We start from the raw sequence: 72,089 nt of genomic DNA on the forward strand, positions 1-72,089 counted from the left end.
TTAGGCGCCTGTACTATATACGAACGGGGTTCGTTACAGTGAGCCACAACTTTCCCGAGGTACCATTGGTGCGTGTCCTTGTTCAGAATCCGAACCCGATGTCCAATAGCCAATTCAGGTAATTGCGGCCCAGCCGTTCTGTTGTATTGCTTCGCCATCCGGTCTCCACGTTCCTTCAATCGTTCCTGAATTTCCTGATGCCTTTGTTGTGCAGGAACCAACAGACGACTTGGTAGGTTGGTGCGTATGGGCCAGTTGAACAGCATTTCGCTTGGACTTGGTAGGTGGGAATCTACAGGTGTGCACCTCAGGTGCTGTAGTGCAATATCTATGTCACTCCCTGATCTAATACACTTTTTGATCATGTTCTTCACTGTTTGAACTTGTCTCTCAACCAATCCATTACTGCGTGGATAACTCGGCGATGTTGTCGTGTGTTTTACATTCCATTTGGTACACATATCACGGTACGGCTTACCCACATATTGAGGTCCATTGTCCGATATGACCTCCAGAGGTGGGCCGAACATACTGAAACATTCAGATGTGACCTTGGCTACTGCACTGCTCGTCGTGTATTCCATTCACTTCACAACTGGGTACTTGGTGTAATAATCCGTCACCAAGAGGTAGGTCTGCCCATGTAGCTCACACATATCACTGGCTACCTTTGTCCATGGTACCGCTAGTATCTCATGAGCTATCATAGCCTCACGCCTTTGTTCTGGTTGGTTCTCTTGACATGCCTTACATGTTCTGACAACTCTCTCAATGTCCAGATATATACTTGGCCAGTAAACACATTCGCGTGCTAGACGTTTTGTCTTTTCGATCCCCATGTGCGCCTCATGGAGCTGGTCGAGGATATCCTTACATAGCTGCTCTGGAATTAGTACCTGTCGACCTTTGAAGAGAACACCGTCACAAATACCTATTTCATCACGGTATGGCCAGTACGGACGTAGGTCCACAGGCAGCTCTGTAATCCTAGCAGGCCACCCTCGATGAACAACCTGCTGCAATGCTCGAAAGGTTTTATCAGCCTTTCCACACTCTCCGAGTTGGTCCTGTTTCCTTGAGCTGAAATCAATGAGGTCAAAGCGATGATGATCATCCACATCATCAAGCTCAATACCATCTACATGTGTGTCCAACTGCAGTTCCTGATTGTTCTCTGGGTTCGGTAGCCTCGACAGCATGTCTGATAGCATCACCTCACGGCCGGCCTTATACTCCAGATCAAAATCGTAGCCTTGGATTTTCACAAGAAGGCGCTGAAGCCGTGGAGGGGCGCTTGTAAGCGGTTTGCTGATGATCATGACCAATGGTTTGTGGTCTGTGTATACCTTGAAGCGTTTCCCAAACACGTAAGTATGGGACTTCTGTATGCCAGCAACAAGGGCCAGGGTTTTTCGTTCAATGTTTGAATATGCAGACTGAGTGGGTGTCAGAGTTCGTGATGCAAAAGCAACAGGCTTGTCATCCTGCAAAAGGCATGCACCCAGTCCCTTCTGTGACGCATCTACTTCCAAAACTGTCTCCTTGTCATGATGATAGTATGTTAGACAGGCGTCTGCATCAACACTCTGTTTCAGTTGCTCAAATGCAAACTGATGGTTTTCCTGCCACATGAATGGCACTCCATTCTTCAGCAAATCTCGGAGGGGTGCCACTTTATCAGCAAAGTGGGGAATATGTGGTGACAGATAGTTCATCAGTCCAATGAATCGGCTCACGTCTTCCTTATCCTGCGGTGACGGCATCTTCCGGATGTCGCAGATCTTCCTAGGACCAGGTGAGATTCCTTGTTTGCTGTAGATCGAGCCGAAGAAGTTGATACGGTCGGTCTTGATGATACATTTCAAAGAGTTGAAAACCAGACCCTCTCTTCGTGCTACTTTCATCAGGTTCAGAAGATTACGATCATGCTCCTCTTCAGTTCGTCCTGATACTGCCACATCATCGGAGATACCAATACAGCCTGGTGCTTGCTTGAGTATGCGGTCCATGGCTTGCTGGAACAGATCCTGGCTGACACATAACCCAAAACGCAATCTCTTGAAGCACCAGCGCCCAAAAGGTGTGCGGAATTTGGTCAAATCCTGGCTTTCCTCATCCAGATACACAGCTCAATAGCCAGCCCGAGCATCTAATTTTGAGAATATCGTGGCGTCAGCAAATTCTGGGTTCAGCTCGTCTAATGTCGGTATTTTATGTGGACACCTCTTCAGCCAAGAGTTCAGGCGTTTTGGATCGAGACATACTCTTAAGCTCCCATCTTTCTTTACACTATTACAGATGGAAGAGCACCAATCCGTATGATAGTCCACTTTCCTGATGATACCCTGTTTTTCCATTTTCATTAGTTCCTCCTTCAACTTCCCTTTGAAGTGAACACTACACTTCCTTGGTGCGTCAATCGATGCCTTTGCATCAGGCTTTAGATGAAGCCTCACTTTTCCTTTAAAATTCCCAATGCAGTCAAACCTGTCCGGGAACAGCCTTTTCAAATCATCCACGGAATTCACCTTGTAGGCCTGTTCCTTGTGGCGCATTGGTTTCGCAATCCTTGATGCTGGAGGTGCAGCCTTCAGCAATGTCCTCCGTTGCCCAGCAATGCTGTTTATGGTGACGATGTTGAGCCGTTCACACGCTGGTAGCTCCTGGTCGAGCAGATGCTTTTGAAAATCATCATGTGGGGTGCTTGCAACAATTAACTCGATAATCCGTTCCGAGAGTTCTGCTTCGGAGAAATTGCACAACCTTCCCTTCCGTCGGCATCGGTTGACGAAATCATCAATGGACTCTCCTTCTTGCTGCCGGAATCTCAACATTTTCAGCCGGTGAATCCGAAAGTTTACATGAATGTCCAACTGATCCTCGAATAATATATATAATTTATCCGGATCCTTTTTGTCATCCTCACTCAGAGTCGATGCATTGATCCGCCTCAGTCCTTCGTCTCCCACAGCAATCTGAATCTTGATGGCCTGTCTGGCTTTAGTATCGATGCCCTCGTCCGACAGCACTAAGTTCATTCGTCGCTTGAATAACTTGAAGGTCTCCGCCAGCTCCAGGCTGGACCAGTCCATTGTGATCATTGTCGGGAACTTCGCCATGTTGAAAAAACACGGAACGTGCCGCCGTGGTAATCCGCAAAGAAAAACAAGACCAAACATCAAACTACTTGTTGATCTTCATGATCCCACCGCTGCCACCATGTAATAAGTTCAGGAATCTCCTTCAATCAAGTGGTTTATTAAGGACGATACCAAGCTCTCACAGAGCACACGGCCACCATGACGAGTCGCCATCAACCACTGAAGCCATGCCCCCAGACGTCACTACGCAGTATGTAGTACCAATCACAACACACCTAAGTCATATTAATGTTTTCAGAGAAGAGGACTTTGAAGAGGACAATGGAGACAAAAAAAATTTAAATAAATTTGCAGTTTATTAAATTTAGGCCTATCTATCGATTAAGGTTACCTGCGAGAGTAATTGGGATAGCGATCAGGATCATCTTCTGATTCGGAAGCACCAGAGGCATAACCGACGACCACCATCATCATCTATTGTTAGCTCACCTGGAACGGTTTTCCCCCGAATAAGGTATTTTTTTGTTTGTTTGTTTGTTTAAAGTCTTATGATGATGTTAGTATGATTCGACGTGCTGCCCTGTCTTCAAGCAAACATTGAAATTGGTTTAAAATACCTTTAGTCGGTGCAGTATAATTTCCACCAGGTGAGCACCAGGTGTATTGCCCCTATGTTTTTCCTCCTCGCACCACAAGGTACTAATTTCTTCCAGCTCTTTCTCGAAAAAGCAAACACTTGTTTAACTAATCTAGAATGCGCTGTTTTCTCTGACTGAGAATGTCCGCTGTTGATATCATGTAATCCGCCATTGCTGTTCCTGCACGGCCTAACGCCGCCCCTCGTTGGTCCATTTAACAGGACTATCCGGGATTCCGGTCATTCTAGTAACGGTGACGTTGATTGGCTAATGCAAGAGCGATGACGTTCCATTTCTCAGCATGTTTCAATGGACTCAGCAACAAAAATGGACGATTTACTTCATTTTCACGAAAACTGGTGAACAAATCGACTGTGGATTTCCAGGATTCATTATGAGTATTTTACTTCATGTTATCATGTGAAATGTGCGCTCACCCATTGACGTGTGTCACGAAAGAACAAAATAACCAGCCGTACCTTTTGGTCTAATTGTACAGGATATCGTTGGTAATTCCGAGCAGGGCAGTCTCAGTGCTGTGTATCATTCAGGGGGGCAGTCTCAGTGCTGTGTATCATAAAGCAGGGGCAGTCTCAGGGCTGTGTATCATAAAGCAGGGGCAGTCTCAGGGCTGTGTATCATTCGGGAGGGGGGCGGGGGGTCTCAGTGCTGTATATTGTTCAGGAGGGCAGTCTCAGTGCTGTGTATCATTCAGGGGGGCAGTCTCAGTGCTGTGTATCATTCAGGGGGGCAGTCGTAGTGCTGTGTATCATTCAGGGGGGCAGTCTCAGTGCTGTGTATCATTCGGGGGGGGGGGGTCTCAGGGCTGTATATTGTTCAGGAGGGCAGTCGCAGTGCTGTATATTGTTCAGGAGGGCAGTCTCAGTGCTGTGTATTGTTCAAGAGGGCAGTCTCGGTGCCGTGTATTGTTCAGGAGGGCAGTCTCAGTGCTGTGTATTGTTCAGGAGGGCAGTCTCAGTGCTGTGTATTGTTCAGGAGGGCAGTCTCAGTGCTGTGTATTGTTCAGGAGGGTAGTCTCAGTGCTGTGTATTGTTCAGGAGGGTAGTCTCAGTGCTGTGTATTGTTCAAGAGGGCAGTCTCAGTGCTGTGTATTGTTCAGGAGGGTAGTCTCAGTGCTGTGTATTGTTCAGGAGGGCAGTCTCAGTGCTGTGTATTGTTCAGGAGGGTAGTCTCAGTGCGGTGTATTGTTCAGGAGGGTAGTCTCAGTGCTGTGTATTGTTCAGGAGGGTAGTCTCAGTGCTGTGTATTGTTCAGGAGGGCAGTCTCAGTGCTGTGTATTGTTCAGGAGGGCAGTCTCAGTGCTGTGTATTGTTTAGGAGGGTAGTCTCAGTGCTGTGTATTGTTCAAGAGGGCAGTCTCAGTGCTGTGTATTGTTCAAGAGGGCACTCTCAGTGCTGTGTATTGTTCAGGAGGGCAGTCTCAATGCTGTGTATTGTTCAGGAGGGTAGTCTCAGTGCTGTGTATTGTTCAGGAGGGTAGTCTCAGTGCTGTGTATTGTTCAGGAGGGTAGTCTCAGTGCTGTGCATTGTTCAGGAGGGTAGTCTCAGTGCTGTGTATTGTTCAGGAGGGCAGTCTCAGTGCTGTATATTGTTCAGGAGGGTAGTCTCAGTGCTGTGTATTGTTCAGGAGGGCAGTCTCAGTGCTGTGTATTGTTCAGGAGGGTAGTCTCAGTGCTGTGTATTGTTCAGGAGGGTAGTCTCAGTGCTGTGTATTGTTCAGGAGGGTAGTCTCAGTGCTGTGTATTGTTCAGGAGGGCAGTCTCAGTGCTGTGTATTGTTCAGGAGGGCAGTCTCAGTGCTGTGTATTGTTCAGGAGGGTAGTCTCAGTGCTGTGTATTGTTCAAGAGGGCAGTCTCAGTGCTGTGTATTGTTCAAGAGGGCAGTCTCAGTGCTGTGTATTGTTCAGGAGGGCAGTCTCAATGCTGTGTATTGTTCAGGAGGGTAGTCTCAGTGCTGTGTATTGTTCAGGAGGGTAGTCTCAGTGCTGTGCATTGTTCAGGAGGGTAGTTTCAGTGCTGTGTATTGTTCAGGAGGGCAGTCTCAGTGCTGTGTATTGTTCAGGAGGGCAGTCTCAGTGCTGTGCATTGTTCAGGAGGGTAGTCTCAGTGCTGTGTATTGTTCAGGAGGGCAGTCTCAGTGCTGTGCATTGTTCAGGAGGGTAGTCTCAGTGCTGTGTATTGTTCAGGAGGGCAGTCTCAGTGCTGTGTATTGTTCATGAGGGTAGTCTCAGTGCTGTGCATTGTTCAGGAGGGTAGTCTCAGTGCTGTGCATTGTTCAGGAGGGCAGTCTCAGTGCTGTGTATTGTTCAGGAGGGCAGTCTCAGTGCTGTGTATTGTTCAGGAGGGTAGTCTCAGTGCTGTGCATTGTTCAGGAGGGTAGTCTCAGTGCTGTGTATTGTTCAGGAGGGCAGTCTCAGTGCTGTGTATTGTTCAGGAGGGCAGTCTCAGTGCTGTGTATTGTTCAGGAGGGTAGTCTCAGTGCTGTGCATTGTTCAGGAGGGTAGTCTCAGTGCTGTGCATTGTTCAGGAGGGTAGTCTCAGTGCTGTGCATTGTTCAGGAGGGTAGTCTCAGTGCTGTGTATTGTTCAGGAGGGCAGTCTCAGTGCTGTGTATTGTTCAAGAGGGCAGTCTCAGTGCTGCGTGATTAAAGTTTTTATTTGGACTTCAGCCCACACACATAAGTAGTCTTTGTATGGGACAAGGTAAAAATCTCGAGTCGTTGTATTTGCTGATCTTTCGGACTACCGGTAGTAATGTGCATGTTCCTAATATATATATATACTGTATTGCAGTGAATTTGTTTGTAATGTTTTAATTGTTTCTTCCTCCATCAGGACCATTTTGATGAGACGCAGTACGAGCTTGGCCGTGCTTTTAATCTGCGAAAGCTGAACCCTAATGCTGCACCAACAAAGTTCGTCTTCACTCCAGTAAGGACTTCTGCCCCACGACGACTTCCCTTGAAGAGAGGCAGGGATGCCATCGACCATGATTCTGCAAATCCTAGCAAACAGATCCGGCTGGACCATTCCTACTGCATGCTCACTGATCACCTTCCACCAGATGACATTCCAGATCCTCAAAGTGATGGTGAGTGTACAGTAAAAGCATTGATATTTTTGTCCCCGGTCGCACTGCGGAGCGAAAGGGGGACTATGGTTTTCCCCTCCGTCCGTGCGTGCGTCCGTCCGTGTGTGCTTCCGTGCGGGCGTGCGTAAGTGAAGGACCGAATTCTAATTTGGTGTGTGGGTGCAACCCACGTCAAAATCCAAGATGGCCGCCGCCATGTATGTCTGAACCTTGTGAGCGAAATATCTTGAAAAATAAGCGAAGTACCAACTTCTAATCTGGCGTGTGGGTGTGTCTAGGCATAAGGAAGAACGCTATTGAAAATTGGGTCGCCACGTCAAAATCCAAAATGGCCGCCTTGCGTCTTCCACTTTGTCAACTCACATCACTTCACCGACGGGGGACCTAGGCGTAATTTACATCAATTTCAGCCTTTCCACAAAAGAAGTACATTCTAAGTGTAGTTTACGAAACTTTCCTTCCACTTGCATGTTCACTAATTCACTTAATATGTAACTCTATGCATGCACGCTTGAACGCACGCGTGCGTGCACTTGACGTCGGGCTCCAACATGGCGCCGATTACCGAGTTAGCCAAACTTTGTGTATAAAGGGCTCTGGTCTCAGTGCTGTGTATCATTCGGGGTGGGGCAGTCTCAGTGCTGTGTATCATTGGGGGAGGGGGGGCAGTCTAAGTGCTGTGTATCATTCGGGGGGAGAGTGTCAGTGCTGTGTATCATTCGGGGGGGGGGGGTGGGGGGCAGCCTCAGTGCTGTGTATCATTTGGGGGGGGGGGGGTAGGGGCAGTCTCAGTGCTGTGTATCGTTCAGGGGGGCAGTCTCAGTTCTGTGTACCATTGGGGGGGGGGGGGATATCAGTGCTGTTTATCATTCGGGGGGGGGGGAGGGGCAGTATCAGTGCTGTGTATCATTTGGGGGAGGGGCAGTCTCAGTGCTGTGTATCGTTCAGGGGGGCAGTCTCAGTTCTGTGTATCTTTGGGGGGCGGGGGGGGGGGGGAGTATCAGTGCTGTGTATCATTTGGGGTGGGTGGGTGTATCAGTGCTGTGTATCCTCCATAAGGGCAGTCTTAGTGCTGTTCAATGGATTTAAACAAGACTGGAAGGGTTACTGGACGATACTGGTGTCTGTATCGTTGTAGCTGAATGGGAACAGTGTGTTCAATAAATCTTAGCGATGAAAGGTAAAAGAGAAATTGGCTGTGATTTTATAAATCTTTTGGATCCAAATAAGTTGTCTTTGACATTGTGACTGTTATGGAGCTGCAGAAGATGCAATGAAGCTGCAGAAGATGCAATGAAGCTGGAGAAGATTTCCAAAACAAGTGGAGAGAGAACTGGAAGTGAAGAGACAAGTGAAGACGATGCAACGCAATCCACGAAAGGAAATGCTGATCTTATTCTTCAAATCGGATGTCCGATGGAATCGGATGCTGATCTTATTCTTCAAATCGGATGTCCGATGGAATCGGATGCTGATCCTCCAAGTGTCGCTTATTGACTTTTCATTGTTTTTAAAATTTTACCCAAAACAGGAAATCAACTGAATGACTGAGATTCGCCAAGTCATGGGTTCCTCACGACCGGTCTGGCTCATCGTCCATTGAGCACGGAATACCGAGACGGAATCGAGTGAGTAACCTCCAAAAGTATCGAGCAGGTGGTCACGTGTGCACCGAGTGATGCAGGTAACTTGGCAACGATTTTCCCTTCCAAATATTTTATCCAAATAAGGAATATCTCACATTTGTGACCGAGTTTGTTACGAGTTCCCTGGAGATCTGGAACGACATAAAGTTTCCATCAACGCTCGAAATTGACACGAAAGTCACAACAAGCTTGCAGCGAGTTACCTGAAAACAGAAGCCGTGAGTTTGCGTGAGGACGAAGTACAATTTTATGATCCATGTGATAATCGGCACAAACCTGATGCCTTTGCTTCGCCACAGAGAATAACAAGCGATGCTCAGGTTACACATGTCAACAGTTCCACTGACATGCAGCAGGAAATGGCTCAGTCCACCGAACCATGATGTCCTTGCTCCTCATTACAAGGGAGGTTGAACATGCCGATCCTCACCGAGACGAGCAGATTCCGCAGGTCGTGGGTCAAAATGTGACGTCATCGGCTTTTGATAAATCACCGGCGATTCACTTGGGGAGTCAGACGTCCTGTTTGTGTAATATTAAGGGGGGGGTGGGTGGGGGATTTCTGTGCTGTGTATCATTCAGGGGGGGCAGTCTTAGTGCTGTGTATCATTCAAGGGGGGCAGTCTCAGTACTGTGTATCATTCAGGAGGGCAGTCTCAGTGCTGTGTATCATTTAGGAGGGCAGTCTCAGTGCTGTGTATCATTCAGGGGGGGCAGTCTTAGTGCTGTGTATCATTCAGGAGGGCAGTCTCAGTGCTGTGTATCATTCAGGAGGGCAGTCTCAGTGCTGTGTATCATTCAGGGGGGCAGTCTTAGTGCTGTGTATCATTCAGGAGGGCAGTCTCAGTGTTGTGTATCATTCAGGAGGGCAGTCTCAGTGCTGTGTATCGTTCAGGGGGGCACCTGGCGGGACGGACTACTGGAAGATGTTCAGGTTAAATGACGTTATGTGTGGGCAAATACCATGTGCCATACCCTCCAATTGCACGAGGTGAAGCCGAGGTGACTTTGGGCAAAATAACAGTAATGGCAATGACGCAAATTGCCCAGAATTCACACAGTCGAGTGTCCTCAGTATATGGCCAGGTGTTTTCTTCAAGCATTAAAACCAGATACTGCGTGAAGATACTGGTAGACATGAGTGGGTAATAGACAGTTCAGCACAGTGTTGGATATGGCGATTGAATCTGAGATTCCAGCATCATAAAAGCCACAGGTTCAGATGGGAACGCATTCGCAGCTTGATGGAGCACCGCTCTCCCCTTTGGGGTGGCGCTCTCTCTCTCTCACCTCACCCTCTTGATGCCATGGAAAGCAAGGTCCTCCAACTTATTGGGATCTCCCGTGACGAAGCTTGGTGTCTAGGCCTGATACTTTCACATCGCAGACAGGTTGCTGGCCTCTCTGTAATCCTCCTTTTTGGTCTTTCCCCCTCTGCCATCTCTTGATTCTGTCCCTCCCAGGTTTCTGGAGGGCACACCTGATCTGCCATTAACCCTCTTCTTAAACTCCCAAAATCCAAGCTCACTGCTCAACAACTCCTCTCATTTATTCCTTTTTTCTCTCACCTGTGGAACCAACTTCCGCAATCTGTTGAGTCCTATTCTTCCCTCCAGGGCTTCAAGGTGGCTGTTTACCGCTACCCCCATCCATTCTTATTGTGTTCTTCAACCCCCAAATTACCCCATTTCCAAACACTCACTCTTTCCAGGTTGTTGTGATTTTCTCTCTCTCTCCGTATCGTCTTCATGTGTTGTTCGTTGATTTGTTCCTTTTCTGTTTCATCCTCCCTGTTTTTCCCCTTACTCTTCTTCCTGTGTTTCATTCACCTTGTGGGCAGCTTGCTCACCCCCATGTGTCCTTCTCCCCATCCTTTGATCCCACTCTTACTGCTACTCTGCTGCTGGTGTTTCCACCTTTCCACCTTTTCCATTTTGTTCCCTTCCGCTCTGCTCTCACTCTTTTATGAGCCTCAACCACGTATACAAAAAGACGCTAAATAGTCCATCCCAAGCGGGCTTCCCAAGAGCAGCAACGGAATGTTCAGTGACTTCAGGAACTGTGTCCGGTTACAATGGAAGAAAGTGTCTCCTTTTCTTCTGGACCACTCGATGACCTTCTGAGCGGTGCTAAGTTCACAGATGATGAAGTCTTTATAGGATACGCCCTAAAATGGCCGTGTTCCCACCCCAAAGATTTATACGCTTATGGAACCGAGAGCCTACCCCCATTGATGAGACTCGTGTGTACCTGCAGTAAATGCATACCTTGATCAGTAAAGGAATACTTACCATTTCTTTAGATTTTCTAGAATTAAAAAGTCCACATCAACCTTGAGCTACAGTCGTGAGACCTTCACCTGTTCCGATAAGTTGAACATTTCAAGACGTTTGTCTTATCAATGCGCATTGCTTTATGCTGGCACTTCCTGGTACTAATAAGATGATAAATCAGCACCTCTCCACTTATCAATGTGCATTGCTTTATGCTGGTACTTCCTGGTACTAATAAGATGATAAATCAGCACCTCTCCACTTATCAATGCGCATTGCTTTATGCTGGTACTTCCTGGTACTAATAACATGATAAATCAGCACCTCTCCACTTATCAATGCGCATTGCTTTATGTTGGTACTTCCTGGTACTAATAACATGATAAATCAGCACCTCTCCACAAAGAGTGCTTTTTTCCTTGATGTGAATTAGGGATCTAAGTGCCCCAGAAGTAAGAGACACAGGACCACTCTTTCTCCATCACTCAACACATCCATATGACACAGAGAACCTAACTCAGACCAGGAGGAAGGAATATGGATTTTGGTTGGTTCCGGACGATCATAACATGACATCTTTCATACAGGTGTGTTTAACATAATTAAAGGTTGAGACAGAATAAGTGCAGAAGGGTTTTTCAGCAGAATTGATATTGATAGGACCAGGGGCCACAAAATGAGACAAAAGAAGCGGAGAGTTAGGATGGTACCAAGGTAGGGGTCTTTCTCTGAAAGAGTAGTTTATCCTTGGAGTGGTCTTCATGGAAAGGTAGTTAAAGGTGAAACGGTGGATAGGTTTAAAGTGGAGGTCGGCAGGTACATTGAGAAGAGGGTGGGGTTTATAGGAGTACATTGATATTGGGATGATTGTGCAGGTTTATGGGCCTAATGGTCTCCTGCGTTGAGGTTCGCTGTAAACATTTTGTTGTTGTGCTATGAAATGTGTCATCGCTTGTAACTCTACCTGTGGTTTCTCACTATTTCAGACCAAACGCATGCCCTGCCCCCACAGGTGGTTTGCTTCAAAAGGAGAGCAGGTTTTCTTTTCTGAAAAAGAACGGTTTGCCCTCCCAGGTCGGGCTTTCCATCTATAAACTGGAGTGTGCGTTACAAAAGCCTTCGGAGAGGCCGAGCACAGACTTACCATGCCTGTCACAGGACCGCCATCTCTGATACTGCTGTTTGTGGGTAGGTGATTTACCGGTTTAACAGCCAAGACCCTTCTCCCCGACTCACATCCAGGTGTATTTCTGGCCTCGCCAACATTATATTGTGCGTTATATGAACCCTAACCCTAAGTAACCCTAAAAGCTTGTCACAGGACCGTCATCTCTGATACTGCTGTTTGTGGGTAGGTGATGTGCCGGTTTAACAGCCAAGACCCTTCTCCCCGACTCACATCCAGGTGTATTTCTGGCCTCACCAACATTATATTGTGCGTTATATGAACCCTAACCCTAAATAACCCTAAAAGCTTGTCACAGGACCGCCATCTCTGATACTGCTGTTTGTGGGTAGGTGATGTACCGGTTTAACAGCCAAGACCCCTCTCCCTGACTCACATCCAGGTGTATTTCTGGCCTTGCCAACATTATATTGTGCATTATATGAACCCTAACCCTAAATAACCCTAAAAGCCTCAAAGCTCTCCCTGCGACCCCACGCTATTGAGTATCTAGAGTGCTTGGATCGGAGTTTAGCTGCGACTAGATGGGCTCGCCATCCTCTCCCTTTACTGCGACGAGATGGGCTCGCCAGCCTCTCCCTTTACTGCGACGAGATGGGCTTGCCAGCCTCTCCTTTTACTGCGATGAGATGGGCTCGCCATCCTCTCCCTTTACTGCGACGAGATGGGCTCGCCAGCCTCTCCCTTTACTGCGACGAGATGGGCTTGCCAGCCTCTCCTTTTACTGCGATGAGATGGGCTCACCAGCCTCTCCCCTTACTGCGATGAGATGGGCTCACCAGCCTCTCCCTTTACTGCGACAAGATGGGCTCACCAGCCTCTCCCTTTACTGCGACAAGATGGGCTCACCAGCCTCTCCCTTTACTGCGACAAGATGGGCTCGCCAGCCTCTCCCTTTACTGCGACAAGATGGGCTCGCCAGCCTCTCCCTTTACTGCGACAAGATGGGCTCACCAGCCTCTCCCTTTACTGCGACAAGATGGGCTCGCCAGCCTCTCCCTTTCCCGGCAGTGATTGTTTACTCAAACAGGAATCCAATTTTACAGCAATTGCAACCTGTGTTATGTGGCCACAGATTTCGGAGGAATCTTGAGCAAAGTTAACAGGTCATTCATTTTGGAAATTGACTTTGATTACGATCACAGATTTGTTTTTAAGGTTTATGGTGAAGTTTCATTTTCTAACCTTTTTTATGGTAATATTAAACATTGTGGACAAATTGTCATTGTGGTAGTTCTCGTCTGATCGTTACCAAGGCAATTATTCTCTCAAACCATGTCCACAAACACTGATTGATGGTGACAGAACCATCATCCGTTTACATCGTTAAATAATGGATTACATTATCTACTAACCTGCTCATTTTTCTCCTTCTTTGAAATATAATGGAGTCGGACCTCCTAACCAGACAATCAACCTTACAGGTTAACCTTGTAATTAAATAATAAGGTTCTACACGTAGTCATTTAAAGTAATAAGATGTATGTGAAAGAGGAGTACACCTGTGATCATCATACCTCGGTGTTTTTGCAGTTTGATAGCCTGATGTAAATTTTATTTGAGTCTGGTATAATATTGTTACGGTAATGGGGACGGCGCTCCCCTGACCAAAAGGGGGGGGGGGGGTTAATCCCCCTTGTATTTTGCACTGGCCGTCTCCGATCCTGAAGCTACCCCGCTCCCCTGTGGGGTGGGATTGGCCGAGGTGATTGGTCAAGGGATTCCCGTACACCTCCGCCAATCCCTCCACAAGGCAGGTGGGTAACTCCGCTCGAATCCCGGACATGATGGAGTTTGCCGAGCGGTTTAGCAATCTGAAATCCGAGCCGTTAACAAGTACTAACCCGATTCATAAGCGTTTGGCCGAAATCGCACCACAGGAACTCAATGGGGAAATATCTAAAGTGATCGGATGAGAAAGAAGAAACCAAAGGGTAAGAAAGAACAGATATTTATTATTATTTACACCAAAACCCAAAGAAGAAGCAGAACGAAGTTATTTACAGAAAAAGCAGATACACAGTGCAATCCTTAGCTTAGACAGTCTTACTTATACCCAAACAGGACAACACAAACAGACTCACACGAATAGGGAAATTGCAGGCAGGAATTGGATGGAGGGATGAGAAAGTGGGACTGCTGTTTGCAGTCTGCTGTTTGCAGTTTGCAGTTTGCAGGGCTGGAAGGATGGGGTTCAGGTCCGTGCAAACAGCAGGGCTGGAGGTGAGCGGCCGCCGACTCCCCGCACTCTGGTTCACACGGCGGCATTGCTTCGCGGCAGCGCGTCAAAGCTGCGTGCGGCAGGGGCTGTTTGAAGCAGCGTCTCTCTCTCGTACCTCACTCCACAGAACATGTCCAGCGCACCTCCCTCAAAAACTCTGCCTCATGCGCTCTCTTCCTCATGCGTTCTCAATGCGTGCTCTCTCACTCATCTGCGCTCCCTCACTCATCTGCATAAGCAGTCCCTCATCCACCCTTTTATGGCCCTCCCCGAGATCAAGCCGCGGGCCACAAGGGCACGCCTACCGGGTCGCTCTCCGCGGTGCCGATTGGTGGGCACGGGCTCTTCCCGGCTCCGCCCATGATGACGAGGGTCGGGCAACGCCCTTCTTCTCCGAACTGACCATGCCGTAATGGAGGCGAATGCTGTTGGAAATGTAGGCCAATGCTGCTGGCAATGTCGGCTCGGGGCTATCGAAAAGGGGATCTATCTTATTTGATTTGGTGCAACGTAAGATCGACTAGTGGGAACATAGCCTTAACTAGAACACAGAATAACGATATAACTATAGAGAGGTTCTATGATTGGCTACATGCTTGTACATGGACTAACTAAGGTGCACTAATTTCAATTAACAGCCAATTAAGGGGAAATGTACACAGGGGTTATTTATAAGGGATTTTAATACTAAATTTGATAAAGTGAAGGTTCTAAAAACTGCAGCAATATTGTTATGTCGGGAGGGTAGCAATATGTAGAGCCAGATAGATCTGAATAGGTAACATGCTTCGTCTGTCGCGGTAAGGAATCTGACCTGTAATAAGTTTCATGTTTAGTCCGGTTTGTCGGGTTAAGATGTATACTTGTGAACATACCAGGATGTTCGAGTGATAAATAGAGTAGGGATAGAGAATAACGCCCCTGTGTGTCACACCTGGTAGCCAAACCTTTGTCCCGTATGGCAATGCACTCATTTAGACACTTAGTTAGGCTCTTTATTGCAACACTAAATAATTCCCTTACCTGACATGACTTTGGAAGACGAACAGGCAAGGGGGGGGGGGGGGGGGGGGGCGGCTCGGGCCGCCACCACATGGACCGCGGCCAGCTGCACCTACGAGCTGTGATCACGCTACACGCACGTGCTATGCCCACGCTACACGCACAAGCTATAACCACGCCCAGGAGGACTGTGATTGGTTAACACGGAAGGCGCGAATCAACGCGGAAGGCGCGAGGAGGGTCGGCAAACGGCGGGAGGCTGCGAGGCTCTGGTTGGGTGCCACACCGAGGCTGACATCACCGCCAGAGGTTATAAAAAGAGTGCGCCGAACTCTGCGCGCAGATTCCTTGCCCTGGCAGTCCCGGTGCGATCCCGAGTTGAGTAGAGTCCTGTCCCTGGTTGAGTTGGCTCGCAGTCTTGGCCCTGGTTGAGTTGGCTTGAGAGTTGGCTTGTGAGTCCGAGCCCGAGTTGAGTCGAGTTGAGTGTTATAGCGAAGGGTCTGAATACTTATGTCAATGTGATATTTCTGTTTTTTCTTTTTAATAAATCTGCAAAACTTTCTAAAATCCTGCTTTTTTTTTTCTTTTTTTTTCTTTTTTTGTATACGAGATCGAGGCTCATGAAAGAGCGAACATTAATCACACAAAAAGTCAAACCGACACATAAAACACAAAATAAGGGGAGCGGTAGACAAGATGGGGAGAGAGAGGGAAGGGCACAAACACAACATTTGAGAGGAGGGGGGTTTGTGTCGGTTTATCTTTCTGTGTGATTAATGTTAGCTCTTTCATGAGCCTCGATCTTGTATACAAAAAAAACAAAAAACAAAAAACCCTTTCGAATTATCCCTTAGAATTAACCTCGAGAACCCTTTCAAATTATACTATGGAATTACCCTTTGGAAGTACCCTTTATAACCCTTCAGAATTACCCTCTGGAATTATCCTTTATAACCCTTTAGAATTACCCTCTAGAACCCTTTAGAATTACACTTTAGATTTATCCTTTAGAATTACCCTTTGGAGCCCTTTAGCATGCAACATGGTGGTGGAGAAAACTTCTTCTTCCTCATTTTTTGACTGCAGATGGAAGGAAGGACATGGCCACATCGTGAAGTGGTTTCTCCGCTTAAATTTTTTTTCCTCACGTTCAGCTTACATTCTCTCATCTGTCTCATTAACCTTGTGCCGTGTCTGTCCCGTGTCCCCATGTGAATGAATACGATTAGATAGATAAGATTAATTGCGATTCCAAACGGGATTTATTTTATATTTGTTACCTCCGTTTGAGGCATCCCTCTCTCCCTCTCTCCCTCTCTCCCTCTCTCCCTCTTTCCCTCTCTCCCTCTCTCCCTCTCTTCCTCCCACCCGTCCTCTCTTCCTCTCTCCCTCTCTTCCACCCACCCGTCCTCTCTTCCTCTCTTCCACCCACCCGTCCTCTCTTCCTCTCTTCCACCCACCCGTCCTCTCTTCCTCTCTTCCTCTCTTCCACCCACCCGTCCTCTCTTCCTCTCTTCCTCTCTTCCTCTCTTCCACCCACCCGTCCTCTCTTCCTCTCTTCCTCTCTTCCTCTCTTCCACCCACCCGTCCTCTCTTCCTCTCTTCCACCCACCCGTCCTCTCTTCCTCTCTTCCACCCACCCGTCCTCTCTTCCTCTCTTCCACCCACCCGTCCTCTCTTTCTCTCTTCCACCCACCCGTCCTCTCTTCCTCTCTTCCACCCACCCGTCCTCTCTTCCTCTCTTCCACCCACCCGTCCTCTCTTCCTCTCTTCCACCCACCCGTCCTCTCTTCCTCTCTTCCACCCACCCGTCCTCTCTTCCTCTCTTCCACCCACCCGTCCTCTCTTCCTCTCTTCCACCCACCCGTCCTCTCTTCCTCTCTTCCACCCACCCGTCCTCTCTTCTTCTCTTCCACCCACCCGTCCTCTCTTCCTCTCTTCCACCCACCCGTCCTCTCTTCCTCTCTTCCACCCACCCGTCCTCTCTTCCTCTCTTCCACCCACCCGTCCTCTCTTCCTCTCTTCCACCCACCCGTCCTCTCTTCCTCTCTTCCACCCACCCGTCCTCTCTTCCTCTCTTCCACCCACCCGTCCTCTCTTCCTCTCTTCCACCCACCCGTCCTCTCTTCCTCTCTTCCACCCACCCGTCCTCTCTTCCTCTCTTCCACCCACCCGTCCTCTCTTCCTCTCTTCCACCCACCCGTCCTCTCTTCCTCTCTTCCACCCACCCGTCCTCTCTTCCTCTCTTCCACCCACCCGTCCTCTCTTCCTCTCTTCCACCCACCCGTCCTCTCTTCCTCTCTTCCACCCACCCGTCCTCTCTTCCTCTCTTCCACCCACCCGGCCTCTCTTCCTCTCTTCCAACCACCCGTCCTCTCTTCCTCTCTTCCACCCACCCGTCCTCTCTTCCTCTCTTCCACCCACCCGTCCTCTCTTCTTCTCTTCCACCCACCCGTCCTCTCTTCCTCTCTTCCACCCACCCGTCCTCTCTTCCTCTCTTCCACCCACCCGTCCTCTCTTCCACCCACCCGTCCTCTCTTCCTCTCTTCCACCCACCCGTCCTCTCTTCCTCTCTTCCACCCACCCGTCCTCTCTTCCTCTCTTCCTCTCTTCCACCCACCCGTCCTCTCTTCCTCTCTCCCTCTCTTCCTCTCTTCCACCCACCCGTCCTCTCTTCCTCTCTTCCACCCACCCGTCCTCTCTTCCTCTCTTCCACCCACCCGTCCTCTCTTCCTCTCTTCCACCCACCCGTCCTCTCTTCCACCCACCCGTCCTCTCTTCCTCTCTTCCACCCACTCGTCCTCTCTTCCTCTCTTCCACCCACCCGTCCTCTCTTCCTCTCTTCCACCCACCCGTCCTCTCTTCCTCTCTTCCACCCACCCACCCGTCCTCTCTTCCTCTCTTCCACCCACCCGTCCTCTCTTCCTCTCTTCCTCTCTTCCACCCACCCGTCCTCTCTTCCTCTCTTCCACCCACCCGTCCTCTCTTCCTCTCTTCCACCCACCCGTCCTCTCTTCCTCTCTTCCTCTCTCCCTCTCTTCCACCCACCCGTCCTCTCTTCCTCTCTTCCACCCACCCGTCCTCCCTTCCTCTCTTCCACCCACTCATCCTCTCTTCCTCTCTTCCACCCACCCGTCCTCTCTTCCTCTCTTCCTCTCTTCCACCCACCCGTCCTCTCTCTACCGTTAAATAAACCTTTTGTTCTTAAAAACCTGTACGTGGTCATTCGAGGTGTGGGACTTTGCCATTAGGCGCAATTGAATTGACTTTAACAATCCGATAACAGGCCGATTGGAAATACGCATCATATGGGCCCCGTTGAAATATTACGTAACGCTATTTTTTTAGCGAAGCGAGAACGAGCTTGATTAAACCTTTCTGATAATTTGCTACTCGACCCAAACAAAGCCAATGGAAACCTGACGCCACAAAGTCGGGCAGTGTATAATCAGCAGAGGCCTACATGCCTGTGTTAGGCCCTCCAGGAAACAAGATGGCGGCCATATCAATTCATCTCGTACTAATGTACTATTGTGGGTGGAATCAAGTGGCAGACGTGGGTGTGGTCTGGCAGCTGCCCGACCAATGGGTGCACATTTCAAAAATCGACCGCCAACAAGAACCCCAACAACAGCAACGCGAAGCTCTTGTGGACCTGCAACATGTCGCAGGTAAAAACAGGTCGGAGAATGCTATTGTCAAATTTTCTTTGTTGGGCTGCAAAAGTGGTCTGGAAGTTATGGCATCATCCATCATTACTGGATGCCCGGTTGTCTCACCGATGCAGTGCCCCTGTACTCCTGTAGGTTAAGACATCAAATGCCTCTCGCACTACTTTACCACTCAACCACTACCACACCCAACTTGCTGAATCGATTGGTGTACCAGATTTGACATCATTGAATATAATTATTTTCTGTAGTTTGTGTTGTTGCAGCACAAAGTTGACATTGTAGTGGCTGCTTGGAATTTAGGAATCGGGTTTCTTATCCTGAACATGATACCGTCATGTGTTATGCTTTGTGTCTCGTTTCGCATTTGCGGGAATGATCGGCCGTTCAAAGTGACCTTCTCTGAGTTTTCTTTCCACCTGCAGGTGTACTCGTGGGAGGAGCGATGGCCGGAGAGCCGACGATGCTCGCTCGACTGGCGAATAATCTCTTGAAGAACTACACCGTCAAGGTCCGACCAGTACAGAACTGGACGTCCACCACGCATGTTTTCCTGGACTTCTCCATCTACGCTGTCCTCAAAGTGGTACGAGTGAGAAATACTTGATCTGGGCCAGGTTTGGGCCGAAAGAGCAAGAAAGTTTTTCTGCTGCAATTTCCGTTTTGTTTCTCCGGTACCTAGAGCGAATCAAGCTAATTAGGTATAGTCAGTTCTTCCTGCTGTTTGTACACATTTTTGGTTTTCCAGATGGCACTATCACTCGAAGCCCAAACTCACCCACTCGCATTCGAATGTGCAAACAATATAGATACACAGTGCCTTCAGAAAGTATTCACACCCCTTGACTTTTTTCACATTTTGTTGTGTTACAGCCTGAATTTGGAATGGATTAAATTGAGATTTTTTTGTCGCTGATCTACACAAAATACTCCCTAATGTCAAAGTCGATTTTTTTTGGAGAAAGTTTTACAGAATAATTAAAAATGAAATACAGCAATATCTTGAGTATTCAACCCATTTCTTATGACATTCCAAATTGAGCTCAGGTGCATCCAATTTCCTTTGATCATCCTCGAGATGTCTCTACAACTTGATTGTATTCCACTTGTGGCCAATTCAAGTGAGTGGACATGATTTAGAAAGAAACACACCTTTCTATATAGGGTCCCACAGCTGATGGTGAATGTCAGAGCAGAAACTCCACCATGAAATCCAAGGAACTGTCTTTCGAACTCCGAGATAGAATTGGGAGGAGGAATAGATCTGGGGAAGGGTATAAACAATAAAATTTATCGAGTGTTGAAAGTTCCCAAGAGCACAGTGAGCTCCATCATTAGGAAATTGAAACAATATGGAACTACGCAGACTCTTCCTAGAACTGGCCGCCCGACCAAACTGAGCAACCTGGCAAGAAGGACCTTGGTCAGGGAGGTGACCAAGAACCCAATGACCGCTCTGACAGAACTACAGAATTCCTTGGTTGAGATGGGAGAATTTGCTGGAATAACAACAGTCTCTGCAGCACTTCACAAATCGAGGCTTTATGGGACAGTGGCCAGACCGAAGCCACTCCCGAGAAAAAGGCACTTTACAGCGTGTCTGGAGTTTGCAAAAAGGCACGTGAAAGACTCAGAGCATGAGGCAAAATATTCTGTGGTTTAATGACATGAAAATTGAACTCTTTGGCCTGAATACAAAGTGCTACGTCTGGCGAAAACCAAGCAGAGCTCATCACCCATCTAACACCATCCCTACTGTGAAGTAAGGTGGTGGCAGCATCATGCTATGGGGATGCTTTTCAGTGGTAGGGACTAGGAGACATGTAAGGATAGAGGGAACAATGAATGGAACCAAATACAGGCAAATCCTTGAGGAGAACCTGCTTCAGAATGCAAAAGACCTTAGACTGCGGTGAAGATTTACATTCCAACAGGACAATGACCCCAAGTATAGAGCCAAAGCAAAACTGGAATGACTTCAGGACAAGAACCTGAAAGTCCTTGAATGGCCCAGCAAAAGCCCAGACTTGAATCCCATTGAGAATTTGTGGAAAGACTTGGAGATTGCTGTTCACTGACACTCCCCATCCAACTTGACAGAGCTTGAGCAAATCTACAAGGAGGAATGGGAGAAACTCCCCAAATCCAGATGTGCAAAGCTGATACAGACATACCTAAGAAGTCTCGAAGCCGTAATCACTGCCGAAGGCGCTTCTATGAAGTATTGACTCAGGGGATTGAATACTTATGTAAATTAGATATTTCTGTATTTCATTTTAAATTATTTTGTAAAAAGTTCTAAAAATAAAATTCCACTTTGACATTATGGGGTATTATGTGTAGATCGGTGTCAAAAAAAATCTCAATCCATTTTTAATTCAGGCTGTAACAACAAAATGACAAAGTGAAAGGGTGTGAATACTTTCCGAAGGTATTGTAATACCCTGCACCAGCTGATGTACCAAACCCTTCTTTTTAATATCTAATATGACATACAACATGCTCAGGATGTAGTTTAACCACATAGAATACGCAGATAACTAAAATATTAAAGTGCACCTGACTTGGAAAACGACCCTCTCCTGTCTAAAATTATTTTTTATAGCTTGTACAAGGTGATAAAAGTCATGGTGAACGTGTTGATGAAACACGTGATGGGTGTTGATGTTGATGAAATGGGTGTTGGGTGTTGATGAAAAAAATGTCGACATGGACTGTTCTTCCAGAAATATCCAAATGAACGAAAAATAGCACGTAGGCCAACAAACCATAAGGCAACTGCTTTTCCGAGAAGTGATGTTGATACATTGAGCAAGTCGACAAAGTAAAATCCTGGAGGTTCTCGTAAAGTTCAGTAACCACTCTCGTAGCATCCATGTATGATGTAACCCCAATTGCCGACTACGTAGTGACACATCGGTTAACCATAACAATTTTAGTTGAATGTTGATTGAGAATGCCTCCTGGTGGACGTAGTGAAGTGAATAAATATGAAGGCGAATGGGATGGGATTTGTGGAAGCATAACGAAGTGCTGTCATCACGCCCTCGGAAGTCTATAGGTATGAAGCAGATTACCTGTGCGGTATTTGGCAAGTCTGACAAAGCAACTGACTGTTTATATGTGTTAGCGGAACGAGATGCTTATTCCAGCAAAAGAAGCAGAAGCTTGGAATGGGAAGTTACAGAAACTTGAACTGGATTTGAAAACCGAGTACAGTTTGGAAATGTCAGGAAGCAGCTGGGGTACAAAAAGTAAACAAGATGACACATCGGAAGGACTTTTTGCAATGTTTTACAACCACGAAAGCTGATTGCATCATCACTGGATGTACACCTGTCCCACTGATGTCGTGCGCCTGTAGGTTAAGGCAGGAATTTGTGAACTGTGCAGGGAAGCCGGTGATATAACTAGGACAATCGTGGCCTCCATGAGTTGTTTCTGGGAAATCCTCCGAGCAAAGATGCAATCAGCGGAACACACACGAACACCCAATAAACGTGATGTTTTGTCCCTCTGCAGGACGTGAAGAATCAAATGGTCACGACTTACCTTTGGTACCGGGAGGTAAGGCTCAACCACACCTTCAAAACTTCATGGATTATGATGGCATTCATTTTGGTTCTATCACCTGTGGCACGAAGCCGCTTTTGTCTTTACACATTTTTATTTAACTTCATCAGAACTTTGTTTGTTTGTCCCGTTTCAAATCTTTGAGCCGTTCGTTTTCTGGGTTCCATATGTCCAAGAGAATCAGTTAAAAATTGTTTTAAATTGTTGTAAAAAAAAATTTCAAGTAAAAGTGTGTAGCCCTAAAACATGTTTTTTCGTTTATTTGTTATCCCTCTGTATTTCTTACTTTGGTCCCAATATCATGTAATTTTGGTGGGAATTATGAGTACCTGCTTAAACGCTTTAAATTTTACTTTGCGTTTTGCTCTGGTGGCAGGTAATTACAGGTCACGGGAACCTAGTTTTCTCAATGAACGGGTTCAGAGGGAGAGGTAAAAAAACAAAAACACATCGACACTGCTAGGACTTCCAGGAAAGAAGTCGATATTTCAAAAAAGTGGATCTGGGGTGAATGGATGGGGGAAGATAAGAGATTGTGGTGAACAGCTGTTTTAAAGACCTGGAGGGAGGAGTGGGATTGAAGAGAGAGAGGGAGTTTGTTCCAGAGGTGGGAGAAAAGAGGAATGAAAGAGTGAAGGTGAATAGAGAGTCTTGATTTTGGCAGTTTCACCAGAAGGGGGTTACTGGCAGATATTGTGCGACCTGGAGGAATATTTGGGGGACAGAGCTGGGGGAGCAAGGCCGGAGAGGAGTCGGTAGAACTTCCAACATCGGTCGGTTCTCATCACCTTCCCAAATTATCCACCTTGTTTTGTTTAACCTGTTCACAACTTTTTGAAATATCGTGCTAAACGGTTTGTCGTTTTTGCCTCGATCTCTCATTTGTGAAGAATCACTTTTAACATTATAGTATTTGGATCCGGATCTTAACCAAAATCAAATAAATTTGGCCTCGTCACACATCCAATGTATCCACCAAATTTTGTCCGAACATCGTCCATAACTTTTTTGAAATATCGTGCTATGTATTGTTTTTAGCCCCATCTCTCAATGGTGAAAAATCAGTTTATAATTAAATTATTTGGATCCGCTTCTTCACCGAAATCAAATCAATTTGTCCTTGTCACATACACAACCTCTCCACAAAAATTTGTCCAAATCCGTCCATAACATTTTGAGATGTCTGGCTCACAAACAAAGTGGTCAATACATACATTCAGTGGTGGAGGGAAATTTATCAAAGTCTATTTAATTAATTTACTCATAAACAATATAATAAAGTTTCCTGACCAATATGGTTCCATATTATCACAAAAAAAAAAGAATTCTATCAAAAATACCATATTATTTTCTTTCACGACATTATTAATGCTGTTGATGTTGCAAGCAAATGTCACGTTGAGATATTTTGCCATGTATTTAAATAATGTGAACGATGTTTTATTTCCCAAAACAGTATTGGCTTGATCGTCGGCTGGCATGGGACCCATCGCAGTACGAGCACGTGACGAGAACGTCGCTGCCAATCAGCCGCATGTGGTCTCCTGATATTGTCATCAGTGAATTGTAAGGAACGTTAATAGATCATCATCATCCCATACTCCTTTACAGAGCATCAGGGTTAGGATTCCCGTTGTTGAGGACAGATCGCCATACAGATCGATAGAAGCAAGCAGCCAAGACGTCCGCCTTTCGTTCTCCCCTGTCACGTGCCACGGGGACCCCAGATCCTTGATGAGCCCATAGTCCAACAACACCCCTTCCTTCAACATGGCAAAGGCTCCACAAAGCTCCGAAATGTTCTCTTCACAGGCGCACACGAGACAAAACGACCGCCCAAGCTAAAAACCAGACCGAGAGAGTCTGAGCGATTCTTCTTGCTCTCTCCTCCTCCAAAGCGCACTAACTCCACGACCCAGCCAAACATCAAAACTAGCGTTCTGCTTAAGTCCACAAGCAAAATCGTATCAGCACGAACAAAAGGAAAATTGCGCAGCCTTCTTGTTCGTGGGGAGAGAGAGAGAGAGAGAGAGAGAGAGAGAGAGAGAGAGAGAGAGAGAGAGAGAGAGAGAGAGAGAGAGAGAGAGAGAGAGAGAGAGAGAAAGAGAAAGAGAAAGAGAAAGAGAAAGAGAAAGAGAAAGAGAGAAAGAAAGAGAGAAAGAAAGAGAGTCTTCTTCCTTTCCTCGAACCTTCTAGCTCTGACATCACTCTGTCCAATCACCGAGCTCCGTTGAATCACCCATGGTCTTGCTTGACCAATGACGAAGCTCGGGGTGTGGCCTACCGGTTACGATCCTTTTGAGGTGGAGTTCGGCTTCTGTTGGCATGGTGTCGGTTATGGTTGGTTAATGGAAGGTTGTTGTTGTAACAAGCGTGAGTTTTATTGCATGGCCTTGTTGCAATTTGTAAAAACGTAGGACAAGGTCAGAGGGGGAAATCTCATACAGGGAGAAACTAGCTTTAGACCCTAGCTCGTTAACAAAACACCACCCCCGTGTGGTGACACGTAAACAACCTTAAGCTCCAGTTTCCCTGCTTAAATACATCGAGATGTCTCCGACTCGTACACGTCCATGCTATACCTATACGATCCTATCCCCACGATGGTATTTCGTCCCCTCCCCCCACAAACGTACCAATATTGTTATGGTGGTGGGAATCAAACCAGGGTCTGAATCCCATGGGAGATCAGGTGGGCAGGAGGTCAAATCTTTCACCTGGATGGTCACCAATTTAGTGACCGGTAGTCCTTGTGGCCGTACGCCAGGAAAGGCAAAAGGATCTTTACTTTGATCTTTGATGCACAGAACCTCCAAAGAGTTTGTCGCCTGCAATGTGTTCATCATTTCAAAAGAATTTTTCTGTCAACCCTCGACTCTGATTCTGCAACGACCCGACGGCATCAGCCCACGGGTCCTAAAATCCTGCTCTGCTGCTCTATCTCACCCTCTCTCTGTTCTCTTCACCCTCTCTTTTGCTCAAGGTCAACTGCCATCTGCTTGGAAATCAGCCAACATCACCGCTTTGCACAAAAAAGGTGCAAAAACAGATCCTAGCAATTACAGACCAATCAGCCTTCTCCCAATTATCAGCAAAGTCATGGAATCCATCATTGCTTCTGATATGAAATCTTTCCTCTTCTCCAATGGCTTGATCTCTGATCATCAATTTGGTTTCAGACCAGGTCACTCTACTCTGGACATGCTGCTTCTGCTGTCTCAACAATGGATGGAGGTCCTCAATGCCAAACAGGAAATTAGAGCTGTCTCCCTCGACATATCACGTGCCTTCGACACGGTCTGGCACCCCGCTCTGCTCACCAAACTCTCCTCCTTTGGTATCCATGGAAATCTCCACGCATGGCTGGCGGACTTCCTCTCTAGTCGTCGTCAACGTGTGGCCCTGAATGGGTTTCTCTCATCTCCTCTTCCTGTTCAGGCTGGAGTTCCCCAAGGCAGTGTTCTGGGCCCCGTGCTTTTTCTGGTCTTCATCAATGATCTCTCTGACTCTCTCGAAAATCCTCTCTATCTCTTTGCTGATGACTCCACTCTCTGCCGCTCCATTCCTCTTCCCTCAGATCGGCAGTCTGCTGCCTCCTCACTCTCTGAAGACCTGGACAAAATCACAGACTGGTCAAACAAGTGGAACATGTCTTTCAATCCTGACAAATCTCACACTCTTACTATGTCTCTCCGAAAAGATCGACTGGACAACCCTCCCATCTACTTTCTCAACAATCCTCTCCAAGAAGTTCTGTCGCTCAAGATTTTGGGTCTCACTATCTGCCATGATCTTTCTTGGGAAAACCACATTTCCAAGCTGGCCTCCAAAGCCAGTCGCCGACTGGGCATCCTCCGTCGTGCGAAGTCCTTCCTCGGCACACCTGAGCTCCTCACCACATACAAGGCTTTCATCCGCAGCTCAATGGAATACTGTTCTCCCCTATGGGCCGGTGCTCCTGCCTCACACCTAGCTCGGCTTCACGCTGTTGAAACCAAAGCTTTCAGAATTATTGGAATCTCCCGCGATGAAGCTATCTCTGAGGGCCTTTCACTCACTCACCGCAGGCAGGTAGGTGGTCTTTCTGTCTTCTACCGACTCCTCTCCGGCCTTGCACCCCCAGCTCTCTCTGTGCTCTGTCCCCCAAATATTCCTACAGGTCGCACAAGATCTGCCAGCAACCCTCTGATGGTTAAACTGCCGAAATCTCGGCTCTCCGCTCACCTTCACTCTTTCATTCCTCTTTTCTCCCGCCTCTGGAACAAACTCCCTCACTCCCTTCAATCCCACTCCTCCCTCCAGGTCTTTAAAACAGCCGTTCACCACCATCTCTTATCTTCCCCCATCCAAAACCTTGATCTTTTCTACCCCCGCTAATTCACCCCAGATCCACCTTGTTTGAAATTCCAACTTCTTTCCTGGAAGTCCTGGCAGTGTCCATATGTTTTATACCTCTCCCACTGCCCCCTTCCCACGCCCCCCCCCCCCCCAAAGCCCTCGCCCTCTCTCAGATCTCTCGATGTCTCCATGTCTCTCGGTCCCTGCTCCCAAATGTTGTGTTTGTGTCCTTCCCCCTCTCTCCCCATCTTGTCTACCGCTCCCTATGTTATATGTTTTATGTGTCGGTTTGTCTTTCTGTGTGATTAATGTTCGCTCTTTCACGAGCCTCGATATTGTATACAAAAAAAAAAAAAAAAAAAAAAAAAAAAAAAATGGTGGCTGAGCAAGACCCTTGTCGAACCACTGCCTTTGTACCTTCATACCGAGTGGTTTTTGCACAATTTTTCAATGGTCGCAGCTTAACTTGCGTCATGGTATCATTCCCAATAGATCTGCTCGACCACGCACCTGACTAGACCATCCACCAGACTAGACCATACATCGGACCATGCACCAGACCAGACCATATACCAGACCATGCACCAGACTAGACCATGCACTTGACTAGACGATGCACAAGACTAGACCATGCACCAAACTAGACCATGCACCTGACTAGACCATCGACCAGACTAGACCATGCACGAGACTAGACCATGCACCAGACTAGAACATGCACCAGACTAGAACATGCACGAGACTAGACCATGCACCAGACTAGAACATGCACCAGACTAGACGGTGCACCGAACCTTGCACCAGACGGACACTTCAGCAGTAGAAGAACAGCATTTGTTGAGGAAAAAGAGTGGGAAGAACAAGAAGCAAATCAAGGTATAAGTGATAGAATTCTCCTATAAACTAGAACGGCACTCAGTCGAGAGCATACCTCCGCCAGGTGAACAGTTTACTTTTTGTATCCCAGGGTAGACCAGAAAATCACAATACAGAATCACATTTAATCAAAATCATCTGTCCGCAAATTTTTGAGATGTCCTGCTTTGCATCGTTTTTAGCCCAATCTCCCAATGGTGAAGAATCACTTTTAAAATTCTACTAGCCGGATCCGGATCTTCACCAAAATTGAATCGATTCTTCCTTGTCACACAAAGCCTGGTGTTGACTTAGCGGTTAGGGTGCCGGCTTGGGATCTTAGGATACTGAGTTTGAATCCCGGTCGATCGCTCAATTAACGCCAGGCGGGTTGACTCGGCCTGTCATCCTTGTGAGGTCGGCAAATTGAGTACCAGTTCACTGGTAATTCCCTATGTGTCGCAAGAGGCGACTGACAGGGTTGGCGGCAGGACGGGCATCCGGCCATAAAACATTGCTTCAAAAAGGGGACCACGGTGCCCGAAAAAGGCCAACCCCTGCTCTGCGGGGAAAAATGGCCTCCAAAGGCAGTTCTTCTTTCTTCTTTGTCAATAGTGAAGAATCGCTTAAACAATTAAATAATTCTCATATCTGAATCCATATTCAGATCTTCACCAAAATTGAATCGATTCTTCCTTGTCACACACACAACCTGTCCACCAAGTTTCGTCCAAATCCGTCCACAACTTTTTCAGATATCCTATGTAAAGTTTTTGGCCCTATCTCCCAATGGTGAAGAATCGCAAAAAAAAATTCTAGTAGCCGGATCCGGATCTTCACCAAAATCTAATCATTTCGTCCTTGTCACACATCCAACCTTTCCACCAACTTTTCGTCCGAATCCATCCACAACTTTTTGAGATATCTTGTTCACAAAGAAACAGACAGACAGACAGGGGTGAAAAACATAACCTCCACCCACCTTTGGTGATGGAGTTAATAATACTCCCCCACACCCACGATACTGTGGACGGCTTGCGCGATTATCTTACACCTACACACTCACAGAGGGAGACATCAAGAGGGAAGACAAGATGTTAAAATAACTTGTCCACACAATAGTATTCATCTCTAAATGTTGCTCTCGATGACGCCATTTGTGAGGAGAAGCTTGAGGAAAGGAACGTTTGAAGGATGACACATTCCATGAGAATGAATCATGTGTGGAGGACACCCCCAAAGCATGACTAGCAGGCCTCAATGATCATCAGGGTCAAAAGCATTAGATCTTTCCAGAGATACCACCTTTGAGGTTTGTAGGTGTCCCCTACCAGTTAGGCAGCAACAATAGCACGATGATGCGCATCAATTTGTCATCGATCCCAGGTGGGCAGAGCAGTTGTGGTTGGAAGGTAGAAGGGAAATAAGGATTAAAATAGATAGGTTTGACCATGTTATTGTAAAAACTCTCCGACAAATCTTTAATTGAAATCTCGATGCGTGTTTCTACCTAGAGTCGAAGAAGACTCTTCCCTGGAGGTTCCTTACGTGTACGTGAACTCGACCGGCTTCATTACTCACCTGCGACCTCTTCGTGCTGTGACGACTTGTGTTCTGAACATATTCAGCTTTCCTTTTGACAAGCAGAACTGCTCCCTGACCTTTGGAGCTTGGACCTACACTGGTATTGCATTTTTATTGTGAATGTGCAATTGAGGAATCGCGGACATGATAGTTGAAGTTGAGCACTCGATTACGGAAGATGTAGTTATAGAATGTCACATCAGACCTCGTGAATTTTTTGAGTGATGTGTTTAACCAAAATACCCATGAGTTCAGTTTCATGCAATATGTTTTAACAATATGGTCTTTATTTAACAATTTTGTTTTTTGTTTAACATTTTATTTTTTTTAGTTTAGATTTTAGTTAAATTTAAATTAAATATTAAATTTTATTAATTTATTTTAAATTTAATTAATTTAATTTAATAATTAATTAATCATTAAATTAAAATAATTAATTTATTAAATTTATTACATTTATTAATTTAAATTAAATATTAAATTAACATTTAGTTAAATTATATTTTATCAATGTAATTTTGTTTAACAATATTGTTTTCATGCAACAATATGTTCAAGTTCAAATACCACAGTTTCATGCAACTGTGGTATGTTTTATTTTAAATTAAATATACTAGCAACGGTACCTGCCCTATGGGCGGGGCTTCAATTGGGAGGCCCAAATGAAAAGGCTAAATATCAGAAATTGAAGGCTTTTTTTATTTTAAACGATTTATATAAACATCCGTTAAATCTCGATCGGTGCAGCCGTTTGTGCGGCACCCGGGAAAATAACGTCATGCGGGAGCAAGTATCAGCAGGATGTGGCAGTGTGGGAGTCCACGTTTCTGATCCTCCTTCATGCTGAAGTAGCCCACCACTTCTCCAAGCATTCCGCTCTTCAGATCCGCCATGACAGATTTAAGCTTGATACCGAAGATGTGTGCAGTTAGTTCTCCCGATGTCGTATGTACTCCCGATACGTGTTTCCTTCATTGTAAAAAACACCAAATCAACAGTTAAAAGGATTTTGAGCCGATAGCTGTTACGGCCTTGGCCAGATCGATGGAGACAGCGATCTGTTAGCGTATTCACCGCCCAAATAGCTGTGAAATTCTCTCATGTAGAGATTAAACTCACGTCATTTGAACTTTGGCCGAGGTCATTATTTACTTTTAATGATGTTTATATACGAATCGAAAAGAAGATAATTGGTTTTGGATCGTCCTCTCCGCATATCTCATGGGATTGTAAGTTGGAGAGACGGCCGTGATGGCGGGGAGGGGGATGGAATTCTCTCAAGCAGGGATTCAACCCGTGTCCTTATAAAAGGTCTTTGTCCGAGGTCACCGAGTCGGATCGGTGCAGCTGTGCAGCGATCGGTGCAGCCGTTTGTGCGGCACCCGGGAAAACAACATCGTCACAATGAAAACATCGTCACAATGAACGTTATGCAAACGCGAATGTTATGCGGGAGTCAAACCCTGAGAATGCTGGAGACCAAAGCTAAAATTTGGAAAACTAAATACCGTATTTTACTCCTGGAGATCCCAGGATCACCCACCCAAAATATCGTTGCGATTGGTTCAGCAGTTTTTATGGTACCTTCGAACGGACAGACAGACAGACAGACAGACGGACGGACATTTGGTGAATTATAGTAAGATATCAAAAATTAATTTCAAGGACTTTTTGTTCCTGGTTTTCAGCCTCCGAGGTAACCCTGGTCCTGCAGCGGTCCATAGAAGAATTGAGGAATGATCGTTTTGTATTTGTGAGTGGTGGAGAGTGGGAGCTGATCGATATCATGCCACACCTTTGGTTAACAAAGAGGGATGGACACCTTTACTCACAGTTCAGCTTCAATGTAAGTGGAACACCTTTGGCTCCGCTCACATTGTCATCTGTATTCATCATGCTTATTATTTCATTGATTTATTTTGTGTATAGAAATCTAGGCCCATGGAGGAAGTACATGACAAATGTTGGTAGATTCAGAGACCGACGGAGGATGTAAGGGGAACAAGGAGACAGAGACAACACACCTGAATGGGTGAGTGGTAGAAATGAAAGGGTATGTGGAGGGGTCAGTGAGAGTAGAAGAGATTATGGGTGGGTAAGGGAGAAAGCATGAGGCGACAATGGGCAGCACTCTGTAAGGATTTGAGGGAAGAACATGAGACAACCAACACATGGAGTTAGTTTTGCAAATGAAAGAATAGAGGGATAAAGGAATGGAGGTGATCATTCAGATTAGAATTGAGGAGGATAATCAGGTGTAGTATCCAGGAAGATCCAATGTGACCTGGATGAGCTAAATATAAGGATATTTTTATTATTTTTATTTTTTGTATACAAGATCGAGGATCGTGTAAGAGCTAACATTAATGACAAAAAAACAAACGGACACATAAGGCGAAATAAAGGGAGCGGGAGACAAGATGGGGAGAGAGGGGGAAGCACACAAGTACAACATTTGAGAGCAGGGACATCGGGAGATCTGTGGGAGGGAGAGGGCTTGGGGGGAGGAGGCGTGGGAAGGTGGGAGAGGTAAAATATTGAGGGATGAGAAGGTGTGAGGAGCAAAGTCAGAAGTGAGGCTCTGATAGATGAGTTTCCATTGGCAGACTTCAATCTGTTTTCCTTGCGGACGAATACGGCGAGTGTGCTGGAGGTCACTTCTTTCGGCTAAGTGATTGATTAAATCACTCATTCCCACTGTGGAGAACAGATGTGTAGATGCTAAAATTAGAAAAATTAATGGACAGCTGTTTTTTACAATTTGAGGTTTTGTCATCAAAATTTCAACAAAACTTTTAGGCTCCGGGCCAGGTATGGTCCATCTGCACCCCCCCCCCCCACAACTCTCCGACCCTGGGTTTTTCTGAACCATTGGGGTGTCCTGGGGTGGAAATCAACTGGTAACAGTAAATAAACTTGGACTCACTACCCATTTGGTACCTATATTGGATGGTACCCTCAAAACAGCATATTTTTAAATCCGCGTTGCGCCATATTCGACACACGTGTTCTTTTGGTATTTGTGCCTGCTAATATTAACTCAGAATAAAAAGTTATATACCAAAAGAAAGCTGTTCATCTACTGATCATCATAGAATATTGACACATTACTTATAATGGTACCTTAATGGTCATAACTAGTGCTGAATAGCAGTACCCCACTTTAACGTAACATAATTCGGTATCGACCGTACTATTTCATCTTACACACATAATATGAACACATTACACCTGATATGCTTACATATATATTTTATTGGCTTTCTCCTGTATATCAGCTTTAATTTGATACCAGATACATCCCCATAGCTTCAATTCTCTTTTTTATACAGCGTGTCAAAGATACTACCGGTATGGGGTGATATTGTAGGCGATGCTGCATTTGTCAATTTACAAATGCTGCCACGTATATCGCGTCCCTCCCTGACGACTCAACTAGAAGACTGCAAGATCTTGTTGAATCCCCCAGTCAAATGACCTTAGAAGCTGTCTCGACGGATGAACTCATCATGAAGGTCATAGATAACTATGATACATTTCGACAGAGTGTAGCAAAGGGACGATTGGGGAAAACTGCTGAGCTCTGGGTGTCGTACATGGACCATGTACGTCTAGTCCTCTCACTCCTTGAAGCTGTAAAGACTAACAACTTTGTCTTGTATGTTGCGTCCATCAACGGTATGACTCCCCTCTTCTTCAGCTTCGGTGGCCAAAACTACGCCAGGTATTTGTCGTATTTCTCCATCTTCTTAGCCAACGTAGATAGCTCGCACCCGGGAGCTTTGACCCTCATTCGACGAGGAGCAATCAGTGTTGCTCGCTCCTTTATCCCTGGGAATCGCTGTGCTGTTGACAAGACAATGGAGGAAACCTTCATGAGACATGCAAAGTCTCATGGTGGTGCTGGTGCGGGTATATCTGGACTACTCACCAATTACCAGGCATATCAGAGGTGGGTCCGCACCCTTCACGAAAGGTCTCTCTACGTTGATGCATGTCTTGGTATGGCTCACATGACAGACAGCGGACAGGACACTAAGCATCGTGATGTACGTCCCAGAGAGGTGAGAAAAGGAGAGAGGTTGGTGAAGAAGACCATGGATGCGGTATGCAGTTTCCTGAATCCATTCACGGTAGACACAAAGGACCAGCTGTTGATTCTATCGTCAGGCGGTGCAGCCTCTGATGATGTTGCTGCAGATGTTCTGAAGGCTGAAGCCATCGGTCAACAAGCTCATGATAAATTTGTTGAGGTCCGACTGAAAACTGGCGAAGATTTTTTTGAACCAGTAAAACGACTCAATCTCAAAACTCTGAACAACATGAACAAAAGTTCCAAGACCAAGACATCAAAGAACAAAGTCACCCAGTTCAAGCACCAGGGAAACGTTGCATTTCAGCTTTTGCTGAAATCGCAAAATCAAGGGCTACAACTTGACCTAAAGGAACTGATGTCATACCCATTAACTCCAGTACCATACAGCTTGGCGACCGGAGATGGGTACCTAGCAAAGACAGACAAGGCAAAGGCATTCCAGCTCCTGACCAAGGACTGTACTGACATCACTGTACCACAGGCAAGGGTCACCCTGACAGTGTATGACGGAAATGCCACCTTCTACTATCTAAAAGACATTCCTAACAACTTCAGCCAGATCTGTTCCAAGGTCTTTGACATCATCAGTAAGACAGGAGATGTGGTGTTCAGCACAGATCAATACCTACCTGGATCAGTGAAGTCGATGGAGAGGCGACGTCGCGGCTGTGGAGAAAAGTTGATTCTAAAAGGAGAAGCTACAAAGAAACCGCAAGATTGGAAAATGTTTCTCTCGAACGACGAGAATAAAATCCAGTTCATCCGACTGCTACTCAGGCTCTGGAACAGTGACCAGTATGCTTCTCGGTGCCATGGTCGAAAAGTGATCTTGATATGTGAAGGGAAGGCATACCAACTTACATCCACAGATGGTCAGACAACAAATGCCAAAGAGTTGCCTCAGCTGGAATCGTCTCAAGAAGAAACAGACTCGCACGTGATATTATACGTAAACTACGCCAGGAGCCAGAAATATGAGTTTGTTCGAGTGAAGAGCCCAGACTCGGATGTATTCTTCATCTTACTGCACTACGCCGCATCGATAAACGACATAAAGATACTGTTTGACACAGGCACATGAAACAAGCAGAGGCTAATAAACGTCAGTAAACTCGCAGCAGACTTCGGCCAAGAGAAGAGTACTGCTCTTATGGCACTTCACGCCTACAGCGGTTGTGACAGCACTAGCGCTTTCCGAGGGATTGGAAAAATCAAACCTGTTAAAACGCTGCTTCGTCTGCCGCAATACATCCCTATTCTCAACAAGCTTGGAGATACGTGGGATGTGCCAGAAGAGCTGAACAATCAACTAGACAGCTTCACATGTGCCATGTATGGAAGAGGAAAGGTATCACACGTTGATGATCTGCGACTCCTGAGAATAAATGAGCTATGTGCCAAGGAGAATCGTCACCTACCCTCAGGCAATGTAGACATGGCCAATATTCCACCATGTATGAGGAGCCTCACACAGCACATCCGAAGGGTCAACCACCAAGTGGGAATTTGGAAGAGAGCTCACGTTCCTCGACCAAGGATTCCCAAAGCAAGTCCAGGCCATGGCTGGGAAGAGGAGAAAGGCTGCCTGGATCCTCTCTGGTATGATGGAGACATGCTTCCGCGTGAGCTGGCTGATATAGCTCAGGTCATGTCAGACGACGATGAGAGTGATGATGAATCAGGTGATGAAACACCTGATGATATGGATCGTGTTTTGTACAGTGATACCGATGAAAGTGACAGTGACGATGACTGATCATGATGGACATATGCCATTCGTGCAAGCAAGCCAACTTGACTGCACTCATGCAGTGTTTGACTTTTGTTGATAATTAACAAAATGCAATTGTTTGTTTGTGTTCTTTTGAGAGTGGATACTTGTATTATATGATATAATGTGGTTAACTGAGTGTACGACATACATATGTAATTGTAGGGATAAAACTGACTGTTAATATTATTATGATATCTGTTGTTGAGCAATAATGTTTGGTTTATCATCAAAATATTCGATACTAAAAATTTTTTCAATGGGATGTTAAAATTTAGTTTCAAATAAGAAATATTTTTACTTTTACAGTAAATATTCGAGCATTACATTGTTACTGTTCTGTGGAAGGTGTTTGACCCAGTGTATGAATATTAATATGATGATATTAAAAACTACTGTGATTAATAAACAAGTTTTTCTTGTTTAATATGTTAATAAGATGGCAGTATGATTATGATATTCGATTATGAATGACATTTATAAGTGTAATAGGCAGTTCTTTTGAATATAGACAAAGACTGTTACCGAGATTATATGATTCATGGTTCCCGCGAAACAGGTAGTATCTTTGACACGCTGTATAAAAAAGAGAATTGAAGCTATGGGGATGTATCTGGTATCAAATTAAAGCTGATATACAGGAGAAAGCCAATAAAATATATATGTAAGCATATCAGGTGTAATGTGTTCATATTATGTGTGTAAGATGAAATAGTACGGTCGATACCGAATTATGTTACGTTAAAGTGGGGTACTGCTATTCAGCACTAGTTATGACCATTAAGGTACCATTATAAGTAATGTGTCAATATTCTATGATGATCAGTAGATGAACAGCTTTCTTTTGGTATATAACTTTTTATTCTGAGTTAATATTAGCAGGCACAAATACCAAAAGAACACGTGTGTCGAATATGGCGCAACGCGGATTTAAAAATATGCTGTTTTGAGGGTACCATCCAATATAGGTACCAAATGGGTAGTGAGTCCAAGTTTATTTACTGTTACCAGTTGATTTCCACCCCAGGACACCCCAATGGTTCAGAAAAACCCAGGGTCGGAGAGTTGTGGGGGGGGGGGGGGGGGGGTGCAGATGGACCATACCTGGCCCGGAGCCTATTTATTATGAGATTATGGAGAAGACAAATTAATAATTAGGTCAAAAGGTCAAAGTCACATAACATCGTCAATTTTCATCCAATTGACCTGAAATTTTAACAACTAAATATTGATTGGGCACATTGGGTCACTGAATTCGTTCACTAATCAATACGTATCTAGAAGCCGATTGTTTTGTTTGTTTTAAGATCCAAAGGTCAAAAGTCAAGGTTGCAATCAAATCGTCAAATTTTCATCCGATTGACCTTAAATTTGAACAGCGTTGATATATTGTGTCACTGAAGCCGATTGCTTTTGAGGTTAAAAGGTCAAGGTCAGCTGACATTGTCAATTTTATATATACATATGCTGTATCTATATTTTAGCTGTTTTCGTCATGTTTAGCATACGGACAAGAAGAAGGTCGAAAAGAAAGCGGACGTGGATGGGCTTTGCATTTTCAGATGCTTTCTAGTTTAACACGTCACATTAGTTCTTCGTGCCGTTTGTTTGTGTCTTTTATGACATCCATAAAAACGTAAGTTTCCTGTTTGGAATGGTTTTCAATTTTGTTTGACTATCCGACAGGCATAAAAGGGCATCCGGCCGTAAAACATTGCTTCAAAAAGGGGACCAAAAAAAACAACAACAACCACGGTCCCCGAAAAAGGCCAACCCCCGCTTTGCGGGGAAAAATGGCCTCTAAAGGTGGTTTATCCGACAGGCAGACAGAGTAAAAATATTATGTCACTCCTCTCTGCGCATGCGCGATGGAGACAAGATTTCATTCAATTTGCCAAAGTCAGAGCCAACGAGTTTCCAAGGCATCACTGTGGATTAGAACCTGAATATTCAAGTGTAATATAACAATAATGATTAGATGCACCATTTAAGAGGTCAGAGGTGTGGGGGAGGCACATTAACTTGTTTTAAATGTTAAAATAGGATTACCAATATTTATTTATTTATTGAAAATTCTTTCTTTTGTCATTGAGTTTTACTCTTAGTTGTTGGCCCTTTGGTTGGTATCCTCATTAAGTAATTCATTTGATTAAAACGAAGTTTCATTCCCCTGTGCAGCTCAGTTAAACAAGCACCATGAGCCTGCATCAGCACCACAACGTTTTAACCGTAACAACCATTTAGCGAGGGCTGGCCGATGTTGCAGCAAACGTTGTGAGTTAGCTGGGATGTTATCTTGCTCGATATCTCAACAAGCGTATGCACAGTGAGCCTTGATTTTTGATGCTGCGCAATTCCTATGGTATACTTTTGATGTCATTTCAGTGAATTTTAACATCAACATTTTAACATACCAAGTACCACGTGTCTGAAAACAAATTTTCAAAACTCAGTTCTTGGCAATTCAATAAAACATGACTCAGAAATGCATGATACTAACTGAATTAGCTTGGTTCCAACTTTCATTGTTGCTTCGACTCTTCCTCAACCATAAACTCTTTACATCAAACTCATCTGCTCTCTCTTCCTCCCCCTCAGATGGTCATCAAGCGGAGACCCTTGTTCTATGTGGTCAACTTGTTGATTCCAAGTCTGATTCTCATGATAGTCGACTTGGCAGGGTTCCTGCTGCCCCCGGAGTGTGGGGAGCGCGTTTCGTTTAAAGTCACCATTTTGTTGGGCTACTTTGTCTTCCTCACGACTGTTGTTGGAATCCTCCCTGCAACTGCCCAGGGCACTCCGCTCATAGGTACGTCTTGCAACCGAATCCAAACATGTCCTTGTACTAAACAAACCACTCAAGACTATAGCTAGAGTTGTTGCAAAAGGAATTAACTCATGTGACCCATGCCCATACTTCAAAGCACCCCTCATGACACTCAAATGATTGGGGTATCTGCATCTGAGTATATATATTGGGAAAACTCAGAACTTTTAGGCCTGCCGCACAAAATGCCGATGCTATGAAACAGAATAGATGGCAGCGAATATTGTACAATCTTATTTTGTTCAATGACAATATTGTTGGAAAACAACGTTTTTTGGCTACATACGTATAATGCAGTACAGTGTTACGTGTTACCTCCCCAAACCCTGGCTACGGTGCACCTCAGAGTCTGGAGAGGTAACGCAGCAGAAAGATTTGTTATTTTGAGTGTTCTAATAAACCATGGACAAACCACACCAATGCAATTGTGTAGAACAAAACAAGTAATTGTATTAAGAACTCTCACATACACAATAATAACACCCTTAAAGAAAGTACCATGAAAATATCATTTGCATCTCATGAACAATACATATGCTGGTACCATCATTCTCCAATGCTCTCAAAGCAATAAACTCACGATACGCCAAACATGAGTGGAATGTAACAATCCCAAAGTCCGTGCACGAATCCCCACGTTGGGCGAAGGTCAATGTCGTGCAGAACGACAAGAACAATAGTCAGGTATCGGTGCTGCTGCGGACGACGAGTTACGAGGTGAGAGGTCGGGCTGATGGCGACATGGGGTAACGATCCCACAAAACCTGAGTGCAATCCACGCCCCACGTCTACCAACTATTAAGCCGATATGGAAACCAACGGCGATCCACACGATGAGGTCAATATGGAAATTAAGCCTATATGGAAACCAACCGCGATCCACATGATGATGTCGATATGGGAACCAAACTCAGTGCCCGATCTCACTAATGCTCTTGTGGCTGAATGGAAGCAAATCCCTGCAACAATGTTCCAACATCTAGTGGAAAGTCTTCCCAGAAGAGTGGAGGCTGTTATAGCAGCAAAGGGGGGGGACCAACTCCATATTAATGCCCATGATTCTGGGATGAGATGTTCGACCAGCACATATGGGTGTGATGTTGGGGTGTCCACATACTTTTGGCCATGTAGTGTATGTCAATGTAATTCAATGGCAGAGACTTTGTCGGAAGCTACTGAAAGCTGAAGTTTATTTGGTCATTACATTGCGCCACCTCGGTGATTGTCAGAGACTGCAGCACACAGCACGATGATGCACAATTGTCGCCGATAACTCATCATGTAAAAGTTGAACATGATTAACTTTTACAATTGTTGCCGACTCACCTGAAAAACTAGTTGGCAAGGATCATCATCCGCCGCACATTACTCGATAATCAAAAACTGTTGACATCTAAGATGTCACCAACAATGTAGTTGCGTTGTTTCGGCTAGTGTGCGGCTGCCCATAGAAGTATGGGTCAGCACCTGGTGCTAGGCCTCACTTAAATTCATAGTACATTATTTGTTCAGTAAGGGAAACTAGCGTGCATTGTCACTTATGATGTGTTGGCACTCAATATCATTCATTATCCAAGATTGGCTACTCGAGGGAATGTCCCAAAGCATCCCAGGTTCCCTGAGCCCAGACAAACAGTTACAGCGTTACCGAGTTGGTGGTTCTTTTGTAACTCACGAATATTTGAAACTTCTGTAACTATTTTGTATCCTTTGACGTACAGGCATCTACTTTGTGGTGTGCATTGCTCTGTTGGTAATCAGCCTGCTGGAGACCGTGCTTGTACTACGAGTGCTCTACGGGCACCAGGAGAACAAGAATGATGGGGTGTGGACATTGCTGCTTACTTCACTCGGTCTCTCTCCTGAAAACAACGATGGAAGTTTAACCCACACCCAAGGCTCCGAGAACATAACGCCCAACGATGCCGGTGAGCAGTGCAAGACGTGACGTTTTATTTGAATGTGAGCTTTGGGGCGCACTTCCTCAGACATTGGCCGATGCAGATGGTGTATGAGTGTGGGTTTGAGTGTACACGTCAATGTTTTCTGAGTGCAACAGTTGTTTGTGTTATAGACCCACCATTGTCTATGAGGTTCAATGTTTAACGTGTCGGAGTCTTGGTGATGCCATGGTGCTCAACAATGGCGCTCTGAGCTGGTTGTAGCCCTTTTGAGTTGTCTATTTGGAATTACTAGTTTAGGCCGCGGAACTTCCGTGCAACAGATGGGGATGATTATAGGTGGGGGAATGCCTTATCAAGAGAATACACAGTTCCGTGGGATAAATGGAATCGTACCTCAGTGGTTAAGGTGTGTCTGGAATTCTCCTGTTATGACAATAGGTTGTGCAGCGCAAAGTAATCATTGCTGTTAAATTGTACATCTCGCAAATCACCTTCATCTCCAGGTTACCTGCAAATACGCTAAGGTGCCCCATGTACACCCAATATTGGTCCCCAGTAACAACACACTGTGGTATCCATCTGCGCCACATGGATCCCCAAAATATGCATACATTATGAACAGTTTTCAGTCTCAGGTTGACATGAGTGTTCTCATCAGTCTTCACCCTCCACCAATAACGCGAGACTTGAAAATAAACAGTTCCCATCACAAAATATCTCCTTCACGAAAAATGTCCCACAAAAATCCCAAGAAATCAAACGCGAAGCGAAAAGCGGGGTTGAGCAACTTGTTCACTTCTGTCTTTCTACAAACGTAAGTTTTTATAATCGAGGAACAACTATAAGGTTATATTCTGATCATTAATTGAAACATGAATCCGAAAACAAACCTGCCGTTTAACAATATGTTCGCTCGCAATTCGTCCCGATCGCACATGTGCAGAGAGGAGCAAGATAATGTTTTTACTCTGTCTACCTGAGTGTCAGTGAAACAAAATTGAAAATCATTCCAAACAAGAAACTTACTTTTTTAAGGACGTCATAAAGGACACAAACAACAGGCACGAATTACTAATGCCCCGTGTTAGATAAGGTGGTGTAAGAGACGCTGCATCAATGGCGGTAAACGTATGAAATGTTTTTGTTTTTCTCTAACCTTTAAAATCTTTACTTTATATCATTTGAATTATATACTTGAACACTGAAAAACACAAATCGCCTTATTGACACTTTCACAACCCCTCCGTTTAGCAGAACTTGGACAAAATATTACGGCATTTTACATCATCACAACCAATCAAATTTTCCGCTCACAGACTCCTGTCATATCCTTATTTCTTACGACTGCGCATGGTAAGGTTTTATGAACATTCTAGTTCGATGTGTATTTCAACATTGTTCTGCTTGTTTGTTTTATAGAGGAAAACAATAGACGTAAGTTAAGAAGAGCTTCGTTAAAAGTGTGGATGTGTCGGTGATATTTTTAATGTTACTGATGTTTATTTTAACAAATCTCTTAACATCTTATTTTCCATCTCCCTCTATGCCACACATTACTCTTTAAGTATCTGGACCGGGTTCGTCCCTACTGGAGAAAGCGTACCACCTGGACAAGATCCTCACCCTGTGCTACCTGGTGCTCATTAGCTGCGTGGTTATTGGTTTCGTGCTCGCATGGGCATTGCCATAAGATCTCACTATTAGAACACATCCCGAATTACCTTCTATAAGGGATCCCTTATATAAGGGATCGTTTCTCTGTATGCAACTTTAACATGGGGACTGAAAATTCCTTTCTCGGCTACTACTGGTATATTGTATATATAAATATACAGATATACACACTTTATACCCCTTTAAAAGATTTTTAAAATGATTCTAATGTGTTGGCTCAATGGCCTAATGGATAAAGCATCAGACTTCCAAGCTGGGGATTGTGGGCTTGAATCCTGTCTGGGTTGAATATTTTTTCCCCTTACTTTTTCATGTCTTTTATATCATCTTGAATAAAGTATTGTACGACGAACAAATGAATTTTATTCGTATTTAAAATGTATCTTGGGGAAAAATGCCAGGGGCATAGAAAAGGCCCCTTTATATGAGGGTATGTGCCCTGTGGCAAACAAAAGAAAAGAAGGGACATTCATTGGGTAAAATGGCAGGGGCAGAGGATAGGCCCCTTTATATGAGGGTATGTGCCATGTGGAAAAGAAGAGAAAATAAGGGACATTCCATAGCTTAAAGAAAATGTCGAGCAATAGAAAAGAAGAGACATTCAAAAAATCTCGTGTGCAAAAACGAACAAAACCCATTAGAATTATCCTTTGGAATTTCCCTTTAAGATCCTTTATAATCACCCTTTATAAGCCTTTAAACTTACCCTTTAGAAGCCCCAAGAATTACCCTAGAATTATAACTAGAACCCTTCAGGATTGCCAGACCCGGATCTCAGTCAACAGAGCATTTTCTCTTCTAGACTTGGTTATGACAAACTTCCCTGCAAATGTCTGCTGGTCTTCTTCTGCTCCAATTGGTTCATCTGATCATTTCCTTGTTAAAGTGGATATCTCTCTGGCCATTCTCAGAGAGCCTCATCAGCCTCGACGAGTCTGGCATTTCACTCAGGCCAACTGGCACGGTCATCAAGCAGCCATCAATCATCTGGACTGGTCTCCCATCTCTACCGCCTCTGACATCAACTCATCCTGGGAATTCTTCCAAAGTAAACTCCTCTCTCTCATGCACAGATTTATCCCATCTCGTCTTCAGTTGTCATACCCTTCCTCCCGTCCATGGTACACAGAATCTTGTGGTGAAGGAGTTGCCCTTAAATAACTTGCCTTCGCCTCATGGAAGGCAAATCCAACTGAAGGTAATCTTAGTTCCTTTTACAAAGCTCAGAACAAGTGTGTGTCTACCCTCAGGTGAGCCAGGAAACAATATCTCTAATCTCAAGACTGAACTCACAAACCTGTCTCCCTCTTCCAAATCCTGGTGGCGTCTGGTCAAATTTGTTGCTGGTGTTTGTTCCCCCTCCATCCCCTCCCTTTCTTCAAATGACTACACAGCTGACTCCGCACATGAAAAAGCTGAATGCCTCAACTCTGTGTTTGCCTCAAAACCTTGTTTCCCAAACCAGTGTCTCTCTGTACCCACCTTACCGAGTCGAACCCAGCTGCTCCTGGACTCTGTGTCCTCTCCTGACAAGGTGCAGAAGTTTCTGTCAAACCTCGACTCTGATTCTGCAACTGGACCAGACGGCATCAGCCCACAGGTCCTAAAATCCTGCTCTGCCGCTCTTTCACACCCTCTCTCTGCTCTCTTCACCCTCTCTTTTGCTCAAGGTCATCTACCATCTGCTTGGAAATCAGCCAACATTACTGTTTTACACAAAAAATGTGCAAAAACAGATCCTTGCAACTACAGACCAATCAGCCTGCTCCCAATAATCAGCAAGGTCATGGAATCCATCATCACTTCTGATATTAAATCCTTCCTCTTCTCCAATTAGACCATGGGATGACCACTAAAATTGTTCATTTTCATGGAGCCTCCTCTCAAACCACACGAAAAATGGTTACTAAGGGTATCTGAGGGTGCCAAATCCAAATATGAATGTGTGCCAATCATAAAATTGCACGTTTTATGATATAAGCATTTATAATGTATTCTATTGTTTTTTCAGATTAATTTCTTCATTGTGTATATAAGGCAAATTAAAAATGCAGTTATTTGTGGATTAAAAGGAGATAGATTAAAAAATGAATGCTGCCAATCCCTGCACGAGGCTTGGCCATATATTCTTTACTTTATAATGTATGTGCATTTATTTATGTATTTTACTGTTTTAGCCTTAATTTTTTTTTGGTAGAATGTGGTATGGGAGTACATACATTATTACTCTTAAATGGGTTTATTATTCCTCTCAAATGGGTTTAAGGATGGTGAATGCAAACATGAATGTTACTTGGCTTGAAATTACTAGGGCATGCCCGTACTATATATATATCTAAAATTATATCCCCCCCCCTCTATTTACATGAAATGGTTTGGTCCAAAGCGAACGGCTTGCGAGTACGGTGACAATCCCCCCCCTCTATTTACATGCAATGGTTCGGTCCAAAGCGAACGGCTTCCGGAGTTTGGTAAAGAAATCGCCATCGCGTGCACAAACGCGCAGGAAAGCGAATGAATCGCAAATTCGTTTTTATTAGTTGTAAAACATAGTTTAACGCCAACATAGTTTGCAAACGTGAAATAAATGAATACGCTCTCAAATGTGCCATCCGAGGCAGAGTGTGTCCGCCACGTTCGGCACACGCGATCGTTCGCTGCTCTCTGATTGGTTGAATCGTTTTTTGGACATAGCTCGGTAAGTAATTGTCCGATTAATATGAAACCTTGAAAAGGCACATCCTCGGGTCCCCAGCAATATACCTGGCAAGTTAAAAGTATATCGGACCCGTGGTTGTCGAGAAACAGCGGTCACAGACAAACGTACAGACAGACAGAGATTACTGGAATTATAGATAGATAAATTCTGCCCACATGCATTGCATGGTTTGGTTTTAATAATGGAATGTACGTATATAGGCCGACAATGTTTCATTGTATCTTCCAAGGACATACATGTACACGTGTACCGGAATCCTCGGAAACTACAGGGAAATGATGTGTGAGGAAATTTGACAAGCCGTTTCATAACTGCTAAGCATTGAAATAACATCCTTCATAATGGCAGTCTTCAAATGGGTTTTTTAATCATTTGTGATATAAATGAATTATTCTTCTTTATTGAATTTATCATTGGAAATAAAAGTTTTCAGGAAACAGTGTGTGTAATTGAGTTGTGTTAATCTGTGTGTATACATGTATATTCGCATGCCCAGTTCAAAAGGTGTGCACTGCATATACATCACAACCACCATCCTTCAAAAATATTTCGCATCATTCTTCTGCTTCAAACTTCACCATGCTTCAAAAATTCACCATCCTTCAAAAATTCACCACCCTTCAAAAATTCACCATGCTTCAAAAATGCACCATCCTTCAAAAATTCACCATCCTTCAAAAATTCACCACCCTTCAAAAATTCACCATGCTTCAAAAATGCACCATCCTTGAAAAATTCACCATCCTTCAAAAATTCACCACCCACCAAAAATTCACCATGCTTCAAAAATTCACTATCCTTCAAAAATTCACCATCCTTCAAAAATTCAACATCCTTCAAAAATTCACCACCCTTCAAAAATTCACCATCCTTCAAAAATTCACCACCCACCAAAAATTCACCATGCTTCAAAAATGCACCATCCTTCAAAAATTCACCATCCTTCAAAAATTCACCATCCTTCAAAAATTCACCACCCTTCAAAAATTCACCATGCTTCAAAAATGCACCATCCTTCAAAAATTCACCACCCACCAAAAATTCACCATGCTTCAAAAATTCACTATACTTCAAAAAATGCACCATGCTTCAAAAATTCAACAGCCTTCAAAAAATACACCATCCTTCAAAAATTCACTATCCTTCAAAAAATTCAGCATCCTTCAAAAAATGCACCATCCTTCAAAAATTCACCATCCTTCAAAAATGCACCATCCTTCAAAAATTCACCATCCTTCAAAAAATTCACAATCCATCAAAAAATGCACAATGTTTCAAAAATGCACCATCCTTTAAAAATTCACCATCCTTCAAAAATTCACCATCCTTCAAAAAATTCACCATCCTTCAAAAATTCACCACCCTTCAAAAATTCACCATGCTTCAAAAATTCACCATCCTTCAAAAAATGCACCATCCTTCAAAAATTCACCATCCTTCAAAAATTCACTATCCTTCAAAAATTCACCATCCTTCAAAAATATTTCGCATCATTCTTCTGCTTCAAACTTCACCATGCTTCAAAAATTCACCATCCTTCAAAAATTCACCATCCTTCAAAAATTCACCATCCTTCAAAAATTCACCACCCTTCAAAAATTCACCATGCTTCAAAAATGCACCATCCTTCAAAAATTCACCATCCTTCAAAAATGCACCATCCTTCAAAAATTCACCATCCTTCAAAAAATTCACAATCCATCAAAAAATGCACAATGTTTCAAAAATGCACCATCCTTTAAAAATTCACCATCCTTCAAAAAATTCACCATCCTTCAAAAATTCACCACCCTTCAAAAATTCACCATGCTTCAAAAATTCACCATCCTTCAAAAAATGCACCATCCTTCAAAAATTCACCATCCTTCAAAAATTCACCATCCTTCAAAAATTGCACCATCCTTCAAAAATTCACCATCCTTCAAAAATTCACTATCCTTCAAAAATTCACCATCCTTCAAAAATATTTCGCATCATTCTTCTGCTTCAAACTTCACCATGCTTCAAAAATTCACCATCCTTCAAAAATTCACCATCCTTCAAAAATTCACCATCCTTCAAAAATTCACCACCCTTCAAAAATTCACCATGCTTCAAAAATGCACCATCCTTCAAAAATTCACCATCCTTCAAAAATTCACCACACACCAAAAATTCACCATGCTTCAAAAATTCACTATCCTTCAAAAATTCACCATGCTTCAAAAATGCACCATCCTTCAAAAATTCACCATCCTTCAAAAATTCACCATCCTTCAAAAATTCACTACCCTTCAAAAATTCACCATGCTTCAAAAATGCACCATCCTTCAAAAATTCACCATCCTTCAAAAATTCACCACCCACCAAAAATTCACCATGCTTCAAAAATTCACTATCCTTCAAAAAATGCACCATGCTTCAAAAATTCAACAGCCTTCAAAAAATACACCATCCTTCAAAAATTCACTATCCTTCAAAAAATTCAGCATCCTTCAAAAAATGCACCATCCTTCAAAAATTCACCATCCTTCAAAAATGCACCATCCTTCAAAAATTCACCATCCTTCAAAAAATTCACAATCCATCAAAAAATGCACAATGTTTCAAAAATGCACCATCCTTTAAAAATTCACCATCCTTCAAAAATTCACCATCCTTCAAAAAATTCACCATCCTTCAAAAATTCACCACCCTGCAAAAATTCACCATGCTTCAAAAATTCACCATCCTTCAAAAAATGCACTATGCTTCAAAAATTCAACAGCCTTCAAAAAATACACCATCCTTCAAAAATTCACTATCCTACAAACAATTCAGCATCCTTCAAAAAATGCACCGTTTCAAAAATTCACTATCCTTCTAAAATTCACCATCCTTCAAAAATGCACCATCCTTCAAAAATTCACCATCCTTCAAAAATTCACCATCCTTCAAAAATTCACCATCCTTCAAAAATTGCACCATCCTTCAAAAATTGCACCATCCTTCAAAAAATACACCATCCTTCAAAAATTCACGATCCTTCAAAAAATTCAGCATCCTTCAAAAAATGCACCGTTTCAAAAATGCACCCTCCTTCAAAAATTCACCATCCTTCAAAAATTCACCATCCTTCAAAAATTCACCATCCTTCAAAAAATGCACCATGCTTCAAAAATTCACCATCCTTCAAAAATTCACTATCCTTCAAAAATTCACCATCCTTCAAAAATTCACCATCCTTCAAAAATTGCACCATCCTTCAAAAATTCACCATCCTTCAAAAATTGCACCATCCTTCAAAAATTCACCATCCTTCAAAAATTCACTATCCTTCAAAAATTCACCATCCTTCAAAAATATTTCGCATCATTCTTCTGCTTCAAACTTCACCATGCTTCAAAAATTCACCATCCTTCAAAAATTCACCACCCTTCAAAAATTCACCATGCTTCAAAAATGCACCATCCTTCAAAAATTCACCATCCTTCAAAAATTCACCACCCTTCGAAAATTCACCATGCTTCAAAAATGCACCATCCTTCAAAAATTCACCATCCTTCAAAAATTCACCACCCACCAAAAATTCACCATGCTTCAAAAATTCACTATCCTTCAAAAATTCACCATGCTTCAAAAATGCACCATCCTTCAAAAATTCACCATCCTTCAAAAATTCACCATCCTTCAAAAATTCACCGCCCTTCAAAAATTCACCATGCTTCAAAAATGCACCATCCTTCAAAAATTCACCATCCTTCAAAAATTCACCACCCACCAAAAATTCACCATGCTTCAAAAATTCACTATCCTTCAAAAAATGCACCATGCTTCAAAAATTCAACAGCCTTCAAAAAATACACCATCCTTCAAAAATTAACTATCCTTCAAAAAATTCAGCATCCTTCAAAAAATGCACCATCCTTCAAAAATTCACCATCCTTCAAAAATGCACCATCCTTCAAAAATTCACCATCCTTCAAAAAATTCACAATCCATCAAAAAATGCACAATGTTTCAAAAATGCACCATCCTTTAAAAATTCACCATCCTTCAAAAATTCACCATCCTTCAAAAAATTCACCATCCTTCAAAAATTCACCACCCTGCAAAAACTTCACCATGCTTCAAAAATTCACCATCCTTCAAAAAATGCACCATGCTTCAAAAATTCAACAGCCTTCAAAAAATACACCATCCTTCAAAAATTCACTATCCCACAAAAAATTCAGCATCCTTCAAAAAATGCACTGTTTCAAAAATGCACCATCCTTCAAAAATTCACCATCCTTCAAAAATTCACCATCCTTCAAAAATTCACCATCCTTCAAAAAATGCACCATCCTTCAAAAATTCACCATCCTTCAAAAATTCACTATCCTTCAAAAATTCACCATCCTTCAAAAATGCACCATCCTTCAAAAATTCACCATCCTTCAAAAATTCACCATCCTTCAAAAATTCACCATCCTTCAAAAATTCACCATCCTTCAAAAATTCACCATCCTTCAAAAATGCACCATCCTTCAAAAAATTCACAATCCATCAAAAAATGCACAATGTTTCAAAAATGCACCATCCTTCAAAAATTCACCATCCTTCAAAAATTCACCTTCCTTCAAAAAATTCACCATCCTTCAAAAATTCACCACCCTTCAAAAATTCACCATGCTTCAAAAATTCACCATCCTTCAAAAAATGCACCATGCTTCAAAAATTAATCAGGCTTCAAAAAATACACCATCCTTTAAAAAATTCAGCATCCATCAAAAAATGCACAAGGTTTCAAAAATGCACCATCCTTCAAAAATTCACCATCCTTCAAAAATTCACCATCCTTCAAAAATTCAGCATCCTTCAAAAATTCACCATCCTTCAAAAAATTCAGCATCCATCAAAAAATGCACAATGTTTCAAAAATGCACCATCCTTCAAAAATTCACCACCCTTCAAAAATTCATCATCCTTCAAAAATTCACCACCCTTCAAAAATTCACCATGCTTCAAAAATGCACCATCCTTCAAAATTTCACCATCCTTCAAAAATTCACCACCCTTCAAAAATTCACCATGCTTCAAAAATTCACCATCCTTCAAAAAATGCACCATGCTTCAAAAATTCAACAGCCTTCAAAAAATACACCATCCTTCAAAAATTCACGATCCTTCAAAAAATTCAGCATCCTTCAAAAAATGCACCGTTTCAAAAATGCACCCTCCTTCAAAAATTCACCATCCTTCAAAAATTCACCATCCTTCAAAAATTCACCATCCTTCAAAAAATGCACCATGCTTCAAAAATTCACCATCCTTCAAAAATTCACTATCCTTCAAAAATTCACCATCCTTCAAAAATTCACCATCCTTCAAAAATTCACCATCCTTCAAAAATTCACCATCCTTCAAAAATTCACCATCCTTCAAAAATTGCACCATCCTTCAAAAATTCACCATCCTTCAAAAATTCACTATCCTTCAAAAATTCACCATCCTTCAAAAATTCACCATCCTTCAAAAATTCACCATCCTTCAAAAAAATCACAATCCATCAAAAAATGCACAATGTTTCAAAAATGCACCATCCCTCAAAAATTCACCATCCTTCAAAAATTCACCATCCTTCAAAAAATTCACCATCCTTCAAAAATTCACCACCCTTCAAAAATTCACCATCTTTCAAAAATTCACCATCCTTCAAAAAATACACCATCCTTCAAAAATTCACGATCCTTCAAAAAATTCAGCATCCTTCAAAAAATGCACCGTTTCAAAAATGCACCCTCCTTCAAAAATTCACCATCCTTCAAAAATTCACCATCCTTCAAAAATTCACCATCCTTCAAAAAATGCACCATGCTTCAAAAATTCACCATCCTTCAAAAATTCACTATCCTTCAAAAATTCACCATCCTTCAAAAATTCACCATCCTTCAAAAATTGCACCATCCTTCAAAAATTCACCACCCTTCAAAAATTCACCATGCTTCAAAAATGCACCATCCTTCAAAAATTCACCATCCTTCAAAAATTCACCACCCACCAAAAATTCACCATGCTTCAAAAATTCACTATCCTTCAAAAAATGCACCATGCTTCAAAAATTCAACAGCCTTCAAAAAATACACCATCCTTCAAAAATTCACTATCCTTCAAAAAATTCAGCATCCTTCAAAAAATGCACAATCCTTCAAAAATTCACCATCCTTCAAAAATGCACCATCCTTCAAAAATTCACCATCCTTCAAAAAATTCACAATCCATCAAAAAATGCACAATGTTTCAAAAATGCACCATCCTTTAAAAATTCACCATCCTTCAAAAATTCACCATCCTTCAAAAAATTCACCATCCTTCAAAAATTAACCACCCTTCAAAAATTCACCATGCTTCAAAAATTCACCATCCTTCAAAAAATGCACCATGCTTCAAAAATTCAACAGCCTTCAAAAAATACACCATCCTTCAAAAATTCACTATCCTACAAAAAATTCAGCATCCTTCAAAAAATGCACCATCCTTCAAAAATGCACCATCCTTCAAAAATTCACCATCCTTCAAAAATTCACCATCCTTCAAAAAATGCACCATCCTTCAAAAATTCACCATCCTTCAAAAATGCACCATCCTTCAAAAATTCACCATCCTTCAAAAATGCACCATCCTTCAAAAATTCACCATCCTTCAAAAATTCACCATCCTTCAAAAATTCACCATCTTTCAAAAAATTCACCATCCTTCAAAAATTCACCATCCTTCAAAAATTCACTATCCTTCAAAAATTCACCATCCTTCAAAAATGCACCATCCTTCAAAAATTCACCATCCTTCAAAAAATTCACAATCCATCAAAAAATGCACAATGTTTCAAAAATGCACCATCCTTCAAAAACTCACCATCCTTCAAAAATTCACCATCCTTCAAAAATTCACCATCCTTCAAAAATGCACCATCCTTCAAAAATTCACAATCCTTCAAAAAATTCACATCCATCAAAAAATGCACAATGTTTCAAAAATGCACCATCCTTCAAAAATTCATCATCCTTCAAAAATTCACCATCTTTCAAAAATTCACCATCCTTCAAAAATTCAGCATCCTTCAAAAATTCACCATCCTTCAAAAAATTCAGCATCCATCAAAAAATGCACAATGTTTCAAAAATGCACCATCCTTCAAAAATTCACCATCCTTAAAAAATTCACCACCCTTCAAAAATTCACCATGCTTCAAAAATGCACCATCCTTCAAAATTTCACCATCCTTCAAAAATTCACCACCCTTCAAAAATTCACCATGCTTCAAAAATTCACCATCCTCCAAAAAATGCACCATGCTTCAAAAATTCAACAGCCTTCAAAAAATACACCATCCTTCAAAAATTCATGATCCTTCAAAAAATTCAGCATCCTTCAAAAAATGCACCGTTTCAAAAATGCACCCTCCTTCAAAAATTCACCATCCTTCGAAAATTCACCATCCTTCAAAAATTCACCATCCTTCAAAAAATGCACCATGCTTCAAAAATTCACCATCCTTCAAAAATTCACTATCCTTCAAAAATTCACCATCCTTCAAAAATGCACCATCCTTCAAAAATTCACCATCCTTCAAAAATTCACCATCCTTCAAAAATTGCACCATCCTTCAAAAATTCACCATCCTTCAAAAATTCACTATCCTTCAAAAATTCACCATCCTTCAAAAATTCACCATCCTTCAAAAAATTCACAATCCATCAAAAAATGCACAATGTTTCAAAAATGCACCATCCCTCAAAAATTCACCATCCTTCAAAAATGCACCATCCTTCAAAAATTCACCATCCTTCAAAAATTCACCATCCTTCAAAAATTGCACCATCCTTCAAAAATTCACCATCCTTCAAAAATTCACTATCCTTCAAAAATTCACCATCCTTCAAAAATTCACCACCCTTCAAAAATTCACCATGCTTCAAAAATGCACCATCCTTCAAAATTTCACCATCCTTCAAAAATTCACCACCCTTCAAAAATTCACCATGCTTCAAAAATTCACCATCCTTCAAAAAATGCACCATGCTTCAAAAATTCAACAGCCTTCAAAAAATACACCATCCTTCAAAAATTCACGATCCTTCAAAAAATTCAGCATCCTTCAAAAAATGCACCGTTTCAAAAATGCACCCTCCTTCAAAAATTCACCATCCTTCAAAAATTCACCATCCTTCAAAAATTCACCATCCTTCAAAAAATGCACCATGCTTCAAAAATTCACCATCCTTCAAAAATTCACTATCCTTCAAAAATTCACCATCCTTCAAAAATGCACCATCCTTCAAAAATTCACCATCCTTCAAAAATTCACCATCCTTCAAAAATTCACCATCCTTCAAAAATTGCACCATCCTTCAAAAATTCACCATCCTTCAAAAATTCACTATCCTTCAAAAATTCACCATCCTTCAAAAATTCACCATCCTTCAAAAATTCACCATCCTTCAAAAAAATCACAATCCATCAAAAAATGCACAATGATTCAAAAATGCACCATCCCTCAAAAATTCACCATCCTTCAAAAATTCACCATCCTTCAAAAAATTCACCATCCTTCAAAAATTCACCACCCTTCAAAAATTCACCATCTTTCAAAAATTCACCATCCTTCAAAAAATACACCATCCTTCCAAAATTCACGATCCTTCAAAAAATTCAGCATCCTTCAAAAAATGCACCGTTTCAAAAATGCACCCTCCTTCAAAAATTCACCATCCTTCAAAAATTCACCATCCTTCAAAAATTCACCATCCTTCAAAAAATGCACCATGCTTCAAAAATTCACCATCCTTCAAAAATTCACTATCCTTCAAAAATTCACCATCCTTCAAAAATTCACCATCCTTCAAAAATTGCACCATCCTTCAAAAATTCACCACCCTTCAAAAATTCACCATGCTTCAAAAATGCACCATCCTTCAAAAATTCACCATCCTTCAAAAACTCACCACCCACCAAAAATTCACCATGCTTCAAAAATTCACTATCCTTCAAAAAATGCACCATGCTTCAAAAATTCAACAGCCTTCAAAAAATACACCATCCTTCAAAAATTCACTATCCTTCAAAAAATTCAGCATCCTTCAAAAAATGCACCATCCTTCAAAAATTCACCATCCTTCAAAAATGCACCATCCTTCAAAAATTCACCATCCTTCAAAAAATTCACAATCCATCAAAAAATGCACAATGTTTCAAAAATGCACCATCCTTTAAAAATTCACCATCCTTCAAAAATTCACCATCCTTCAAAAAATTCACCATCCTTCAAAAATTAACCACCCTTCAAAAATTCACCATGCTTCAAAAATTCACCATCCTTCAAAAAATGCACCATGCTTCAAAAATTCAACAGCCTTCAAAAAATACACCATCCTTCAAAAATTCACTATCCTACAAAAAATTCAGCATCCTTCAAAAAATGCACCATCCTTCAAAAATGCACCATCCTTCAAAAATTCACCATCCTTCAAAAATTCACCATCCTTCAAAAAATGCACCATCCTTCAAAAATTCACCATCCTTCAAAAATGCACCATCCTTCAAAAATTCACCATCCTTCAAAAATGCACCATCCTTCAAAAATTCACCATCCTTCAAAAATTCACCATCCTTCAAAAATTCACCATCCTTCAAAAAATTCACCATCCTTCAAAAATTCACCATCCTTCAAAAATTCACTATCCTTCAAAAATTCACCATCCTTCAAAAATGCACCATCCTTCAAAAATTCACCATCCTTCAAAAAATTCACAATCCATCAAAAAATGCACAATGTTTCAAAAATGCACCATCCTTCAAAAACTCACCATCCTTCAAAAATTCACCATCCTTCAAAAATTCACCATCCTTCAAAAATGCACCATCCTTCAAAAATTCACAATCCTTCAAAAAAATTCACATCCATCAAAAAATGCACAATGTTTCAAAAATGCACCATCCTTCAAAAATTCATCATCCTTCAAAAATTCACCATCTTTCAAAAATTCACCATCCTTCAAAAATTCAGCATCCTTCAAAAATTCACCATCCTTCAAAAAATTCAGCATCCATCAAAAAATGCACAATGTTTCAAAAATGCACCATCCTTCAAAAATTCACCATCCTTAAAAAATTCACCACCCTTCAAAAATTCACCATGCTTCAAAAATGCACCATCCTTCAAAATTTCACCATCCTTCAAAAATTCACCACCCTTCAAAAATTCACCATGCTTCAAAAATTCACCATCCTCCAAAAAATGCACCATGCTTCAAAAATTCAACAGCCTTCAAAAAATACACCATCCTTCAAAAATTCACGATCCTTCAAAAAATTCAGCATCCTTCAAAAAATGCACCGTTTCAAAAATGCACCCTCCTTCAAAAATTCACCATCCTTCGAAAATTCACCATCCTTCAAAAATTCACCATCCTTCAAAAAATGCACCATGCTTCAAAAATTCACCATCCTTCAAAAATTCACTATTCTTCAAAAATTCACCATCCTTCAAAAATGCACCATCCTTCAAAAATTCACCATCCTTCAAAAATTCACCATCCTTCAAAAATTGCACCATCCTTCAAAAATTCACCATCCTTCAAAAATTCACTATCCTTCAAAAATTCACCATCCTTCAAAAATTCACCATCCTTCAAAAAATTCACAATCCATCAAAAAATGCACAATGTTTCAAAAATGCACCATCCCTCAAAAATTCACCATCCTTCAAAAATGCACCATCCTTCAAAAATTCACCATCCTTCAAAAATTCACCATCCTTCAAAAATTGCACCATCCTTCAAAAATTCACCATCCTTCAAAAATTCACTATCCTTCAAAAATTCACCATCCTTCAAAAATTCACCATCCTTCAAAAAATTCACAATCCATCAAAAAATGCACAATGTTTCAAAAATGCACCATCCCTCAAAAATTCACCATCCTTCAAAAATTCACCATCCTTCAAAAAATTCACCATCCTTCAAAAATTCACCACCCTTCAAAAATTCACCATGCTTCAAAAATTCACCATCCTTCAAAAAATACACCCTCCTTCGAAAATTCACCATCCTTCAAAAATTCACCATCCTTCAAAAAATGCACCGTTTCAAAAATGCACCCTCCTTCAAAAATGCACCATCCTTCAAAAATTCACCATCCTTCAAAAAATGCACCATGCTTCAAAAATTCACCATCCTTCAAAAATTCACTATCCTTCAAAAATTCACCATCCTTCAAAAATTGCACCATCCTTCAAAAATGCACCATCCTTCAAAAATTCACCATCCTTCAAAAATTTCACCATCCTTCAAAAATTCACCATCCTTCAAAAATTCACTATCCTTCAAAAATTCACCATCCTTCAAAAATATTTCGCATCATTCTTCTGCTTCAAACTTCACCATGCTTCAAAAATTCACCATCCTTCAAAAATTCACCACCCTTCAAAAATTCACCATGCTTCAAAAATGCACCATCCTTCAAAAATTCACCATCCTTCAAAAATTCACCATCCTTCAAAAATTCACCACCCTTCAAAAATTCACCATGCTTCAAAAATGCACCATCCTTCAAAAATTCACCATCCTTCAAAAATTCACCATCCTTCAAAAATTCACCATCCTTCAAAAATTCACCATCCTTCAAAAATTCACCATCCTTCAAAAATTCACCATCCTTCAAAAATTCACTATCCTTCAAAAATTCACCATCCTTCAAAAATGCACCATCCTTCAAAAATTCACCATCCTTCAAAAAATTCACAATCCATCAAAAAATGCACAATGTTTCAAAAATGCACCATTCTTCAAAAATTCACCATCCTTCAAAAAATTCACCATCCTTCAAAAATTCACCATCCTTCAAAAATTCACTATCCTTCAAAAATTCACCATCCTTCAAAAATGCACCATACTTCAAAAATTCACCATCCTTCAAAAAATTCACAATCCATCAAAAAATGCACAATGTTTCAAAAATGCACCATCCTTCAAAAATTCACCATCCTTCAAAAATTCACCTTCCTTCAAAATTCACCACCCTTCAAAAATTCACCATGCTTCAAAAATTCACCATCCTTCAAAAAATGCACCATGCTTCAAAAATTAAACAGCCTTCAAAAAATACACCATCCTTCAAAAAATTCAGCATCCATCAAAAAATGCACAAGGTTTCAAAAATGCACCATCCTTCAAAAATTCACCATCCTTCAAAAATTCACCATCCTTCAAAAATTCACCATCCTTCAAAAATTCAGCATCCTTCAAAAATTCACCATCCTTCAAAAAATTCAGCATCCATCAAAAAATGCACAATGTTTCAAAAATGCACCATCCTTCAAAAATTCACAATCCTTCAAAAATTCACCATCCTTCAAAAATTCACCACCCTTCAAAATTCACCATGCTTCAAAAATGCACTATCCTTCAAAATTTCACCATCCTTCAAAAATTCACCACCCTTCAAAAATTCACCATGCTTCAAAAATTCACCATCCTTCAAAAAATGCACCATGCTTCAAAAATTCAACAGCCTTCAAAAAATACACCATCCTTCAAAAATTCACGATCCTTCAAAAAATTCAGCATCCTTCAAAAAATGCACCGTTTCAAAAATGCACCCTCCTTCAAAAATTCACCATCCTTCAAAAATTCACCATCCTTCAAAAATTCACCATCCTTCAAAAAATGCACCATGCTTCAAAAATTCACCATCCTTCAAAAATTCACTATCCTTCAAAAATTCACCATCCTTCAAAAATGCACCATCCTTCAAAAATGCACCATCCTTCAAAAATGCACCATCCTTCAAAAATTCACCATCCTTCAAAAATTCACTATCCTTCAAAAATTCACCATCCTTCAAAAATTCACCATCCTTCAAAAATTCACCATCCTTCAAAAAATTCACAATCCATCAAAAAATGCACAATGTTTCAAAAATGCACCATCCCTCAAAAATTCACCATCCTTCAAAAATTCACCATCCTTCAAAAAATTCACCATCCTTCATCAATTCACCACCCTTCAAAAATTCACCATGCTTCAAAAATTCACCATCCTTCAAAAATTCACCATCCTTCAAAAATTCACCATCCTTCAAAAATTGCACCATCCTTCAAAAATTGCACCATCCTTCAAAAATTGCACCATCCTTCAAAAATTCCCCATCCTTCAAAAATTCACTATCCTTCAAAAAATGCACCATGCTTCAAAAATTCACCATCCTTCAAAAAATGCACCATTTCAAAAATGCACCCTCCTTCAAAAATTCACCATCCTTCAAAAATTCACCATCCTTCAAAAATTCACCATCCTTCAAAAAATGCACCGTTTCAAAAATGCACCCTCTTTCAAAAATTCACCATCCTTCAAAAATTCACCATCCTTCAAAAATTCACCATCCTTCAAAAATTCAGCATCCTTCAAAAAATGCACCGTTTCAAAAATGCACCCTCCTTCAAAAATTCACCATCCTTCAAAAATTCACCATCCTTCAAAAAATGCACCATGCTTCAAAAATTCACCATCCTTCAAAAATTCACTATCCTTCAAAAATTCACCATCCTTCAAAAATTCACCATCCTTCAAAAATTTCACCATCCTTCAAAAATTCACCATCCTTCAAAAATTCGCCATCCTTCAAAAATTGCACCATCCTTCAAAAATTCCCCATCCTTCAAAAATTCACTATCCTTCAAAAATTCACCATCCTTCAAAAATATTTCGCATCATTCTTCTGCTTCAAACTTCACCATGCTTCAAAAATTCACCATCCTTCAAAAATTCACCTCCCTTCAAAAATTCACCATGCTTCAAAAATACACCATCCTTCAAAAATTGACCATCCTTCAAAAATTCACCATCCTTCAAAAATTCACCACCCTTCAAAAATTCACCATGCTTCAAAAATGCACCATCCTTCAAAAATTCACCATCCTTCAAAAATTCACCACCCACCAAAAATTCACCATGCTTCAAAAATTCACTATCCTTCAAAAATTCAACATGCTTCAAAAATGCACCATCCTTCAAAAATTCACCATCCTTCAAAAATTCACCATCCTTCAAAAATTCACCACCCTTCAAAAATTCACCATGCTTCAAAAATGCACCATCCTTCAAAAATTCACCATCCTTCAAAAATTCACCACCCACCAAAAATTCACCATGCTTCAAAAATTCACTATCCTTCAAAAAATGCACCATGCTTCAAAAATTCACTATCCTTCAAAAAATTCAGCATCCTTCAAAAAATGCACCATCCTTCAAAAATTCACCATCCTTCAAAAATGCACCATCCTTCAAAAATTCACGATCCTTCAAAAAATTCAGCATCCTTCAAAAAATGCACTGTTTCAAAAATGCACCCTCCTTCAAAAATTCACCATGCTTCAAAAATTCACCATCCTTCAAAAAATGCACCATGCTTCAAAAATTCAACAGCCTTCAAAAAATACACCATCCTTCAAAAATTCACTATCCTACAAAAAATTCAGCATCCTTCAAAAAATGCACCATCCTTCAAAAATGCACCATCCTTCAAAAATTCACCATCCTTCAAAAATTCACCATCCTTCAAAAAATGCACCATCCTTCAAAAATTCACCATCCTTCAAAAATGCACCATCCTTCAAAAATTCACCATCCTTCAAAAATGCACCATCCTTCAAAAATTCACCATCCTTCAAAAATTCACCATCCTTCAAAAATTCACCATCCTTCAAAAAATTCACCATCCTTCAAAAATTCACCATCCTTCAAAAATTCACTATCCTTCAAAAATTCACCATCCTTCAAAAATGCACCATCCTTCAAAAATTCACCATCCTTCAAAAAATTCACAATCCATCAAAAAATGCACAATGTTTCAAAAATGCACCATCCTTCAAAAACTCACCATCCTTCAAAAATTCACCATCCTTCAAAAATTCACCATCCTTCAAAAATGCACCATCCTTCAAAAATTCACAATCCTTCAAAAAATTCACATCCATCAAAAAATGCACAATGTTTCAAAAATGCACCATCCTTCAAAAATTCATCATCCTTCAAAAATTCACCATCTTTCAAAAATTCACCATCCTTCAAAAATTCAGCATCCTTCAAAAATTCACCATCCTTCAAAAAATTCAGCATCCATCAAAAAATGCACAATGTTTCAAAAATGCACCATCCTTCAAAAATTCACCATCCTTAAAAAATTCACCACCCTTCAAAAATTCACCATGCTTCAAAAATGCACCATCCTTCAAAATTTCACCATCCTTCAAAAATTCACCACCCTTCAAAAATTCACCATGCTTCAAAAATTCATCATCCTCCAAAAAATGCACCATGCTTCAAAAATTCAACAGCCTTCAAAAAATACACCATCCTTCAAAAATTCACGATCCTTCAAAAAATTCAGCATCCTTCAAAAAATGCACCGTTTCAAAAATGCACCCTCCTTCAAAAATTCACCATCCTTCGAAAATTCACCATCCTTCAAAAATTCACCATCCTTCAAAAAATGCACCATGCTTCAAAAATTCACCATCCTTCAAAAATTCACTATCCTTCAAAAATTCACCATCCTTCAAAAATGCACCATCCTTCAAAAATTCACCATCCTTCAAAAATTGCACCATCCTTCAAAAATTCACCATCCTTCAAAAATTCACTATCCTTCAAAAATTCACCATCCTTCAAAAATTCACCATTCTTCAAAAAATTCACAATCCATCAAAAAATGCACAATGTTTCAAAAATGCACCATCCCTCAAAAATTCACCAACCTTCAAAAATGCACCATCCTTCAAAAATTCACCATCCTTCAAAAATTCACCATCCTTCAAAAATTGCACCATCCTTCAAAAAGTCACCATCCTTCAAAAATTCACTATCCTTCAAAAATTCACCATCCTTCAAAAATTCACCATCCTTCAAAAAATTCACAATCCATCAAAAAATGCACAATGTTTCAAAAATGCACCATCCCTCAAAAATTCACCATCCTTCAAAAATTCACCATCCTTCAAAAAATTCACCATCCTTCAAAAATTCACCACCCTTCAAAAATTCACCATGCTTCAAAAATTCACCATCCTTCAAAAAATACACCCTCCTTCGAAAATTCACCATCCTTCAAAAATTCACCATCCTTCAAAAAATGCACCGTTTCAAAAATGCACCCTCCTTCAAAAATGCACCATCCTTCAAAAATTCACCATCCTTCAAAAAATGCACCATGCTTCAAAAATTCACCATCCTTCAAAAATTCACTATCCTTCAAAAATTCACCATCCTTCAAAAATTGCACCATCCTTCAAAAATGCACCATCCTTCAAAAATTCACCATCCTTCAAAAATTTCACCATCCTTCAAAAATTCACCATCCTTCAAAAATTCACTATCCTTCAAAAATTCACCATCCTTCAAAAATATTTCGCATCATTCTTCTGCTTCAAACTTCACCATGCTTCAAAAATTCACCATCCTTCAAAAATTCACCACCCTTCAAAAATTCACCATGCTTCAAAAATGCACCATCCTTCAAAAATTCACCATCCTTCAAAAATTCACCATCCTTCAAAAATTCACCACCCTTCAAAAATTCACCATGCTTCAAAAATGCAGCATCCTTCAAAAATTCACCATCCTTCAAAAATTCACCATCCTTCAAAAATTCACCATCCTTCAAAAATTCACCATCCTTCAAAAATTCACCATCCTTCAAAAATTCACCATCCTTCAAAAATTCACTATCCTTCAAAAATTCACCATCCTTCAAAAATGCACCATCCTTCAAAAATTCACCATCCTTCAAAAATTCACCATCCTTCAAAAAATTCACAATCCATCAAAAAATGCACAATGTTTCAAAAATGCACCATTCTTCAAAAATTCACCATCCTTTAAAAAATTCACCATCCTTCAAAAATTCACCATCCTTCAAAAATTCACTATCCTTCAAAAATTCACCATCCTTCAAAAATGCACCATACTTCAAAAATTCACCATCCTTCAAAAAATTCACAATCCATCAAAAAATGCACAATGTTTCAAAAATGCACCATCCTTCAAAAATTCACCATCCTTCAAAAATTCACCTTCCTTCAAAATTCACCACCCTTCAAAAATTCACCATGCTTCAAAAATTCACCAACCTTCAAAAAATGCACCATGCTTCAAAAATTAAACAGCCTTCAAAAAATACACCATCCTTCAAAAAATTCAGCATCCATCAAAAAATGCACAAGGTTTCAAAAATGCACCATCCTTCAAAAATTCACCATCCTTCAAAAATTCACCATCCTTCAAAAATTCAGCATCCTTCAAAAATTCACCATCCTTCAAAAAATTCAGCATCCATCAAAAAATGCACAATGTTTCAAAAATGCACCATCCTTCAAAAATTCACAATCTTTCAAAAATTCACCATCCTTCAAAAATTCACCACCCTTCAAAATTCACCATGCTTCAAAAATGCACTATCCTTCAAAATTTCACCATCCTTCAAAAATTCACCACCCTTCAAAAATTCACCATGCTTCAAAAATTCACCATCCTTCAAAAAATGCACCATGCTTCAAAAATTCAACAGCCTTCAAAAAATACACCATCCTTCAAAAATTCACGATCCTTCAAAAAATTCAGCATCCTTCAAAAAATGCACCGTTTCAAAAATGCACCCTCCTTCAAAAATTCACCATCCTTCAAAAATTCACCATCCTTCAAAAATTCACCATCCTTCAAAAAATGCACCATGCTTCAAAAATTCACCATCCTTCAAAAATTCACCATCCTTCAAAAATGCACCATCCTTCAAAAATGCACCATCCTTCAAAAATGCACCATCCTTCAAAAATTCACCATCCTTCAAAAATTCACCATCCTTCAAAAATTGCACCATCCTTCAAAAATTCACCATCCTTCAAAAATTCACTATCCTTCAAAAATTCACCATCCTTCAAAAATTCACCATCCTTCAAAAATTCACCATCCTTCAAAAAATTCACAATCCATCAAAAAATGCACAATGTTTCAAAAATGCACCATCCCTCAAAAATTCACCATCCTTCAAAAATTCACCATCCTTCAAAAAATTCACCATCCTTCATCAATTCACCACCCTTCAAAAATTCACCATGCTTCAAAAATTCACCATCCTTCAAAAATTCACCATCCTTCAAAAATTCACCATCCTTCAAAAATTGCACCATCCTTCAAAAATTGCACCATCCTTCAAAAATTCCCCATCCTTCAAAAATTCACTATCCTTCAAAAAATGCACCATGCTTCAAAAATTCACCATCCTTCAAAAAATGCACTGTTTCAAAAATGCACCCTCCTTCAAAAATTCACCATCCTTCAAAAATTCACCATCCTTCAAAAATTCACCATCCTTCAAAAAATGCACCGTTTCAAAAATGCACCCTCTTTCAAAAATTCACCATCCTTCAAAAATTCACCATCCTTCAAAAATTAACCACCCTTCAAAAATTCACCATGCTTCAAAAATTCACCATCCTTCAAAAAATGCACCATGCTTCAAAAATTCAACAGCCTTCAAAAAATACACCATCCTTCAAAAATTCACTATCCTACAAAAAATTCAGCATCCTTCAAAAAATGCACCATCCTTCAAAAATGCACCATCCTTCAAAAATTCACCATCCTTCAAAAATTCACCATCCTTCAAAAAATGCACCATCCTTCAAAAATTCACCATCCTTCAAAAATGCACCATCCTTCAAAAATTCACCATCCTTCAAAAATGCACCATCCTTCAAAAATTCACCATCCTTCAAAAATTCACCATCCTTCAAAAATTCACCATCCTTCAAAAAATTCACCATCCTTCAAAAATTCACCATCCTTCAAAAATTCACTATCCTTCAAAAATTCACCATCCTTCAAAAATGCACCATCCTTCAAAAATTCACCATCCTTCAAAAAATTCACAATCCATCAAAAAATGCACAATGTTTCAAAAATGCACCATCCTTCAAAAACTCACCATCCTTCAAAAATTCACCATCCTTCAAAAATTCACCATCCTTCAAAAATGCACCATCCTTCAAAAATTCACAATCCTTCAAAAAAATTCACATCCATCAAAAAATGCACAATGTTTCAAAAATGCACCATCCTTCAAAAATTCATCATCCTTCAAAAATTCACCATCTTTCAAAAATTCACCATCCTTCAAAAATTCAGCATCCTTCAAAAATTCACCATCCTTCAAAAAATTCAGCATCCATCAAAAAATGCACAATGTTTCAAAAATGCACCATCCTTCAAAAATTCACCATCCTTAAAAAATTCACCACCCTTCAAAAATTCACCATGCTTCAAAAATGCACCATCCTTCAAAATTTCACCATCCTTCAAAAATTCACCACCCTTCAAAAATTCACCATGCTTCAAAAATTCACCATCCTCCAAAAAATGCACCATGCTTCAAAAATTCAACAGCCTTCAAAAAATACACCATCCTTCAAAAATTCACGATCCTTCAAAAAATTCAGCATCCTTCAAAAAATGCACCGTTTCAAAAATGCACCCTCCTTCAAAAATTCACCATCCTTCGAAAATTCACCATCCTTCAAAAATTCACCATCCTTCAAAAAATGCACCATGCTTCAAAAATTCACCATCCTTCAAAAATTCACTATTCTTCAAAAATTCACCATCCTTCAAAAATGCACCATCCTTCAAAAATTCACCATCCTTCAAAAATTCACCATCCTTCAAAAATTGCACCATCCTTCAAAAATTCACCATCCTTCAAAAATTCACTATCCTTCAAAAATTCACCATCCTTCAAAAATTCACCATCCTTCAAAAAATTCACAATCCATCAAAAAATGCACAATGTTTCAAAAATGCACCATCCCTCAAAAATTCACCATCCTTCAAAAATGCACCATCCTTCAAAAATTCACCATCCTTCAAAAATTCACCATCCTTCAAAAATTGCACCATCCTTCAAAAATTCACCATCCTTCAAAAATTCACTATCCTTCAAAAATTCACCATCCTTCAAAAATTCACCATCCTTCAAAAAATTCACAATCCATCAAAAAATGCACAATGTTTCAAAAATGCACCATCCCTCAAAAATTCACCATCCTTCAAAAATTCACCATCCTTCAAAAAATTCACCATCCTTCAAAAATTCACCACCCTTCAAAAATTCACCATGCTTCAAAAATTCACCATCCTTCAAAAAATACACCCTCCTTCGAAAATTCACCATCCTTCAAAAATTCACCATCCTTCAAAAAATGCACCGTTTCAAAAATGCACCCTCCTTCAAAAATGCACCATCCTTCAAAAATTCACCATCCTTCAAAAAATGCACCATGCTTCAAAAATTCACCATCCTTCAAAAATTCACCATGCTTCAAAAATTCAACAGCCTTCAAAAAATACACCATCCTTCAAAAATTCACTATCCTACAAAAAATTCAGCATCCTTCAAAAAATGCACCATCCTTCAAAAATGCACCATCCTTCAAAAATTCACCATCCTTCAAAAATTCACCATCCTTCAAAAAATGCACCATCCTTCAAAAATTCACCATCCTTCAAAAATGCACCATCCTTCAAAAATTCACCATCCTTCAAAAATGCACCATCCTTCAAAAATTCACCATCCTTCAAAAATTCACCATCCTTCAAAAATTCACCATCCTTCAAAAAATTCACCATCCTTCAAAAATTCACCATCCTTCAAAAATTCACTATCCTTCAAAAATTCACCATCCTTCAAAAATGCACCATCCTTCAAAAATTCACCATCCTTCAAAAAATTCACAATCCATCAAAAAATGCACAATGTTTCAAAAATGCACCATCCTTCAAAAACTCACCATCCTTCAAAAATTCACCATCCTTCAAAAATTCACCATCCTTCAAAAATGCACCATCCTTCAAAAATTCACAATCCTTCAAAAAATTCACATCCATCAAAAAATGCACAATGTTTCAAAAATGCACCATCCTTCAAAAATTCATCATCCTTCAAAAATTCACCATCTTTCAAAAATTCACCATCCTTCAAAAATTCAGCATCCTTCAAAAATTCACCATCCTTCAAAAAATTCAGCATCCATCAAAAAATGCACAATGTTTCAAAAATGCACCATCCTTCAAAAATTCACCATCCTTAAAAAATTCACCACCCTTCAAAAATTCACCATGCTTCAAAAATGCACCATCCTTCAAAATTTCACCATCCTTCAAAAATTCACCACCCTTCAAAAATTCACCATGCTTCAAAAATTCATCATCCTCCAAAAAATGCACCATGCTTCAAAAATTCAACAGCCTTCAAAAAATACACCATCCTTCAAAAATTCACGATCCTTCAAAAAATTCAGCATCCTTCAAAAAATGCACCGTTTCAAAAATGCACCCTCCTTCAAAAATTCACCATCCTTCGAAAATTCACCATCCTTCAAAAATTCACCATCCTTCAAAAAATGCACCATGCTTCAAAAATTCACCATCCTTCAAAAATTCACTATCCTTCAAAAATTCACCATCCTTCAAAAATGCACCATCCTTCAAAAATTCACCATCCTTCAAAAATTGCACCATCCTTCAAAAATTCACCATCCTTCAAAAATTCACTATCCTTCAAAAATTCACCATCCTTCAAAAATTCACCATTCTTCAAAAAATTCACAATCCATCAAAAAATGCACAATGTTTCAAAAATGCACCATCCCTCAAAAATTCACCAACCTTCAAAAATGCACCATCCTTCAAAAATTCACCATCCTTCAAAAATTCACCATCCTTCAAAAATTGCACCATCCTTCAAAAAGTCACCATCCTTCAAAAATTCACTATCCTTCAAAAATTCACCATCCTTCAAAAATTCACCATCCTTCAAAAAATTCACAATCCATCAAAAAATGCACAATGTTTCAAAAATGCACCATCCCTCAAAAATTCACCATCCTTCAAAAATTCACCATCCTTCAAAAAATTCACCATCCTTCAAAAATTCACCACCCTTCAAAAATTCACCATGCTTCAAAAATTCACCATCCTTCAAAAAATACACCCTCCTTCGAAAATTCACCATCCTTCAAAAATTCACCATCCTTCAAAAAATGCACCGTTTCAAAAATGCACCCTCCTTCAAAAATGCACCATCCTTCAAAAATTCACCATCCTTCAAAAAATGCACCATGCTTCAAAAATTCACCATCCTTCAAAAATTCACTATCCTTCAAAAATTCACCATCCTTCAAAAATTGCACCATCCTTCAAAAATGCACCATCCTTCAAAAATTCACCATCCTTCAAAAATTTCACCATCCTTCAAAAATTCACCATCCTTCAAAAATTCACTATCCTTCAAAAATTCACCATCCTTCAAAAATATTTCGCATCATTCTTCTGCTTCAAACTTCACCATGCTTCAAAAATTCACCATCCTTCAAAAATTCACCACCCTTCAAAAATTCACCATGCTTCAAAAATGCACCATCCTTCAAAAATTCACCATCCTTCAAAAATTCACCATCCTTCAAAAATTCACCACCCTTCAAAAATTCACCATGCTTCAAAAATGCAGCATCCTTCAAAAATTCACCATCCTTCAAAAATTCACCATCCTTCAAAAATTCACCATCCTTCAAAAATTCACCATCCTTCAAAAATTCACCATCCTTCAAAAATTCACCATCCTTCAAAAATTCACTATCCTTCAAAAATTCACCATCCTTCAAAAATGCACCATCCTTCAAAAATTCACCATCCTTCAAAAATTCACCATCCTTCAAAAAATTCACAATCCATCAAAAAATGCACAATGTTTCAAAAATGCACCATTCTTCAAAAATTCACCATCCTTTAAAAAATTCACCATCCTTCAAAAATTCACCATCCTTCAAAAATTCACTATCCTTCAAAAATTCACCATCCTTCAAAAATGCACCATACTTCAAAAATTCACCATCCTTCAAAAAATTCACAATCCATCAAAAAATGCACAATGTTTCAAAAATGCACCATCCTTCAAAAATTCACCATCCTTCAAAAATTCACCTTCCTTCAAAATTCACCACCCTTCAAAAATTCACCATGCTTCAAAAATTCACCAACCTTCAAAAAATGCACCATGCTTCAAAAATTAAACAGCCTTCAAAAAATACACCATCCTTCAAAAAATTCAGCATCCATCAAAAAATGCACAAGGTTTCAAAAATGCACCATCCTTCAAAAATTCACCATCCTTCAAAAATTCACCATCCTTCAAAAATTCAGCATCCTTCAAAAATTCACCATCCTTCAAAAAATTCAGCATCCATCAAAAAATGCACAATGTTTCAAAAATGCACCATCCTTCAAAAATTCACAATCTTTCAAAAATTCACCATCCTTCAAAAATTCACCACCCTTCAAAATTCACCATGCTTCAAAAATGCACTATCCTTCAAAATTTCACCATCCTTCAAAAATTCACCACCCTTCAAAAATTCACCATGCTTCAAAAATTCACCATCCTTCAAAAAATGCACCATGCTTCAAAAATTCAACAGCCTTCAAAAAATACACCATCCTTCAAAAATTCACGATCCTTCAAAAAATTCAGCATCCTTCAAAAAATGCACCGTTTCAAAAATGCACCCTCCTTCAAAAATTCACCATCCTTCAAAAATTCACCATCCTTCAAAAATTCACCATCCTTCAAAAAATGCACCATGCTTCAAAAATTCACCATCCTTCAAAAATTCACCATCCTTCAAAAATGCACCATCCTTCAAAAATGCACCATCCTTCAAAAATGCACCATCCTTCAAAAATTCACCATCCTTCAAAAATTCACCATCCTTCAAAAATTGCACCATCCTTCAAAAATTCACCATCCTTCAAAAATTCACTATCCTTCAAAAATTCACCATCCTTCAAAAATTCACCATCCTTCAAAAATTCACCATCCTTCAAAAAATTCACAATCCATCAAAAAATGCACAATGTTTCAAAAATGCACCATCCCTCAAAAATTCACCATCCTTCAAAAATTCACCATCCTTCAAAAAATTCACCATCCTTCATCAATTCACCACCCTTCAAAAATTCACCATGCTTCAAAAATTCACCATCCTTCAAAAATTCACCATCCTTCAAAAATTCACCATCCTTCAAAAATTGCACCATCCTTCAAAAATTGCACCATCCTTCAAAAATTCCCCATCCTTCAAAAATTCACTATCCTTCAAAAAATGCACCATGCTTCAAAAATTCACCATCCTTCAAAAAATGCACTGTTTCAAAAATGCACCCTCCTTCAAAAATTCACCATCCTTCAAAAATTCACCATCCTTCAAAAATTCACCATCCTTCAAAAAATGCACCGTTTCAAAAATGCACCCTCTTTCAAAAATTCACCATCCTTCAAAAATTCACCATCCTTCAAAAATTAACCACCCTTCAAAAATTCACCATGCTTCAAAAATTCACCATCCTTCAAAAAATGCACCATGCTTCAAAAATTCAACAGCCTTCAAAAAATACACCATCCTTCAAAAATTCACTATCCTACAAAAAATTCAGCATCCTTCAAAAAATGCACCATCCTTCAAAAATGCACCATCCTTCAAAAATTCACCATCCTTCAAAAATTCACCATCCTTCAAAAAATGCACCATCCTTCAAAAATTCACCATCCTTCAAAAATGCACCATCCTTCAAAAATTCACCATCCTTCAAAAATGCACCATCCTTCAAAAATTCACCATCCTTCAAAAATTCACCATCCTTCAAAAATTCACCATCCTTCAAAAAATTCACCATCCTTCAAAAATTCACCATCCTTCAAAAATTCACTATCCTTCAAAAATTCACCATCCTTCAAAAATGCACCATCCTTCAAAAATTCACCATCCTTCAAAAAATTCACAATCCATCAAAAAATGCACAATGTTTCAAAAATGCACCATCCTTCAAAAACTCACCATCCTTCAAAAATTCACCATCCTTCAAAAATTCACCATCCTTCAAAAATGCACCATCCTTCAAAAATTCACAATCCTTCAAAAAAATTCACATCCATCAAAAAATGCACAATGTTTCAAAAATGCACCATCCTTCAAAAATTCATCATCCTTCAAAAATTCACCATCTTTCAAAAATTCACCATCCTTCAAAAATTCAGCATCCTTCAAAAATTCACCATCCTTCAAAAAATTCAGCATCCATCAAAAAATGCACAATGTTTCAAAAATGCACCATCCTTCAAAAATTCACCATCCTTAAAAAATTCACCACCCTTCAAAAATTCACCATGCTTCAAAAATGCACCATCCTTCAAAATTTCACCATCCTTCAAAAATTCACCACCCTTCAAAAATTCACCATGCTTCAAAAATTCACCATCCTCCAAAAAATGCACCATGCTTCAAAAATTCAACAGCCTTCAAAAAATACACCATCCTTCAAAAATTCACGATCCTTCAAAAAATTCAGCATCCTTCAAAAAATGCACCGTTTCAAAAATGCACCCTCCTTCAAAAATTCACCATCCTTCGAAAATTCACCATCCTTCAAAAATTCACCATCCTTCAAAAAATGCACCATGCTTCAAAAATTCACCATCCTTCAAAAATTCACTATTCTTCAAAAATTCACCATCCTTCAAAAATGCACCATCCTTCAAAAATTCACCATCCTTCAAAAATTCACCATCCTTCAAAAATTGCACCATCCTTCAAAAATTCACCATCCTTCAAAAATTCACTATCCTTCAAAAATTCACCATCCTTCAAAAATTCACCATCCTTCAAAAAATTCACAATCCATCAAAAAATGCACAATGTTTCAAAAATGCACCATCCCTCAAAAATTCACCATCCTTCAAAAATGCACCATCCTTCAAAAATTCACCATCCTTCAAAAATTCACCATCCTTCAAAAATTGCACCATCCTTCAAAAATTCACCATCCTTCAAAAATTCACTATCCTTCAAAAATTCACCATCCTTCAAAAATTCACCATCCTTCAAAAAATTCACAATCCATCAAAAAATGCACAATGTTTCAAAAATGCACCATCCCTCAAAAATTCACCATCCTTCAAAAATTCACCATCCTTCAAAAAATTCACCATCCTTCAAAAATTCACCACCCTTCAAAAATTCACCATGCTTCAAAAATTCACCATCCTTCAAAAAATACACCCTCCTTCGAAAATTCACCATCCTTCAAAAATTCACCATCCTTCAAAAAATGCACCGTTTCAAAAATGCACCCTCCTTCAAAAATGCACCATCCTTCAAAAATTCACCATCCTTCAAAAAATGCACCATGCTTCAAAAATTCACCATCCTTCAAAAATTCACTATCCTTCAAAAATTCACCATCCTTCAAAAATTGCACCATCCTTCAAAAATGCACCATCCTTCAAAAATTCACCATCCTTCAAAAATTCACCATGCTTCAAAAATTCACCATCCTCCAAAAAATGCACCATGCTTCAAAAATTCAACAGCCTTCAAAAAATACACCATCCTTCAAAAATTCACGATCCTTCAAAAAATTCAGCATCCTTCAAAAAATGCACCGTTTCAAAAATGCACCCTACTTCAAAAATTCACCATCCTTCGAAAATTCACCATCCTTCAAAAATTCACCATCCTTCAAAAAATGCACCATGCTTCAAAAATTCACCATCCTTCAAAAATTCACTATTCTTCAAAAATTCACCATCCTTCAAAAATGCACCATCCTTCAAAAATTCACCATCCTTCAAAAATTCACCATCCTTCAAAAATTGCACCATCCTTCAAAAATTCACCATCCTTCAAAAATTCACTATCCTTCAAAAATTCACCATCCTTCAAAAATTCACCATCCTTCAAAAAATTCACAATCCATCAAAAAATGCACAATGTTTCAAAAATGCACCATCCCTCAAAAATTCACCATCCTTCAAAAATGCACCATCCTTCAAAAATTCACCATCCTTCAAAAATTCACCATCCTTCAAAAATTGCACCATCCTTCAAAAATTCACCATCCTTCAAAAATTCACTATCCTTCAAAAATTCACCATCCTTCAAAAATTCACCATCCTTCAAAAAATTCACAATCCATCAAAAAATGCACAATGTTTCAAAAATGCACCATCCCTCAAAAATTCACCATCCTTCAAAAATTCACCATCCTTCAAAAAATTCACCATCCTTCAAAAATTCACCACCCTTCAAAAATTCACCATGCTTCAAAAATTCACCATCCTTCAAAAAATACACCCTCCTTCGAAAATTCACCATCCTTCAAAAATTCACCATCCTTCAAAAAATGCACCGTTTCAAAAATGCACCCTCCTTCAAAAATGCACCATCCTTCAAAAATTCACCATCCTTCAAAAAATGCACCATGCTTCAAAAATTCACCATCCTTCAAAAATTCACTATCCTTCAAAAATTCACCATCCTTCAAAAATTGCACCATCCTTCAAAAATGCACCATCCTTCAAAAATTCACCATCCTTCAAAAATTTCACCATCCTTCAAAAATTCACCATCCTTCAAAAATTCACTATCCTTCAAAAATTCACCATCCTTCAAAAATATTTCGCATCATTCTTCTGCTTCAAACTTCACCATGCTTCAAAAATTCACCATCCTTCAAAAATTCACCACCCTTCAAAAATTCACCATGCTTCAAAAATGCACCATCCTTCAAAAATTCACCATCCTTCAAAAATTCACCATCCTTCAAAAATTCACCACCCTTCAAAAATTCACCATGCTTCAAAAATGCACCATCCTTCAAAAATTCACCATCCTTCAAAAATTCACCATCCTTCAAAAATTCACCATCCTTCAAAAATTCACCATCCTTCAAAAATTCACCATCCTTCAAAAATTCACCATCCTTCAAAAATTCACTATCCTTCAAAAATTCACCATCCTTCA

At 40.9% G+C, this 72,089-nt stretch overlaps 1 protein-coding gene across 2 annotated transcripts; it reads left to right on the forward strand.

Annotated features, from left to right (window-relative positions):
- Positions 1-11,753: 11,753 nt before the first annotated feature.
- LOC137434635 (5-hydroxytryptamine receptor 3A) lies at positions 11,754-41,819 on the forward strand. Of its 2 annotated transcripts, none has more exons than XM_068127798.2 (9): positions 11,754-11,955; positions 19,273-19,433; positions 22,370-22,414; positions 23,877-23,986; positions 29,128-29,297; positions 30,886-31,043; positions 37,663-37,873; positions 39,613-39,819; positions 41,361-41,819. In XM_068127798.2, exons 1-9 carry the CDS (start codon positions 11,913-11,915, stop codon positions 41,483-41,485), a joined length of 1,230 nt encoding a protein of 409 aa, XP_067983899.2. In that variant the 5' UTR covers positions 11,754-11,912; the 3' UTR covers positions 41,486-41,819. The 2 variants fall into 2 exon arrangements, with proteins under 2 accessions (XP_067983899.2, XP_078641133.1); XM_078785007.1 differs by lacking the exon at positions 11,754-11,955 and adding an exon at positions 12,253-12,281.
- Positions 41,820-72,089: the final 30,270 nt, after the last annotated feature.

The sequence above is a fragment of the Myxine glutinosa genome, chromosome 9 (genome assembly GCF_964187855.1).
Source record: "Myxine glutinosa chromosome 9, kmMyxGlut1.1, whole genome shotgun sequence".
In the NCBI taxonomy this organism is placed as follows: Eukaryota; Metazoa; Chordata; class Myxini; order Myxiniformes; family Myxinidae; genus Myxine; species Myxine glutinosa.

Coding starts and splice junctions, on each gene's coding strand:
- LOC137434635 (XM_068127798.2), top strand. CDS start 11,913: ATGCCTGTCACAGGACCGCCATCTCTGATACTGCTGTTTGTGG. Junction 31,044..37,662: donor ACTCACAGTTCAGCTTCAAT/GTAAGTGGAACA, acceptor CCTCCCCCTCAG/ATGGTCATCAAGCGGAGACC. Junction 37,874..39,612: donor CCAGGGCACTCCGCTCATAG/GTACGTCTTGCA, acceptor TTTGACGTACAG/GCATCTACTTTGTGGTGTGC.